The 72,089-nt window shown below is 45.3% G+C and overlaps 1 protein-coding gene across 2 annotated transcripts; it reads left to right on the plus strand.

Moving 5' to 3' along the window:
- The first annotated feature begins 566 nt into the window (after positions 1–566).
- On the plus strand, positions 567–54,178 carry LOC308125433 (palmdelphin-like). 2 transcript variants are annotated; one of them, XM_080489164.1, is made up of 8 exons: positions 567–796; positions 14,976–15,026; positions 18,043–18,123; positions 32,127–32,257; positions 33,811–33,925; positions 35,319–35,343; positions 43,841–43,906; positions 52,142–54,178. In XM_080489164.1, exons 2-8 carry the CDS (start codon positions 14,982–14,984, stop codon positions 53,347–53,349), a joined length of 1,671 nt encoding a protein of 556 aa, XP_080345290.1. In that variant the 5' UTR covers positions 567–796; positions 14,976–14,981; the 3' UTR covers positions 53,350–54,178. The 2 variants fall into 2 exon arrangements, with proteins under 2 accessions (XP_080345290.1, XP_080345291.1); XM_080489165.1 differs by lacking the exon at positions 567–796 and adding an exon at positions 909–1,035.
- Positions 54,179–72,089: the final 17,911 nt, after the last annotated feature.

Genomic DNA, 72,089 nt, shown 5'->3' on the forward strand with positions numbered 1-72,089 from the left:
TGATGGAGTCACAGTGAAGAGCGAGGAGGTTGATGGAGTCACAGTGAAGAGCGAGGAGGTTGATGGAGTCACAGTGAAGAGCTAAGAGGTTGATGGAGTCACAGTGAAGGGCTGGGAGGTTGATGGAGTCACAGTGAAGAGAGTCACAGTGAAGAGCGGGGAGGTTGATGGAGTCACAATGAAGAGTCACAGTGAAGAGCTGGGAGGTTGATGGAGTCAGACATGTTTCAGCGTTTTAAGAATGCTTTTCATGTTCACTGCACCGTCTGGAGGTCAGATAGGAGAAATATTCTCACCACTCCAATGTCTTCCATCTTCTACTCCTCTTCATCTAGTTAAGGGTCAAAGGTCACTGTATGTGAATGCAGGTTACCTGGACAGGTGAACAATCCATGACATGACTCACCCACAGAGAGACAGTCACACCGACACACACAGAGGCCAGCCTGGAATCCAACCATCTCTCTCTCTCTCTCTCTCTCTCTCTCTCTCTCTCTCTCTCTCTCTCTCTCTCTCTCTCTATATATATATATATAGTTACCAATATCACAAGTAAAGGGAGAGCCAGAGCGAGAGAGAGAGGAAGAGAGAGAGAGAGAGAGCAGAGGGAGGCAGAGAGAGGAATGGAGAGACAGTAGAGGGAGGGAGGAAGAGAGAGAGAATCTTTCCAGTGCATCTGAACCTCTCTCGCTCTCCACTCTCCACCTCGGGCTCAGTAATGTTGGATACACTGTGAGAGTCAGCTCTCTGTTTCCAGCCGGCAGCTCCCCGTCACACACACACACGCACACACACGGTAAGTAGACCTTTTTATCCCCCCAACTGTTGTCCACTGTAATGTCTTCACTTCTATTTCAGGCTGACAGGCGTTCACACACACACACACACACACACACACACACACACACACACACACACACACACACACACACACACACACACACACACACACACACACACATATAATCTGCGTTATAACAGGTTATACAAAGACTCGGACCTATTTTATGGTTTTCAGAAAGTCTCTTCATACTGGTACTGTGTTCTGTTGGTATTGTTTTCTATTGGTACTGTGGTTTGTTGGTACTCTGCTTGGCTGGTACTCTGTTCTGTTGGCATTGTTTTCTATTGGTACTGTGTTCTGTTGGTACTCTGGTTGGCTGGTACTGTGTTCTGTTGATATTGATTTTTTTTGGTACTCTGGTCGGTTGGTACTGTGTATAGTTGGTACTGTGGTCGGTTGGTACTGTGTTCTGTTGGTACTGTGTTCTGTTCGTATTGTTTTCTGTTGGTATTCTGGTCAGTTGGTACTGCGTGCTGTTGGTACTGTGTTCTGTTGGTACTTTGTTCTGTTGGTACTGTGCTTAGTTGGTACTGTGTTCTGTTGATACTCTGGTTGGTTGGTACTGTGTTCTGTTGGTACTGTGTTCTGTTGGTACTGTGCTTAGTTGGTACTTTGTTCTGTTGGTATGGTTTTCTGTTGATACTCTGGTCAGTTGGTACAGTGTTCTGTTGGTACTGTGTTCTGTTGGTACTGTGTTTAGTTGCTACTGTGTTCTGTTGATACTGTGGTCTGTTGGTACTGTGTTTAGTTGCTACTGTGTTCTGTTGATACTGTGGTCTGTTGATACTTTGTTCTGTTGGTACTGTGTTTAGTTGGTAGTGTGCTCTGTTGGCAATGTTTTCTGTTGATACTCTGGTCGGCTGGTACTGTGTTCTGTTGGTAATGTGTTTAGTTGGTACTGTATTTAGTTGGTACTGTGTTCTGTTGGTCCTGTGTTTAGTTGGTACTGTGTTTAGTTGGTACTGTGTTCTGGTGGTGTTATGTTCTGTTGGTTTAGTTTTTTGTTGGTACTGTGTTTATTTGGTACTTTCTTCTGTTGGTACTGTAGTCTGTTGGTACTGTGTTCTGTTGGTAATTTGTTTGGTTGGTATTGTTTTCTGTTGGTACTCTGGTCGGTTGGTACTGTGTTCTGTTGGTACTGTGTTCTGTTTGTACTATGTTTAGTTGCTACTGTGTTCTGTTGATACTGTGTTTAGTTGGTACTGTGTTCTGTTGGTACTCTGGTCGGTTGGTACTGTGTTCTGTTGGTACTTTGTTCTGTTGGTATTGTTTTCTTTTGGTACTTTGATCTCTTGATACCTTGTTCTGTTGATATGGTTTTCTGTTGGTACTGTGCTCTGTTGGTACTTTGTTCTGTTTGTACTGTGTTCTGTTGGTGCTGTGTTCTTTTGTTATTGTTTTCTGTTGGTACTGTTTTCTGTTGGTACTTTGTTCTGTTGGTACTTTGTTCTGTTGGTACTGTGTTCTGTTGGTACTTTGTTCTGTTGGTACTTTGCTCTGTTAGTACTTTATGAGACTGAAGGGGCCCTGATTCTATAAGCTTTTAATTCTCTTAAGCTGTTTGCTACTTCCCAGCAGGGTCTGTCTTTAACTAACACTCTCTCTCTCTCTCTCTCTCTCTCTCTCTCTCTCTCTCTCTCTCTCTCTCTCTCTCTCTCTCTCTCGCTCTGTCTCTCTCTTGCTCTGTCTCCCTCTGTCTCTCTCTTTCTCTTTCTGTCTTTCTCTCTCTGTTTCTCTCTGAAACTACATCTACCAGCCATTAAACTACATCTACCAGCCATTAAACTGCATCTAGAAGCCATTAAACTACATCTACCAGCTATTAAACTACATCCACCAGCCATTAAACTGAATCTACCAGCCATTAAACTACATCTACCTGCCAATAAACGACATCGACCAGCCATTAAACTGCATCTACCAGCCATTAAACTGCATCGACCAGCCATTAAACTGCATCTACCAGCCATTAAACTACATCTACCAGCCATTAAACTGCATCTAGAAGCCATTAAACTGCATCTACCAGCCATTAAACTGCATCTACCAGCCATTAAACTACATCTACCAGTCATTAAACTGCATCTAGAAGCCATTAAACTATCTACCAGCCATTAAACTACATCCACCAGCCATTAAACTACATCTACCAGCCAATACACTGCATCTACCAGCCATTAAACTGCATCTACCAGCCATTAAACTGCATCTAGAAGCCATTTAACTACATCCACCTGCCATTAAACTACATCTTTCAACCAATAAACTACATCTACCAGCCATAAAACTACATCTACCAGCAATTAAAGTGCATCGACCAGCCATTAAACTACATCTACCAGCCATTAAACTACATCTACCTGCCAATAAACGACATCGACCAGCCATTAAACTGCATCTAGAAGCCATTAAACTGCATCTACCAGCCATTAAACTACATCTACCAGCCATTAAACTGCATCTAGAAGCCATTAAACTACATCTACCAGCTATTAAACTACATCCACCAGCCATTAAACTGAATCTACCAGCCATTAAACTACATCTACCTGCCAATAAACGACATCGACCAGCCATTAAACTGCATCGACCAGCCATTAAACTGCATCTACCAGCCATTAAACTACATCTACCAGCCATTAAACTGCATCTAGAAGCCATTAAACTGCATCTACCAGCCATTAAACTACATCTACCAGTCATTAAACTGCATCTAGAAGCCATTAAACTATCTACCAGCCATTAAACTACATCCACCAGCCATTAAACTACATCTACCAGCCAATACACTGCATCTACCAGCCATTAAACTGCATCTACCAGCCATTAAACTGCATCTAGAAGCCATTTAACTACATCCACCTGCCATTAAACTACATCTTTCAACCAATAAACTACATCTACCAGCCATAAAACTACATCTACCAGCAATTAAAGTGCATCGACCAGCCATTAAACTACATCTACCAGCCATTAAACTACATCTACCTGCCAATAAACGACATCGACCAGCCATTAAACTGCATCTAGAAGCCATTAAACTGCATCTACCAGCCATTAAACTACATCTACCAGCCATTAAACTGCATCTAGAAGCCATTAAACTACATCTACCAGCCATAAAACTACATCTACCAGCAATTAAAGTGCATCGACCAGTCATTAAACTACATCTACCAGCCATTAAACTACATCTACCTGCCAATAAACGACATCGACCAGCCATTAAACTGCATCTAGAAGCCATTAAACTGCATCTACCAGCCATTAAACTACATCTACCAGCCATTAAACTGCATCTAGAAGCCATTAAACTACATCTACCAGCTATTAAACTACATCCACCAGCCATTAAACTGAATCTACCAGCCATTAAACTACATCTACCTGCCAATAAACGACATCGACCAGCCATTAAACTGCATCGACCAGCCATTAAACTGCATCTACCAGCCATTAAACTACATCTACCAGCCATTAAACTGCATCTAGAAGCCATTAAACTGCATCTACCAGCCATTAAACTACATCTACCAGTCATTAAACTGCATCTAGAAGCCATTAAACTATCTACCAGCCATTAAACTACATCCACCAGCGATTAAACTACATCTACCAGCCAATACACTGCATCTACCAGCCATTAAACTGCATCTACCAGCCATTAAACTGCATCTAGAAGCCATTTAACTACATCCACCTGCCATTAAACTACATCTTTCAACCAATAAACTACATCTACCAGCCATAAAACTACATCTACCAGCAATTAAAGTGCATCGACCAGCCATTAAACTACATCTACCAGCCATTAAACTACATCTACCTGCCAATAAACGACATCGACCAGCCATTAAACTGCATCTAGAAGCCATTAAACTGCATCTACCAGCCATTAAACTACATCTACCAGCCATTAAACTGCATCTAGAAGCCATTAAACTACATCTACCAGCCATTAAACTGCATCTACCAGCCATTAAACTACATCTACCAGCCATTAAACTGCATCTAGAAGCCATTAAACTACATCTACCAGCCATTAAACTGCATCTACCAGCCATTAAACTGCATCTGGAAGCCATTTAACTACATCCACCTGCCATTAAACTACATCTTTCAACCATTAAACTACATCTACCAGCCATTAAACTGCATCAACCAGCCATTAAACTACATCTACCAGTCATTAAACTACATCTAGAAGCCATTAAACTGCATCTACCAGCCATTAAACTGCATCTACCAGCCATTAAACTGCATCTAGAAGCCATTTAACTACATCCACCTGCCATTAAACTACATCTTTCAACCATTAACCTACATCTACCAGCCATTAATCTACATCTACCAGCAATTAAAGTGCATTGACCAGCCATTAAACTACATCTACCAGCCATTAAACTACATCTACCTGCTCATAAACGACATCGACCAGCCATTAAACTGCATCTACCAGCCATTAAACTACATCCACCTGCCATTAAACTACATCTTTCAACCATTAAACTACATCTACCAGCCATTAAACTACATCTACCAGCAATTAAAGTGCATTGACCAGCCATTAAACTACATCTACCAGCCATTAAACTACATCTACCTGCTCATAAACGACATCGACCAGCCATTAAACTACATCTACCAGCCATTAAACTGCATCTAGAAGCCATTAAACTGCATCTACCAGCCATTAAACTACATCTACCAGCCATTAAACTACATCCACCTGCCATCAAACTACATCTACCAGCCATTAAACTGCATCTACCAGCCATTAAACTACATCCACCTGCCATCAAACTACATCTACCAGCCATTAAACTACATCTACCAGCCATGTGAGAAGCTATGAAGTGAAACTACCTCCTGCTATGACACAAACATAACTCCACACCAGTGATGAGGAATACTGAGCTTTAACACTTCTTCAAGTGTTTAGCAGATCAGCAACATGGCCGGAGCAGAAAGACCTGGCCTGAATCAAGGACCTGGTCTGAATCAAGGCAAATCCAGACCTGCAGGAGACTGGTACTGGTCTACATTGTTCACCCTGTGTCCCAGTAATCCCTCGGATTAAGGAGGATTGGAAATCAGGAGCCCAGACTGACAGGGATTTGGGGTCATGCTAGGACCGGACCTGCTGGAAGAGCCACCTGAAGGAGTCAGAGAACCAGGCTGAAGAGAGACCGGCCTGCTGCTACGGGACGCGTTCTGATAAATAGATATAGTCTCTCCAGAGTCCTGAACCCACCTCAGGAACTCCCCCCAGTCAGACGTGCCTGGTAAACCTATGAATTTAGGCCACCATCCTGATCAGATAGGCTCCTCACTCTGGGACTTTGGGTCTCTGTAACACAAAAAAATCTGCAACATCATCATGCAAACTTCAGCAAAAGCTGTTACGCCACGGTGTTACACTATGAAGACACGCTGTGACGATATGGAGCCACGGTGTTACACTATGAAGACACGCTGTGATGATATGGAGCCACGGTGTTACACTATGAAGACACGCTGTGACGATATGGAGCCACGATGTTACAATATGAAGACACGCTGTGATGATATGGAGCCACGATGTTACAATATGAAGACACGCTGTGATGATATGGAGCCATGGTGTTACAATATGAAGACACAGTGTTATGATAACGAGCCACGGTTTGACGCTAACGAGCCACGATGTGACGATAATTCAATTCAATTCAATTCAGTTATATTTGTAAAGCGCTAAATCACATCAACAAACATCTCAAAGCCTCTTACAATGATAGAGAACAACAGAACCCAACTAAACCTTCCAGAACCTCTTACAATGATAGAGAACAACAGAACCCAACTAAACCTTCCAGAGCAGCAGATGGAACAAGCAACAGTGGAAACCAGGAAGAACTCCCTCGCATGGAGAGAAGTTCATAAGAACTCCCTCTTCAGGAAGAAAGCGTGGCGCGGAGCCTAGACTCTGGAAGGGCGGCCATCCGCCTTGACCGGTTGGGGGGAGAAGTACATGGGATAGGACAGGGAGAGAGAGGAAAAGAAGAGGGAGAGAGAGAGGAATAGAAGAGGGAGAGAGAGAGGAATAGAAGAGAGAGAGAGAGTGGCAGACAGGCCAGATAAACTAAGAATATACTAAGAAAAGTTTATGATGAGCGTTGGTCTGATGATGAACCAATCTCAGTCTGGAGTTTAAGGGCCGTGCCGTTGCGGTGGGGTCCCGGTGCTGTGGGGGGGTCCCGGTGCTGTGGTGGGGTCGGGTAGTAGGACCGTGGTAACTCCACTCTGGGAGTCTTGGGTCTGATCCCCTGGATCCTGCTCCCCTCCTGGCAGTATCTGGTGGCTCCAGTAATGTTGTTACACAGAGAGAAAGAAAGAAAGACAAGAAACAGAAGCTCCAAATGTAGAGTTCCTCCCTTTAACGGGAGAGAGGAAATCCCCTCAGCAGTCTAGGTCTAGAGCAGCTCAACTTAGTGCTCCTATTTTATTCCTAATGAGAAGCTCTATCAAAGAGGAAGCTTTTTAGTCTCCTCTTAAATAAACTAATGATTTGTATAAAGCAAATAGTAAAATATTACCAGGAAACATCCAAGAGAACTTTGAAAAAAGAGAAAGTCGGTATAATCTGAAAGGAACAGACATCTTTAAAAAACTCAGATTCAGAACCAAACTCATGGAACGAATCATTTCAGTGAAAGGAATTAATATGTGGAACGGACTTAAGAAAGAAATTAAAGAGTCAAAAAACATAATGGTTTTTAAGAAACAAATCAAAAATATGATACTCAACAAATATGAGAGTGCCACTTGATAGGAGAATCCAGATGAAAGTTGATATTTTGTGTTTTGAAAAAATGAAAACTATATAAAATGTATTGTGTGTAATGTAGATAATATATGTATAAATAATGTAAATGTGGAAACTGACGACAAAATTTGTATATTTGTATAAACTGTAGAGACTTAAAAGAAGTAGAAATATTCTATGCTTATGTAAGTTCTGATTGCAAATTGAATCATCGACAAAACTGTAAAAGAAACAAAAGATTGAAAATGTATAAAGGGGTAGGAAACATAAGTTTTACTTCAACCTACTCCTTTTCGAATTGTATGTACAGTATATTACTTTCTTTTTATTTATTTATTTATTTTTTTTAATTGCATTGTACAAATTCAAAATAAAGACTACTACTACTACTACTACTACTACTAATGGTGTGGGCCCTTCGGACCGAGGCTGCTAGTTGATTCCAGAGTAAAGGAGCCATATGGCTGAAACTCCTGCCTCCTGTTTTACTTTGAAGGACTTTAGGGATTACCAACAGTCCTGCATCCTCAGAGCCAAGGGCTCGTGGAGGGTGAGACACTTCTAATGAGCCCCGGTGTTACGATAACCATCCACGGTGTTACGATAAGGAGCCAAGGTGTGACGATAATCAGCCACGGTGTTATGATAACGAGCTACGGTGAAATGATAATGTGCCATTGTGTGACGATAGTGAGCCCCGGTGTTACGATACCCATCCACGGTGTTACAATAATGAGCGACGGTGTGATGATAACGAGCCACGGTGTGACGATAACCATCCACAGTGTTACGATAACGAGCCACGGTGTGACAATAGCAAGCCATGGTGTGACGATAATGAACCCCGGTGTTACGATAACCATCCATGGTATGACGATATGGAGCAGACCTGCTCTATTGTCATCACTTGGTTTAAATAAATGTCTGCATGCCAATGGCTTTGGTAGTGACTCAGACGACACCTGTGTCCAGTCACGGTACTGCAGATCAATCCACTGACTTGATCATGTGACCAGTGTATTTTTGAGAACATAAAGTACTTTTAGAGCATTAGCAGCCACTCAGTTGGAGGCCATTCACATCGTGTGACCATCTGTTGTCCCTCATGACGGGCAGCTGTTGGGGTCCGCTACGGTCTGAGGTCCTCCATCAGTTGCAGCACATGTTCACTCTATTTTCAGCACCATAGTGCCAACAGGTGGACATGCTAACCAGCAGCACAACCTTCACTGGCCCTGCCTCCTTCCCTCCATCAGTCTACCCACAAGCCTGTGGTCCACTGGATACTCCAATGGATACTCCACTAAATACTTCAATGGGTTTTACACTGAATACTACACCGGATCCTACACTGGATACTACACCGGATCCTACACTGGGTAGTATACTGGATACTCAACTGAATACTACACTGATTCTTACACTGGAAACTCCACTGGATACTACACTGGGTACGACACTGGATACTGCACTGAATACTACACCGGATCCTACACTGGATACTCCACTTAATACTACCCCGGATCCTACACCGGATACTACACCGGATCCTACACTGGATACTACACTGGGTAGTATACTGGATATTCAACTGAATACTACACTGATTCCTACACTGGAAACTCCACTGGATACTGCACTGAATACTACACCGGATCCTACACTGGGTAGTATACTGGATACTCAACTGAATATTACACTGATTCCTACGCTGGAAACTCCACTGGATACTGCACTGAATACTACACCGGATCCTACACTGGATACTCCACTGAATACTACACCGGATCCTACACTGGATACTACACCGGATACTCAACTGAATATTACACTGATTCCTACGCTGGAAACTCCACTGGATACTGCACTGAATACTACACCGGATCCTACACTGGATACTCCACTGAATACTACACCGGATCCTACACTGGATACTACACCGGATACTCAACTGAATATTACACTGATTCCTACGCTGGAAACTCCACTGGATACTGCACTGAATACTACACCGGATCCTACACTGGATACTCCACTGAATACTACACCGGATCCTACACTGGATACTACACCGGATACTCAACTGAATATTACACTGATTCCTACGCTGGAAACTCCACTGGATACTGCACTGAATACTACACCGGATCCTACACTGGATACTCCACTGAATACTACACCGGATCCTACACTGGATACTACACCGGATCCTACACTGGATACTACACTGGGTAGTATACTGGATACTCAACTGAATATTACACTGATTCCTACGCTGGAAACTCCACTGGATACTGCACTGAATACTACACAGGATCCTACACTGGATATTACACTGGGTAGTATACTGGATACTCAACTGAATACTACACTGATTCCTACACTGGAAACTCCACTGGATACTCCACTGGATAGTCCACTGGAGAGTCCACTGAATACTACACCAGATCCTACACTGGATACTCCCATAATACTCCACTGGAATACTCCACTGGGTACCCCATACTGAACACCCTGGCTGCTCTACCTCAGGCTGACTCACCCCCTGGTGTTTGATATGAGCAGTTAAAGAGGCAAAGTCACACCAACCATGTCCAATAAACCAACAGCAGCTTCCAGAAACAGTCACTGTTCTCCTTCAACCAGAAAAGATTCACAGTACTTGTATGTAACTGCTGCTGAAGTTGGATTCATCCACTGTAGTAACAGAATGACAGACTGAGCAAGAAGGTGAACATGTCACGACTGGATGCTGGCCAATAAAATGGAGGAGGGGCCTGAAATGACTTTGGGGCCCCTGGACCAGGAGCTGTGATCTGCTGCTGGTTACAAACCTGAATCCCATGAGAATACCAGGTGGTGCACTGGCTTGTACTGGTGAGAGGGTTTAGGGTTGGATTCCAGGCTGACCTCTGTGTGTGTCGGTGTGACTGTCTCTCTGTGGGTGAGTCATGTCATGGATTGTTCACCTGTCCAGGTAACCTGCATTCACATACAGTGACCTTTGACCCTTAACTAGATGAAGAGGAGTAGAAGATGGAAGACATTGGAGTGGTGAGAATATTTCTCCTATCTGACCTCCAGACGGTGCAGTGAACATGAAAAGCGTTCTTAAAACGCTGAAACATGTCTGACTCCATCAACCTCCCAGCTCTTCACTGTGACCCTTCATTGTGACTCCATCAACCTCCCCGCTCTTCACTGTGACTCACTTCACTGTGACTCCATCAACCTCCCAGCCCTTCACTGTGACTCCATCAACCTCCCAGCCCTTCACTGTGACTCCATCATCCTCCCAGCACTTCACTGTGACTCTTCACTGTGACTCCATCAACATCCCAGCTCTTCACTGTGACTCTCTTCACTGTGACTCCATCAACCTCCCAGCTCTTCACTCTGACTCTTCACTGGGACTTCATCAACTTCTCAGCTCTTCACTGTGATTCCCTCAAACCCCCAACTCTTCACTGTGACCCTTCACTGTGACTCCATCAACCTTCCAGCTCTTCACGGTGACTCTCTTCACTGTTATTCCATCAACGTCCCAGCTCTTCACTGTGACTCCATCAACCTCCTCGCTCTTCACTGTGACTCTCTTCCCTGTGACTCCATCACCCTCCCAGCTCTTCACTGTGACCCCATTAACCTCCCAGCCCTTCGCTGTGACTCCATCAACCTTCCAGCCCTTCACTGTGACTCTCTTCACTGTGATTCCATCAACCTCCCAGCACTTCACTGTGACTCCATCAACCTCCCAGCTCTTCACTGTGACTCCATCACCCTCCCAGCTCTTCACTGTAACTCCATCACCCTCCCAGCACTTCACTTTGACTCCATCAACCTTCCAGCTCTTCACTGTGACTCCAACAATGAGTGAATGAGTCAAGTTGCCACTGTGAGTCGGTCGTCCAATAACCGGAGGGTTGGTGGTTTGAATCCCACTCTATCAAACAGTCATTCTCCTTGTGTACTTGGGCAAGGCACTTTACCCACATTGCCTTGCATGAATGGGTATGAATGGTGCATGAATGTTGGTGGTGGTAGGAGGGGCCGTTGGCGCAAAATGGCAGCCAGGCCTCTGTCAGCAGCCCCAGGGCTGCTGTGGCTACAACGTAGCTTAGCATTGCTCGTGGGACTGGTGTACGTGCTTGGAGTCAGCGCAAAAAAAGCGCTATATAAATCCAAGCATTTAATAATATTATGTTGCCACTGTGGATGAGTCATGTTGCCACTCACAGCAGCAGCATGGCTGCTGACTGCTCCCACTCCCACTGCTGCTCAAGTGTGAACGAATCCGACACGTTGATCCATCAGTGACTCTTTCTGATAGTCTGCATGTGAAACTGCTCTTTGAGTATCCAGCTGATTAATGAAGCAGTAAAATGTGCAAATATGCTGTTTCAAAATAAAGTGGATCCATATACAAGAAGCTTGTTCTGACTGAGAACTGCAGAGCTTTCAGTCAGTGACAGGATGAATGCGGCTCCTGGTTCTCCGTGTGTAGGTGGACAGCAGCTTTTAGTCAAAGTGTGTGTGGGTGTGTGAGAGAGGCTGAGCATGAACGTGTAAAAATACCAGCATCCTCTTGCATACAGCCTGATATTTAAGAGAAAGTGAGCAGCAGCAGGCAGCACTGTCAACGACATGGAGTGATTCTCTCTGCCTGAGCACCGCGATTATATTTCACCTACTATTTACAATGTTTAGAACAATCTGCCAGGATCTGTTCTAACACTGATCTAGAACAATCTGCCAGGATCTGTTCTAATACTGATCTAGAACAATCTGCCAGGATCTGTTCTAACACTGAAGCTACTTGCTACTTACTGATACCGAGTACCGATACCAGTAACTACTTAAGCAACGGCTGGTGGAGCGTGGTAGAGCGGGAGGGTACGTACAAAGTGCCCCCAGGCCAAGCTCCGTGGCCGGTCCCACCACAGACAGTAAAATGTAGGCGTTGTTGTGAACGAGGTTGGGTTGTGAACAAGGCGGGGAAGTGAACGAGGCGGGATTGTGAACGAGGCGGGGTTGTGAATGAGGCTGGGATGTGAACGAGGTTGGTGAACGAGGCGGGGTTGTGAACGAGGTTGGGTTGAGAACGTGGCGGGGTTGTGAACGAGGCGGGGATGTGAACGAGGCGGGATTGTGAACGAGGCGGGGTTGTGAATGAGGCGGGGATGTGAACTAGGTTGGATTGTGAACGAGGTTAGATTGTGAACGAGGCGGAGTTGTGAACGAGGTTGGGTTGTGAACGAGGAGGGGCTGTGAACGAGCCGGGGTCGTGACTGAGGCGGGGTTGTGAACGAGGCGAGTTGTGAACGAGGCAGGGTTGTGAACGAGGTTGGGTTGTGAACGATGCAGGGTTCTGAACAAGGCATCGTTGTGAACGAGCTTGGCTTGTGACTGTGGCGGGGTTGTGAACCAGGGAGGGTTTTGAACGAGGTTGGGTTGTGAACGAGTTGAGTAGTGAACGAGGCGGAGTTGTGAACGCGGTTGGGTTGTGAACGAGGCAGGGTTGTGAACGAGGCGAGTAGTGAACGAGGCGAGGTTGTGAACGCGGTTGGGTTGTGAACGAGGCGGGGTTGTGAACGAGGCGAGTTGTGAACGAGGCAGGAATGTGAACGAGGTGGGGTTGTGAACGAGGCGGGGATGTGAACGAGGCGGGATTGTGAACGAGGCGGGTTTGTGAATGAGGCGGGGATGTGAACTAGGTTGGATTGTGAACGAGGTTAGATTGTGAACGAGGCGGAGTTGTGAACGAGGTTGGGTTGTGAACGAGGAGGGGCTGTGAACGAGCCGGGGTCGTGACTGAGGCGGGGTTGTGAACGAGGCGAGTTGTGAACGAGGCAGGGTTGTGAACGAGGTTGGGTTGTGAACGAGTTGAGTAGTGAACGAGGCGGAGTTGTGAACGCGGTTGGGTTGTGAACGAGGCAGGGTTGTGAACGAGGCGAGTAGTGAACGAGGCGAGGTTGTGAACGCGGTTGGGTTGTGAACGAGGCGGGGTTGTGAACGAGGCGAGTTGTGAACGAGGCAGGAATGTGAACGAGGTGGGGTTGTGACTGAGGCGGGGTTGTGAACGAGGCGAGTTGTGAACGAGGCAGGGTTGTGAACGAGGCGGGGATGTGAACGAGGCGGGATTGTGAACGAGGCGGGGTTGTGAATGAGGCGGGGATGTGAACTAGGTTGGATTGTGAACGAGGTTAGATTGTGAACGAGGCGGAGTTGTGAACGAGGTTGGGTTGTGAACGAGGAGGGGCTGTGAACGAGCCGGGGTCGTGACTGAGGCGGGGTTGTGAACGAGGCGAGTTGTGAACGAGGCAGGGTTGTGAACGAGGTTGGGTTGTGAACGATGCAGGGTTCTGAACAAGGCATGGTTGTGAACGAGCTTGGCTTGTGACTGAGGCGGGGTTGTGAACGAGGCAGGGTTTTGAACGAGGTTGGGTTGTGAACGAGTTGAGTAGTGAACGAGGCGGAGTTGTGAACGCGGTTGGGTTGTGAACGAGGCAGGGTTGTGAACGAGGCGTGTAGTGAACGAGGCGAGGTTGTGAACGCGGTTGGGTTGTGAACGAGGCGGGGTTGTGAACGAGGCGAGTTGTGAACGAGGCGGGGTTGTGAACGAGGCGGGGTTGTGAACGAGGTTGGGTTGAGAACGAGGCGGGGTTGTGAACGAGGCGGGGAAGTGAACGAGGCGGGATTGTGAATGAAGCTGGGATGTGAACGAGGTTGGTGAATGAGGCGGGGTTGTGAACGAGGTTGGCTTGTGACTGAGGTTGGATCGTGAACGAGGCTGAGTTGTGAACGAGTGTGGGTTGTGAGTGAGGTGGGGTTGTGAACGAGGTTGGGTTGAGAACGAGGCGGGGTTGTGAACGAGGCGGGGATGTGAACGAGGTTGGATTGTGAACGAGGTTAGATTGTGAACGAGGCTGAGTTGTGAACGAGGTTGGGTTGTGAACGAGGAGGGGCTGTGAACAAGGCGGAGATGTGAACAAGGTTGGATTGTGAATGGGGCGGGGTTGTGAACGAGGCAGGGTTGTGAACGAGGTTGGGTTGTGAAGGAGGCAGGGTTGTGAACGAGGCGTGATTTGTTTGAGGCGGGGATGTGAATGAGGCGGGGTTTTGAACGAGGCGGGGATGTGAACGAGGTGGGGATGTGAACGAGGTGGGTTGTGAACGAGGCGGGGATGTAAATGAGGCGGGGATTACCAGTCGTCTATCATCAGTACGGCTGCAATATTACCAGTATGGGTCCTTCCAGTATGGACAGAGAGCAACAGACTCACCTATATATCTGTATGACGGCTTGTCTTGTGTTTGGTCCTGCAGACCGTCATGGAGGAGGCCGACCTGCTGAGGGAGCGTCTTCAGGCTATCACGGTGAGTCTCCCTCCTTAGCTCAGCTCCACTACAACCACTTCAAAACAACACTCTTGCTTGTGTTGTGTGCTTGTGTGTGTTGTTGTTTCCATGACAAAGGTGCTCAGAGCCATTCAGAGCACAACTTTTCACTCCGAGCACAGAGTCTGAGAACAAACAGCAGGTAGCATATAGCACAGTCCTCCTGGTCCTGGTTCTTGTCCTGATGCTGGTCAAGGTGCTGGTCCTGGTCCTGCGCTATTTGCTATATGCTATATGCTACATGCTACCTGCTATATGCTGTTTGTGCTCTGAATCTGTGCTACATGCTATCCACTGTTTGATCTCTGATTCTGTGCTACATGCTACCCGCTGTTCGTGCTTTTACTCTGTGCTATCTGCTGTTTGTGCTCTGACTCTGTGTTACATGCCACATGCTACCTGGTGTTTGTGCTTTGACTCTTTGCTACAGGCTTCATGCTTCCTGCTGTTTGTGCTCTGAATCTGCGCTACATGCTACATGCTACCCACTGTTTGTGCTCTGATTCTGTGCTACATGCTACCTGCTGTTTGTGCTCTGACTCAGTGCTACATGCTACTTGCTGTTTGTGCTCTGACTCTGCTACATGCTACCCGCTGTTTGTGCTCTGACTCTGTGTTACATGCCACATGCTGCCTGGTGTTTGTGCTTTGACTCTGTGCTACATGCTACCTGCTCTTTGTGCTCTGACGGTAATACATGCTATCTGCTGCATGTGCTCTGCCTCTGTGCTACATGCTACCCACTGTTTGTGCTCTGATTCTGTGCTACAAGCTTTCTGCTGTTTGTGCTCTGACTCTGTGTTGCATGCCACATGCTACCTGGTGTTTGTGCTTTGACTCTGTGCTACAGGCTTCATGCTCCCTGCTGTTTTTGCTCCGACTCTGTGCTACATGCTGTTTGTGCTCTGACTCTCCCCTACATGCTACATGCTGTTTGTGCTCTGACTCTCCCCTACATGCTACATGCTGTTTGTGCTCTGACTCTCCCCTACATGCTACATGCTACCCGATGTTTGTGCCCTGACTCTGCGCTATATACTACATGCGACCTGCTACCTGTTTGTGCTCTGAATCTGTGTTACATGCCACCTGGTGTTTGTGCTTTGACTCTGTGCTTCATACTACCCACTGCTTGTGCTCTGACTCTGTTCTACATACTACCTGCAGTTTGTGCCCTGACTCTATTAAGAGTAATTCCAAACTTTCCACCATCAAAACGATCTCACCAGCTCTTTTACATCACAATTCTCTTCCCTTATTATTACACACACTTAATTCTCCACAGACACTGTGACTAGACCTCTACTTGGTGGGCGGGAGTTAGTGCAGTAAGACTCATCTGATTCGTCAGATATTTAAACCTCTGGAACGTGAATGCACAGATATTGGAAAGCGCAACATGAAGTAGTCAGTAGTTTTAGTACAGTCAGTGTCACTAATGAGCCTGTACTGCTACATGAAGTCGTCAGTAGTTTTAGTACAGTCAGTAATATTGATGAGTCTTTGCTGTTACATGAAAGTAGTGAGTAGTTTTAGTACAGTCAGTGTTACTAATGAGCCTGTACTGTTACATGAAGTAGTGAGTAGTTTTAGTACAGTCAGTGTCACTAATGAGCCTGTACTGTTACATGAAGTCGTCAGTAGTTTTAGTACAGTCAGTGATATTGATGAGTCTTTGCTGTTACATGAAGTAGTCAGTAGTTTTAGTACAGTCTGTGACCTTCATTGTCCACTGTGTCCTTCGTCGTTTGGTCCACTTTAACCTCCGTCATTTTGTTCACTTTGACCTCTGTTGTTGGGTCCACCGTGTCCTCCGTCGTTTGGTCCACTTGGACTTCAATCATTTGGTCGACTTTGACCTCTGTCGTTTTGTCCACTTTGACCTCTGTCGTTTGGTCCACTTTGACCTCCGTTGTTTGGTACACTCTGTCCTCCGTTGTTTGGTACACTCTGTCCTCCGTCATTTGGTCCACTTCGACCTCCGTTGTTTGGTACACTCTGTCCTCCGTCATTTGGTCCACTTTGACCTCCGTCGTTCGGTCCACTTTGACCTTCGTTGTTCGATCCACTGTGACCTCCATCATCCACTGTCTGCCGTCGTTCAGTCCACTGTGACCTTGTTTGTTTGGTCCACTGTGATCTCTGTTGTTTGGTCGACTGTGTCCTCTGTTGTTTGATTCATTGTGATCTCTGATGTTTGGTCCTCTGTGTCCTCTGTTGTTTGGTACATTGTGTCCTCTGTTGTTTGGTACATTGTGTCCTCTGTTGTTTGGTCCATTGAGTCCTCTGTTGTTTGGTCCACTGTGTCCTCTGTTGTTTGGTACATTGTGACCTCTGTTGTTTGGTTCATTGTGTCCTCTGTTGTTTGGTCCCCTGTGTCCTCTGTTTGGTACATTGTGTCCTCTGTTGTTTGGTTCATTGTGTCCTCTGTTGTTTGGTCCACTGTGTCCTCTGTTGTTTTTCCACTGTGACCTCTGTTGTTTGGTCCATTGTGTCCTCCCTCGTTTGGTCCACTTTGACCTCCGTTGTTTGGTCCACTTTGACCTACGTCGTTTGGTCCACTTTGACCGCCGTTGTTCGGTTCACTTTGACCGCCGTTGTTTGGTCCATTTTGACCTCCGGTGTTTGGTACACTCTGTCCTCCGTCGTTTGGTCCACTTTGACCTACGTCGTTTGGTCCAGTTTGACCTTCGTTGTTCGGTCCACTGTGACCTCCATTGTCCAATGTGACCTCTGTAGTCCACTGTGTCCTCCATCGTTCTATCCACTGTGACCTTGTTTGTTTGGTCTATTGTGACCTCCACCGTCCACTGCGTCCTTCATCGTTCGATCCGCTATGTCCTCCGTCGTTCAGTCCACTGTGACCTGTTTTGTTTGGTCCACTGTGACCTCTGCACACACACACACACACACACACACTGCTGTTTTGAAGCGTCACTAGGAGTCAGAAGTCAGCATGAGGACGACAGGTGCATTGTGGGATTGTTTGTCGCAGGACAAGAGAAGAATCCAGGAGGACATCGCCAGGAAGAGGAGGCAGATTGAGGAGGAGAAACTGAAGCTGCAGTACATCAAGGTACTGACCCTGACCTGCACATTTCATTGCATTGGTGAATATATTTCAATGGGATGGTAGATATTAATGAAAAGACACCCGCTGCTGTAAATAAGCCAGATTCCCACAAGGTCAAACGTCAACACCAAACACAAACATAACATAGGTTCTATAATACTTGTAAAACATACCACACACTAGAAAACAAACCACATTACAATACATATATGACATAACACAGGAGGAAACACACCACATCACCAAACAGACAGTACAGCATTTCAAAAACATCACTACATCTATACTAATGTGCTAAAGTTAGTTATTCCCAATATTACCCATACACCCCCTGGTGGTCACAAGTTTGCTGACCAAGAAGACATGTTTGAACTTGTGTCTTGAATGAGACAGAGGAGGTTCTTTCTCTAACGGTCACTGGTGGAGGGTTCTGTGGCAGTTGTGGTTGCCACCCTTGGGTTCACCCACAGAGGCACAGTGACGGATTCACAGTTCACCTTGTTTCATTAAATTAAATAAAGCTGAAGTCACACAGACCCACAGCGTCTTTCAGGCTGTTCCATGTGTCTCCACCTGTCACCCCGTGTCTCTGGGCGGGTCCTCCTTTATGGGCAGAGAGGTGAGGCAGCGCCTGGTGGGAATCAGGTGCTGCCTCACCTCTCTGTCACATGTTCCAATGAGAACAAACCTTGATCGAACGCGGAATTCAGTACCTCACTGTGGATCCAGTTCCACGCTCCAGTACCACGCTTCAGTACCTCACTGTGGATCCAGTTCCACGCTTCAGTACCTCACAGTGAATTCAGTACTAATCTGTCTGTGGATCCAGTACTAGTCTCACAGATCCTTTATTTGATGAATTCATTAAGAGGGGGCGGGGCCAGGCTGTTCAACACCCTCTACACAAGGCATTAATTTATACTGTAGATTTTAAAAATCTTAAAAATCTGAATTTTCTATCAAAGCACATTTATCAGAGACTGAAGCTTTCAATCCAGTACCTGATAGCTTTTTGTACAGTTGTTATTGATGGCAGCAAAGGATCACACTGTGAAGCAGTACTCCACGTGGGAAGACAATGTAAAGCAATTCTCGTGGGAGGATACTGTGAAGCAGTACTCCATGTGGGATATTACTGTGAAGCAGTACCCATGCGGGAGGATACTGCGAAGCAGTACTCCATGTGAGATATTGCTGTGAAGCAGTACTCCACGTGGGAGGGTACTGTGAAGCAGTACTCCATGTGAGATATTACTTTGAAGCAGTACTCCATGTGAGAGGATACTGTGAAGCAGTACTCCATGTGGGATATTACTATGAAGCAGTACTCCACGTGAGAGGATACTGTGAAGCAGTACTCATGTGGGATATTACTGTGAAGCAGTACACATGTGGGATGATTCTGTAAAGCAGTACTCCATGTGGGATATTACTGTGAAGCAGTACTCCCACGTGAAGCAGTACTCCACGTGATAGGATAATGTGAAGCATTACTCCACATGGGATATTACTGTGAAGCAATAATTCATGTGGGATATTACTGTGAAGCAGTACCTATGCGGGAGGATACTGTGAAGCAGTACTCCACGTAGGAAGATACTGTGAAGCAGTACTCCATGTGGGAGGGTACTGTAAAGCAGTACTCCATGTGAGATATTACTGTAAAGCAGTACTCCACGTGGGATATTACTTTGAAGCAGTACTCCACTTGAGAGGATACTCTGAAGCAGTACTCCATGTGGGATATTACTTTGAAGCAGTACTCCACGTGAGAGGATACTGTGAAGTAGTACTCACGTGGGATATTACTGTGAAGCAGTACCCATGTGGGAGGATTCTGTGAAGCAGTTCTCCATGTGGGATATTAGTGTGAAGCAGTCCTCCCACGTGAAGCAGTACTCCATGTGACAGAATACTGTGAAGCAGTACTCCACGTGGGAAGACAGTGTAAAGCAGTTCTCGTGGGATGATACTGTGAAGCAGTACTCCATGTGGGAGAATACTGTAAAGCAGTACTCCATGTGGGAGAATACTGTAAAGCAGTACTCAATGTGGGAAGATACTGTAAAGCAGTACTCTATATGGGATAATACTATAAATCAGTACTCCATATGAGAGGATACTGTGAAGCAGTATTTCATATATGAGGGTACTGTGAAGCAGTACTCCATATGGGAAGATTCTGTGAAGCAGTACTCCATATGGGAGGATACTGTGAAGCAGTACTCCATGTGGGATATTACTGTGAAGCAGTACCCACGCGGGATGATACTGTGAAGCAGTACTCCGCGTGGGAGGATACTGTGAAGCAGTACTTCATGTGGGATATTACTGTGAAGCAGTACTCCATGTGGGATATTACTGTAAAGCAGTACTCCACGTGGGAGGATACTGTGAATCAGTACTCCATGAGGGATATTACTGTGAAGCAGTACTCCATGTGGTAGAATACTGTAAAGCATTACTCCATATTGGAAGATAATGTGAATCAGTACTCTATATGGGAGAATACTGTAAAGCAGTACTCCATATGGCAGGATACTGTAAAACAGTACTTCAAATGGGAGGATACTGTGAAGCAGTACTCCACGTGGGAGGATATTATGAAGGAGTACTCCATGTGGGGGAATACTGTGAAGCCATACTCCACGTGGGAGAATACTGTAAAGAAGTACTCCATGTGGGATAATACTGTAAAGCAGTACTCCATATGGGAGGATACTGTGAAGCAGTACTCCATATGGGAGAAGACTGTGAAGCAGTACTACATGTGGGAGGATACTTTGAAGCAGTTCTCCATGTGGGACAATACTGTGAAGCTGGAGAACAAGTCTGTATTTTGGAGAACCCGTCTGTATCCTGTATCCTGGAGAAAACAGTCTGTATCCCAGAGAACCAGTTTGTATCCTGGAAAGCCATTCTGAAATCTGGAGAAACAGTCTGTATTCTGGAGAAACAGTCTGTATTATGGAGAACCACTCTGTATCCTTGAGAAAAAGTCTGTATCCTGGAGAACCAGTCTGTATCCTGGAGAATCAGTCTGTATCTTGGAAAACCATTCTTTTGTCTGGAGAAACAGTCTGTAGTCTGGAGAACAAGTCTGTATCCTGGAGAACGAGTCTGTATCCTGTATCCTGGAGAACGAGTCTGTATCCTGGACAACCAGTCTCTATCCTGGAGAACTAGACTATAGTCTCAAGAACCAGTCTGTATCCTGTATCCTGGAAAAACATTCTGAATTCTGGAAAACCAGTCTGTATCTAGGAGAACCACTCTGTATTCTATGGAACGAGTCTGTATTCTATGGAACGAGTCTGTATTCTGGAGAACCAGTCTCTATCCTGGAGAACCATTCTGAATTCTGGAGAAACAGGCTTTGTTCTGGAGAACCATTCTGAAATCTGAAGAAACAGTCTGTATTATGGAGCGGCCGTCTGTATCCTGGAGAACCAGTCTGAATTCTGGAGAACCAGTGAGGTTACAACCTAAAGAACCAGTCTGTATCTTGGAAGACCAGTCTTGGGGCTTTTCCACCAGAAAGAACCAGGTGCTAGTTCTGATCCAGGGCCAGCCTTGGCTCCAGTTCTTTGTCTTTCCACTGCCAAAGCCCCGGTCAAACAGGGGCTAAACTGCTGCTACGCTGGCCCCACTTCGTTGCTGGACCAAAGAGGAGCCAGAGCGGAGCCCGACGCATCATCAGCTGGGGGCGGAGTTATCTCTGGAGTTATCTCTACTTAAAAGGCGGAAGCGGGCTGTACCCGCTTTCTGAAAACTACAGCGAACACGGAGCCCCAGAGTTTTTATAGAGAAAAAAAAATAAATGCAAGGGAACGATATAATAAGTCGTTCCCTGAAGTTTATAATACGAGGGAACGGGATAATTTAATCTGCGTTCGCGGAACCGTGGCTCTCGAGAGCGCTGCCGTGCTCCTCCGCTGTCAGTCCGCTACGTCAGATATAATTTAGAAGCAGATTTCCATTGTTGTTTATTTTTCACACTTTTCATGGTGACATTATTATAACTAACGTCACGTCCAGGTCTTGTTTCGCGTTCTGACCGCCGGCTGAGGAGCTGCAGCCACCGAGCAAGGCAGTGTGAGGCAGCAGGGGGCGCTCTGCTCCACTATGAGACGCTCCGATATTATTTTCTAAACCACAGAACTTCTTTATAATGAATACTTTTGGTTCATCAGCAACTAAAAAACAAACTACATACCACTGTAAATGAAAGCTGGATTTTATAGGCATAAAATGAGCCTTTTAACGGCTTCATGTGAAAGAGAGCTTTAATAAGAGTGTTTATGGAGGTTACCATGGAAACAGTTTTCAGAGCAGCGTTCTATCACTGTAAACCTCCATTCTTCTCCGATGTTGAAGCATTTGATTCAGACACTCCCAGAAATAAAGTGAAAGGAGCAGAAATTCACAATGTAATGCCCACATGTTGAAAAATAAGCCCCAAACTCATACAGGCGTTATTTATTTCCCCTCTATGTCCACTCTGGAGCTCTGGACTAGAGCAAGACAGACGTGAGCAAACACCAATAGAGGCAAGAGACGTAATGTCTTCTGGCTCTTTGGTGCTTCAGAGGTTAAGGTCAGACTAGATGGAGCGACCCGGACTAAACCACTGGTACAGTCCGTCTCCTGGTTCCTGGATGAGGCTGTCAGCGCCACATTGTTGAAATAAGTGACGTATCACGTTTTGGAGTGACGCAGTGACGTAGCTCTACTGGCTCCGCTAACGGTGGAAAAAGAGCCGGTTCTTTGGTGGTACTCATTTAAGAACTGTCTCTGGCACCGGCCCTGAACTAGAACCTGCTTCTTTGTGGTGGAAAAGCCCTACCAGTGAAACAAACAGGAAGTAGGAATGTGAAGATCGCGTTGCCATATTCTTCCGGATTCGTGATCCACAGTTTGGACAGTGACGCGCTACGTCTTATCGGGAAAATATGCATTTTGATTGGATAGCGTCACGGAATTCCTTGAGATTCCCTCGAATGACGTGGTCAGGAACCCCCTCGTCGTCCACCGTTTTGAATTTTATATAGTTTCATAACTATTTATTGTTCAGAAAAAAAGTTGACTGAGCAGAGCAGGAAGAGGAAGAGGGGGAGGTGGAGGAGGAAGAGGAAGAGGAGGAGGAAGAGGAAGATCAGGAGGAGGAAGAGGAAGTGGAAGATGAAGAGGAGGAGGAGGAAGAGGAGGTGGAAGATGAAGAGGAGGAAGAGGAAGATCAGGAGGAGGAGGAGGAGGAGGAGGAAGAGGAAGATCAGGAGGAGGAAGAGGAAGTGGAAGGTGAAGAGGAGGAGGTAGAGGAGGAGGAGGAAGAGGAGGAGGAAGAGGAGGAGGAGGAGGAACAGGATTTGATTTGTTATTGACCAATATAATAAAAAAACATGTATATGGATAAAAAGTGACTAATACAATAAATATGATGTGGTGGTATGGAGTATATAGTAGTATGGTAGTAGGGTGTGGTAGCTCCAACCTTAATATTATCAAATGTATTTCAGACCAAGAACAAACTTAAAATATATAGTATTATTGCTTCAGATTGAAGAGTATAAAGAGACACACCTTCCCTGAAAGTTTCATTCAGATATCTTGATTATTAAAGAAACTAACTAAGTGTTTTATGTAACAAGTGTTTGGTCACAGATTTGTGTACTAATTACCTTTAAGAATATTGCACTAATTAATAAACTTCTTATGCCTATACATTCCTTAGTTGTTAAGATATCTGAATATCTGATATCCATTCTCTTGCTTTGTCCTGCTCCTTCCAGTGGGACCATGTCCATTCTCTTGCTTTGTCCTGCTCCTTCCAGTGGGACCACGTCCATTCTCTTGGTTTGTCCTGCTCCCTCCAGTGGGACCACGTCCATTCTATTGCTTTGTCCTGCTCCTTCCAGTGGGACCATGTCCATTCTCTTGCTTTGTCCTGCTCCTCCAAGTGGGACCACGTCCATTCTCTTGCTTTGTCCTGCTCCTCCCAGTGGGACCACGTCCATTCTCTTGCTTTGTCCTGCTCCTTCCAGTGGGACCACGTCCATTCTCTTGCTTTGTCCTGCTCCTCCAAGTGGGACCACGTCCATTCTCTTGCTTTGTCCTGCTCCTTCCAGTGGGACCACGTCCATTCTCTTGGTTTGTCCTGCTCCCTCCAGTGGGACCACGTCCATTCTCTTGCTTTGTCCTGCTCCTTCCAGTGGGACCACGTCCATTCTCTTGCTTTGTCCTGCTCCTCCAAGTGGGACCACGTCCATTCTCTTGCTTTGTCCTGCTCCTCCCAGTGGGACCACGTCCATTCTCTTGCTTTGTCCTGCTCCTCCCAGTGGGACCACGTCCATTCTCTTGCTTTGTCCTGCTCCTTCCAGTGGGACCACATCCATTCTCTTGCTTTGCCCTGCTCCTTCTAGTGGGACCACGTCCATTCTCTTGGTTTGTCCTGCTCCTCCCAGTGGGACCACGTCCATTCTCTTGCTTTGTCCTGCTCCTTCCAGTGGGACCACGTCCATTCTCTTGCTTTGTCCTGCTCCTCCCAGTGGGACCACGTCCATTCTCTTGCTTTGTCCTGCTCCCTCCAGTGGGACCACGTCCATTCTCTTGCTTTGTCCTGCTCCTCCCAGTGGGACTACGTCCATTTTCTTGGTTTTGTCCTGCTCTTTTCACCAAATCCACCTTGGGAAAAAATCACCTTTTCTGCCAGGTGGACGGAAAAGTCTTGTATATGTGGAACCGGGTACCAATCATATGCGGTGACATTGAGGCGCTGGAAATCACCACAACTTCCGTCTGTTTTAGGGACCATGTGCAAAGGTGAGGCCCACTGGCTGCCAGAGCGCCACACAATCCCAAGTTTCTCCACAGTGGAAAACTCCTCTTAACTTCCCCAATGTGCAGGAGTAAGAGGAGAACGAGACGGCGTCCACCAGGCAGTGATTCGTCATGTCCAATAGTCCATGAGCGCACAGGAAATCATCTCCCAGGATGGACATGGACACAGCAGCCATGACAAAATCCCATCTGAACTGACGGCTATTAAACCCCACAGTCAGGTCCCTGGTGCCAAAGGTGCAGATGGGAGTCCCGTTACCGCCATCCAGAGGCCGCCCTTTCCTGCCGCTCGCTACGTCAGTGAAGGAGGCTGGGATGATGCTCTGCTGCGCTCCGGTGTCCACGAAGAAACGCCTCCATACAGTGTCTTTAATAAACAGCAGCTTCCCGGTGTTCCCGGCGCTCACAGCTGCTATGGAGCTCCTGGTCTGGTGTTTCCCTGCAGAGAAGGAGCAGGGCGGCGTGCAGCGCTGGGCTCTGCTCCCCAAACGCCGCTGGAAGAAACACAGCTGGCCGATCCGTAACCGCCCCGACCGTAGCCTGCACTTCCTCCTCCAGCCGGTGTTCAGGCTGCGCCAGCAGGACAGTCTGTACTCCGTACGGCGTGACGCCAGCAGGATCCTGTCTGCCTCCTCCACCAACCCACCATAATCCTGAGTGGAGCCTTTTTCACCAGAAAGAACCAGGTACTAGTTCTGGTCCAGGGCCAGACTTCGCACCAGACCAGGACCAGAGCGGAGCCATGCCGGGACCAAAGCGGGGCCTGAGGGGGGCCAGAGTGGAGCCAGAGCGGGGCCAGAGCGGAGCCAGAGCGGGACCACACCTGGACCAGTGTGGGGCCAGAGCGGAGCATGAGCCGGGCCAGAGCGGAGCCTGAGGCGGGCCTGAGCGGAGCTAGAGTGGAGACTGAGCGGGTCCAGAGGGGGTCAGAGGGGGGCCTGAGGGGGGCCAGAGCGGAGACTGAGGGGGGCCTGAGGGGGTCTCCTGGTTCCTGGAACCTGCCGGCGCTACATTGGTGGAACCAGTGACGTACAATGTTCTGGAGTGACATAATGACGTGGCTCTCATTGGCTCTGTTCATGGTGGGAAAAGAACCGGTACTTTGGCGGTGCTCATTTATGAACTGGCACTTTCACCGGCCCTGAACTAGAACCTGGTTCGTTTTGGTGGAAAAGCTCAAAGTGAGAACCAGCAGAGAGCTGGCCAGAGCCCTGCGCACCTGAGCAGGAAGTTCATGAAGGAACAGCTGAATGAACAGGAACCCAGCGTCACCTGATCCCTGCAATACCAAGTTCTCCATCATCTCCTGGGTTTACTGTCTCCCAACATGTTCTCCATCAGCTCCTGGGTTTACTGTCTCCCAACATGTTCTCCATCAGCTCCTGGGTCTACTGTCTCCCAACATGTTCTCCATCAGCTCCTGGGTTTACTGTCTCCCAACATGTTCTCCATCAGCTCCTGGGTTTACTGTCTCCCAACATGTTCTCCATCAGCTCCTAGGTTTACTGTCTCCGAAGCTTTTGAGAGACAGAAGACGCTCCACTCACTCAACATCAGACAGCTGGAACAGCTGGAGGAGTTGAGTTTTGAGCGCTGTGTAATTTCCGTGTGCCGGCGGTTCCCAAAGCAGAACCATTACCCGGCGGGTGGTAGAAGAATATAGCGTAGCGACGACATGGAAGTATCTCGTGTCGTTTGCTGTAACACCTTGGAGATGGAACTGAGACTCGATATGTTGGAACCACGGCTCAGGATTGTGCTGCCAAAACTCCGGCAGTCTGACAGCAGGAGCTCAGGCTCCCACATCGCCGGCTTCTACAGGGATGTTCTCACGTCGGGGTCACCAATGTGGAGGCAGAGAAGGAAGAAACAGGCGCAAGAGTTGAGTCGGTTTTTCCACCTGTCAAACCTTTCTCTCGTGTGTCACCGCACTTCCTCTTTCAACATATTCCCATCACCAACACACCCCCACACGTCACCGACACACCCACTCCATTCTGCTTGAGAGAACCTCCCTTCAGGTGCACACATACTGTATTCTGGGTAACCAGTCTGTATCTTGGAGAACCAATCTGTAGTATGGTTATGTTCCAGGGGGGTGGAAGACAGAGTAAAAGTAAAGTGTATTTTCAGGAGTCGAAGCACCAGTGGGGAGGCAGCTGGAGTGAATGGAGGGGGGGGAGAGCTGGAGTGGATCGAGGGGGGAGGTAGCTGGAATGAATGGAGGGGGGAGAGCTGGAGTGGATGGAGGGGGGAGGCAGCTGGAGTGGATGGAGAGGGGGAGGCAGCTGGAGTATATGGAGGGGGCAGCTGGAGTGCATGGAGGGGGGGAGTCAGCTGGAGTGAATGGAGGGGGGGAGAGCTGGAGTGGACGGAGGGGGGAGGCAGCTGGAGTGTATGGGGGGGGGGGCCAGCTGGAGTGTATGGGGGGGAGGAAGCTGGAGTGTATGGAGGGGGGCAGCTGGAGTGTATGGATGGGGGGAGGCAGCTGGAGTGGATGGGGGGAGGCAGCTGGAGTTGATTGCAGCACAGTTTCTGAACTCACAGAAAAACATAGGTTAGAGGATCAGGTGAGAAAAACACTAAAAACAGTACAAAGAGGTTCAGCTAGACAAGCAGAGAACCAACAAGGTAAACGGACCATCTGCCCCCGAGTGTAGACTGATCCAGAGACTTTATGGAGGAGGTGACCATGATGGTTCTCAGGTGTGCAGCTCATCTCTAGTGCAGGACTCTGCCCACTACACACAAGGGGAGGAGAAACACACAGCAAGCAGTAGACCGTCACATGACCCCTCAACCTACCAGGCTTAACGAGGAACCACTTCTCAGGTCCATAACCCCTCCAATCCACCCAGTACTGGAACCCAGGACCGCTCCTCAGGTCCATAACCACTCTAGTCCACCCAGTACTGGACCATAGGCAGGGTGATGGTCAATCACCCGGGGATGTAGAAGGGGCTCAGCAGAAGGGCTCAAAGAGCTGGAAGACACAGGCATAAGCAGTGATAACATGGACCGTTGGGTAGATCCTTAAAGATTGGGGTGATTTGAGTTTCACTACGGATGGATTAATTCGTTTTTCTATCTCGTAGGATACGATGTAGCGAGGTACCAGCTTACTGGACTGCACTTGGAGAGGCCGGTCACGGGAGGACAGCCACACCTTTTGTCTAGGTTGGTAGGTGGGTGCAGGAGTCCTATGGCGATCCGCCAGACGTTTATTACGTGTTGCTGAGCAGAGGAGTGTGGACCGGGCCTCTCTCCAGACACACCAGCACCGGAGGAGATTGGCTTGGATGGAGGGCACTGCTACCTCCTCCTCCCATTGGGGAAAAAGGGGGGATTGATACCCACGTGACAACATGAATGTCGACATACCTATTGCTGAACTGGTGAGGGAGTTGTAAGCACATTCACCCCAGGGTAGCTGGAAAGTTCAGGAGGAAGAATGGCGAGCAGTCACGCGTCGCAGCGCCGTCTCAGGGTCTTTGTTTGCCCGCTCTGTCTGCCCTTTGGTCTGCAGATGGTACCCAGAGGAAAGGCTGGATGAGGTACCCAGAGTTTTACAAAAGGATTTCCAAACCTGAGAAGTGAATTGAGGGCCTCTGCCTGACACAATGTCCTGGGGGATTCCATTGAGTAGATAGATATGCTGGATCATACATTCTGTGGTCTCGGAGGCTGAGGGCAGTTTTTGGAGAGTTACAAAGTGCACAGCTTTGGAAAAATGGTCAGTGATGTGAGTCTAACTGTGTTACCTTTGGAAGAAGGTAGCCCTGTAACAAAATCCACAGCGATGTGAGACCATGGATGGCTGGGTATGGGGAGGGGTCAAAGCAGTCCTGTCGTAGGTTGGTGCTTTGCTTCGGGCTCTGGCTAGCTCTCTGCTCGTTCTCACTTTGGGCTTTTCCACCAAAAAGAACCAGGAGCTAGTTCAGGGCCGGTGCCAGAGCCAGTCCTTAAATGAGCACTGCCAAAGAACCGTTTTTTTTCCCACTGTTAACGGAGCCAAGTGAGAGCCACATCTTTGCGTCACTCCAAAACGTGATACGTCACTGATTCCACCAATGTAGCGCCAATGATGTCATTTTCTTCAGCCAGCTCCTTCTGGCCGAAGAAAATTGGTGCGGCTCTTCCAACCATCCAGGCTGAAGTTTTGGCAGTGCTGCACTGCCAAAACCTCAGAACTGCCTTGTGCTGCACATGCGTGTCCTAGCTCGCTAATGACTATCAGTCATATTTTAATCATATTTAACTTGTAACTTCACTACTCTATGAGCCCGCAGCTCGTTAACATGTCGGAGGGTGGAGTTGCATGATGCCCCTGAACGCATCAGTCAAAGCTGTCAGCTCCTACAGTTAAAACCAGACCAGCATGGCACTTGGACACAAATGTTCTCTTTTATTACTCAAACAGTTAAGAGAAATGTATTTCTGAAAACATTGCTTCACAGATGTGAGGGGGCGTGGTCTGTGAGTTTGACAGCTTCTTATCGGGAGTATGAACAGTCGGATGAACAAGCTGGCTGACTTCTTAGCTGAACATTCTTGTAGTTCTTATGGCTTCAAAGAGGGAGTACGCAGGGGCCTTTAGTGTTAATGGACCCAGGCCATTACGTGAGGGTGAACTTGAACCTTCCCAGCATGCCTGATGATCATTAAGGTGCTTGGCTGAGTGGAGAAAAATAGATTTTTGTAGTCGGTTCAGATCGGGGTCCGAGGCCTCCACCTCCATGATGGACTGCCGGGTAGCACCGTAGTCCAAGGCCTCCACCTCCACCTCCACGATAGACTGCCAGGTAGGACCGTAGTCCGAGGCTTCCACCTCCACGATAGACTTCTGGGTAGGACCGTAGTCCGAGGCCTCCACCTCCACCTCCACGATGGAGTGCTGGGTAGGACCGTAGTCCGAGGCTTCCACCTCCACGATAGACTTCCGGGTAGGACCGTAGTCCGAGGCCTCCACCTCCACCTCCACGATGGACTGCCGGGTAGGACCATAGTCCGAGGCTTCCACCTCCACGATAGACTTCCGGGTAGGACCGAAGTCCGAGGCCTCCACCTCCACCTCCACGATGGAGTGCTGGGTAGGACCGTAGTCCGAGGCCTCCACCTCTACCTCCACGATGGACTGCCGGGTAGGACTGTAGTCTGAGCCTTCCACCTCCACGATAGACTGCCGGGTAGGATCGTAGTCCGAGGCTTCCACCTCCACGATGGACTGCCGGGTAGGACCGTAGTCCGAGGCTTCCACCTCCACGATGGACTGCCGGGTAGGACCGTAGTCCGAGGCCTCCACCTCCACCTCCACGATGGACTGCCGGGTAGGACCATAGTCCGAGGCTTCCACCTCCATGATGAACTGCCAGGTAGGACCGGAGTCCGAGGCCTCCACCTCCACGATGGACTGCTGGGTAGAACCGTATTCTGAGGCCTCCACCTCCATGATGAACTGCCAGGTAGGACTGGAATGACTTAATAGTGGAGCCTGAGTAAACAGCTTCATAAAGGTACCAAAAGCCTTGTTAGCACCAGGACTCCTCTGGAATGTAGAAGAGGTGTGTGGGTGGGTATATATATATAGATGGACAGATACTATACTCACAGGAATATCCTACCATACTCTCTCACAGAAAAGTCATAGATGTTTAAAATAAGTTCATAAATTAACATAATGTACATAGCCCCGGAATGGCCATAGAGCAAAAATAATAACGCGCAGGAACAAGATAAGTCATTCCCTCAAGTTCATAAAGAGAAGGAACAAGTTAATTTAATCTGTGGCCACATGATAATAAGTTGTTGTTGACTTATTATCTCGTTTTTAACTAAAACGTGAAATACAGACGTGTTAAACTCACCTTGGTCCAGAAAGAGAGGATCTAATCCTCATGTCTCTCCTCTTCAGCATAAATAAATGAGTTTGCTCTTATTTTTCACCATTCCAACATTCCATTGTGAATTTCTGCTCCTTTCACTTTATTTCTGGACTAGTCTGAATCAAAAGCTTCAACATGGAGGAATGGAGGTGTGGAATGATAGAACGCTGCTCTACAGCCGTTTCCATGGTAACCTAGGTAAACACTCTGATTAAAGTTCTCTTTCACATGAAGCCATAACAAGGCTCATTTTAGCTCTAAAAACTCCAAGCTTTCATTTACAGTAGTTTGTAGTTTGTTTAGTAGTTCCTGAGGAACCAGAAGTCTGGCTTCATTAGAAAGAAGTTCTGTAGAGCGCCTCATAGCGGAGCGCCCCCTGCTGCCTCATGCAGACCTCAGCCTGCCGTCATAACGCCATATGTTATGTGTTGCGGGTCCCTCCCCCTTTCTTTTCTGCTCCTCTTACGGGCATTGGGCCCCGTTATCTTCTTAAGTAATTTATTTTATATAAAAGTTGGAATTATTAACGGTGGTGAACGAATGGGGGTCTTTGATATTGTTTGGTAATTGATTACTTCTGCTCCACCTATAAATAGGCCGGGCTTCGCGCTCCCCAGGACTCGCTCTCTCACTCACTCATTTCTCTGTGTCGTTTCCTGGGAGGGGCTGCGTTCTGTTCACGATCTGGAAGTCGGCTGGCTGGCTGAGGTCTGAGTTGTTTGGCGTGGCTGGACCGGCCATACTGTTTTCGCCTTTTATTTTCTTTCTGGGTCTAGTGGCGGTTTCTATTTTTTTCAGCCCAGTGTCAGTACTGGTTGGGCAACCCTGTACAGGGTTGGGCCATGGCCACACCTGTTTGTTTGTTAAGGTTGGCAGTCACCACCGTCTTTAACTTAAACTTTCCCTGTTCCCTGTTTGTCGGCTTTTTTTGGACAGGTGGACGAGGCTTTCGTACCAAGAAATCAAAGAAAATAAACTAAATATGTAAAAACTTATGTCTGTGTCTCCTGTGTCCTGAAATATGTTCCCTCCCTCTTTCGGGTCATAACTCCATACAAGACCTGGAGGTGAAGTTAGTCACAATGATGTTACCATGAAAAGTCTGCTTCTAGATTCTAGATCCGACGCAGCGATGTCTCAATTCCTGTGTGTCTCCACAGAAACCTTTCAGAATAATGGAAATGAAAGATTGAAAATCTCTCCATTTCCTGTGTATTTCCAAAGGAACCTTTCAGAATAAAAGAAATGAAAGGGTGAAAATGTCTCATTTCCTGTGGGTCTCCACAGAAAAAGGCTCTGAGGGAGCAGTGGCTGATGGACGGTGTGAGCCAGCAGTCCGAGGAGGAGCAAGAGGCCACGAGGCTGCAGGCTCAGGACGAGCAGCAGCAGAGCGACACGCTGCAGAGCAACATCCACAGGTAACCAGGACAACATCCACAGGTAACCATGATACTGAGGTGAAGATGGATCAGAACTACTTAAGTTCAGGTCCACAGTGAAACAGTGAAATAACACTTCGCTTGTGGTCAAATACACAACTTGTTCTGAAAAAGTCAACATTTATTGAAGGGGTTTCACTAATATTCCACTTCTCCTCTACTTCAGCAGTCACTTATTTACTCATCCATAATAAGTCTTATCCATAAATCCAAAACTTCACACTGTTGATCACATTCACCCATTCACACACACAAAGTTTGACACTGATTAAATCCAGAATAAAGTTTGACACTGATTGAATCCAGAATAAAGTTTGGCACTAATTGAATCCAGAATAAAGTTTGACACTGATTGAATCCAGAATAAAGTTCGGAACTAATTGAATCCAGAATAAAGTTTGACACTGATTGAATCCAGAATAAGGTTTGAAACTAATTGAATCCAGAAAAGTTTGACACTGATTGAATCCAGAATAAAGTTTGACACTAATTGAATCCAGAAAAGTTTGGAACCAATTGAATCCAGAATAAAGTTTGACACTGATTAAATCCAGAATAAAGTTTGACACTAATTGAATCCAGAATAAGGTTTGAAACTAATTGAATCCAGAATAAAGTTTGACACTAATTTAATCCAGAATAAGGTTTGAAACTAATTGAATTCAGAATAAAGTTTGACACTGATGGAATCCAGAAAAGTTTGAAACTAATTGAATCCAGAATAAAGTTTGACACTGATGGAATCCAGAAAAGTTTGAAACTAATTGAATCCAGAATAAAGTTTGGCACTAATTGAATCCAGAATAAAGTTTGGAACTAATTGAATCCAGAATAAAGTTTGACACTGATTGAATCCAGAATAAGGTTTGAAACTAATTGAATCCAGAATAAAGTTTGACACTGATTGAATCCAGAATAAAGTTTGACACTAATTGAATCCAGAAAAGTTTGAAACCAATTGAATCCAGAATAAAAAATTGACACTGATTAAATCCAGAATAAAGTTTGACACTAATTGAATCCAGAATAAGGTTTGCATCTAATTGAATCCAGAATAAAGTTTGACACTAATTGAATTCAGAATAAGGTTTGAAACTAATAGAATCCAGAATAAAGTTTGACACTAATTGAATCCAGAATAAAGTTTGGTCACTGATCGAATCCAGAATAAAATTTGACACTAATTGAATCCAGAAAAGTTTGAAACCAATTGAATCCAGAATAAAGTTTGACACTATTTGAATCCAGAATAAAGTTTGACACTGATTGAATCTAGAATAAAGTTCGAAACTAATTGAATCCAGAATAAAGTTTGACACTAAATTAATCCAGAAAAGTTTGAAACTAATTGAATCCAGAATAATGTTTGACACTGATTGAATCCAGAACTAAAACAGACTTGTGTCTCTATACAATGTTTCACACTGATGAAGTGAATCTCCATGTGGACTGTTGGTTCACCGCGGAGGAAGCAGAGGTGACGGAGTTGCGTCTTAGAGAACGGTACTTGACATCCGCCCTCTCCCCCACAGGATGGAGGAGGAGATCCAGGCCCTGGAAACACAAGAACTCAACATCTCAGCCAATGAGGAGGCGGTGCTAAAGCGGCTGAAGGAGGTGGAGCGAACAACGGAGGACATCATAAAGGTAGGCTGAGAGGTGGAGCACTGCTTCCACACTGTCTGTCTACCTCTACCCAACCCGGCTTGCTAAAAGACCTTCCACTCATCCACTCATCCAAGGGGGTCAGGGTCTGGATGGAATTCGAGATGTCAAGGATCAGGTGGTCAGGTGACAGGCTGTTTGGACTCTGAAGCTTCTGATTGGCTGTGGTTCGGAAGCGCAGTGTGTTTTAGGAGTTCATGGTTTCACTTGTTCACTCAGTCACAAGGAAATGCTTCAGTGATGCATGTTTATTTCACACAAGTTTCACGTTTACAGTATAACGTTCTGAAAACAATGTCCACAAAAACAGCAGGAAAACTGAAAAAATATGTAGTTTCCATGTTGGACCACTAGTTGCTGCTGCTGTTGTTAGTTTTAGTAATGAAAGCACACACACACACACACACACACACACACACACACACACACACACACACACACACACACACACACACACACACACACACACACACACACACACACACACACACACACACACACACACACACACAGACAAAGAGAACAATGAGCTCTAAACATTAACACTGGGAGAACACGGACGTTATAGTGGACGGACAAGGTTGGATTGTTATTCTGGTGACTGTCAAAATAAAACCACCAAGTTGGATTGTTATTACGGTGACTCTCAAAATAAGACTACCAAGTTGAATTGTTATCATGGTGACTGTCAAAATAAGAGTGCCAAGTTGGATTTTATTATGGTGACTGTCAAAATAAAACTACCGCATTGGATTGTTATTATGGTGACTGTCAAAATAATAGTCCCAAGTTGGATTGTTATCACGGTGACAGTCAAAATTAAAGTACTAAGTTCAGGAGAATAAGGACTGAGAGTCATGACACCACAGAGGAAACTTTGATCTGATTGGCTCTACTGAGCATGTGCAGAAGAACTGGTTTCTGGTCAGACTGTTTCCTTCATCTATACAGAGACGGACTTGGAATGTTTTCGAAAAGTTCCACATTGGGAGTAGTTTTCTAAAAGTTGTGTCCTCAGAAGCTCTGCTGTCATGTCAACGGACCATGATGCTTAACTTCGTTTCGCTACTGAAGTAACTGATCAATGAATGAATTGATCTCTGATTAATGAATGAATTGATCTCTGATCACGCCAACACAAGTAGTTTTTTCAGGATTCAGCAAAAAAAGGTATTTTGAAAGGTTTTATTTGATTTCTTGATTTCTAAAAACAGTGGTGTGTGTGTGCGCGCGCGTCTGCATGTGCATGTGTGTCAGCTGGTCCCATGTGGTCCCATGTGGTCCCATGTGGTCTCAGCTGGTCCCATGTGGTCTCAGTTGGTCCCAGTTGGAGGGTACCTGGTCCTGACTGCCCCCCCCCTGTGTTTCACTGCAGGAGCTGAAGGAAAAGTCTCTGAAAGGTAAAACAATCGGCTGCATCCTGAAGTTTTGATCTTTTCTGTGTTTTGAGTAAATAAAAGTGACATATTGGATGCAAACAATAGTTAATATATGAATAATAATCTATTAATAATTAATATATTAATTATAATAATAGAATATTAATCTAATAATAAAAATCTATAAACATTTTAAATAATAAATCTATGAATAATTGATATATTCATAGCAATCTATTAATAATTAATCTATTAATAATCAATGTAATTATAATCATTCTATTAATAGTGATCCGATCAATAAACATGAGCGATAAACTGTCCATGTATTGATCTGAAGTTCTACTTCTGCTTCATCTACTGGGCAGTCGCTGAGCACTGTCAATCAATAATCAACTTGTTGATCACATCTGTTCTACAGCATAAATTAATGAATGATTGAATGAATGAATGAATGAATGAATGAATGAATGAATGAATGAATGAATGAATGAAGCTGGTAGAGATAATTCTAGAGACAATACCAGAGACAGCACTAGAGGCAATACTAGAGACAACACTAGAGACAGCACTAGAGACAATACTAGAGACAATACTAGAAACAGCACTCGAAAGAAATACTGGTGACAGTACTGGAGACATTACTAGAGACAATACATGAGACAACACATGAGACAACACAGACACAATACATGAGACAATAAAGGAGACAATAATAAAGAAAAAACTAGAGACACAGGAGTGATGTGGTGGTGAGGAGAAAGAGTTTAATGGTAAAGGAGAGGAGACGTTGGTGTCTTAGTGGAGAGAGTTTAACAACAAAGGAGAAGAGACGTTGGTGTCTTAGTGATGGAGAGAGTTTAACGATAAAGGAGTGGAGAATGTGGTGTCTTAGTGGAGAGTTTAATGATAAAGGAGTGGAGAATGTGGTGTCTTAGTGGAGAGTTTAACGATAAAGGAGAGGAGAACGTGGTGTCTTCGTGGATAGTTTAACGATAAAGGAGAGGCGAAGTGGTGTCTTAGTGGAGAGTTTAACGATAAAGGAGAGGAGAAGTGGTGTCTTAGTGGAGAGAGTTTAACGATAAAGGAGAGGAGAACGTGGTGTCTTAGTGGATAGTTTAACGATAAAGGAGAGAAGAAGTGGTGTCTTAGTGGACAGTTTAACGATAAAGGAGAGGAGAACGTGGTGTCTTAGTGGAGAGTTTAACGATAAAGGAGAGGAGAAGTGGTGTCTTAGTGGATAGTTTAACGATAAAGGAGAGGAGAAGTGGTGTCTTAGTGGAGAGTTTAACGATAAAGGAGTGGAGAATGTGGTGTCTTAGTGGAGAGTTTAACGATAAAGGAGAGGAGAACGTGGTGTCTTAGTGGAGAGAGTTTAACGATAAAGGAGAGGAGAAGTGGTGTCTTAGTGGACAGTTTAACGATAAAGGAGAGGAGAACGTGGTGTCTTAGTGGAGAGTTTAACGATAAAGGAGAGGAGAAGTGGTGTCTTAGTGGATAGTTTAACGATAAAGGAGAGGAAAATGTGCTGTCTTCGTGGAGAGAGTTTAACGATAAAGGAGAGGAGAACGTGGTGTCTTAGTGGAGAGAGTTTAACGATAAAGGAGAGGAGAAGTGGTGTATTAGTGGAGAGTTTAACGATAAAGGAGAGGAGAACGTGGTGTCTTAGTGGAGAGTTTAACGATAAAGGAGAGGAGAACGTGTTGTCTTAGTGGAGAGAGTTTAACGATAAAGGAGAATAGACGTTGGTGTCTTAGTGATGGAGAGAGTTTAACGATAAAGGAGAGGAGAACATGGTGTCTTAGTGGAGAGTTTAACGATAAAGGAGAGGAGAAGTGGTGTCTTAGTGGATAGTTTAACGATAAAGGAGAGGAGAACGTGCTGTCTTCGTGGAGAGAGTTTAACGATAAAGGAGAGGAGAACGTGGTGTCTTAGTGGAGAGAGTTTAACGATAAAGGAATGGAGAAGTGGTGTATTAGTGGAGAGTTTAACGATAAAGGAGAGGAGAACGCGGTGTCTTATTGGAGAGAGTTTAACGATAAAGGAGAGGAGAACTGGTGTCTTATTGGAGAGAGTTTAACGATAAAGGAGAGGAGAAGTGGTGTCTTATTGGAGAGAGTTTAACGATAAAGGAGAGGAGAACTGGTGTCTTAGTGGAGAGTTTAACGATAAAGGAGAGGAGAACGTGGTGTCTTAGTGGAGAGAGTTCAACGATAAAGGAGAGGAGAACGTGGTGTCTTAGTGGAGAGAGTTTAACGATAAAGGAGAGAAGTGGTGTCTTATTGGAGAGAGTTTAACGATAAAGGAGAGAAGTGGTGTCTTATTGGAGAGAGTTTAACGATAAAGGAGAGGAGAACGTGGTCAGTCATGGAGAGTTCATCAGCTGTATCGTCCAGAGCAACATATCAAAACCAGAATCTTTCCTTTACAGTTTCTAGAAATGGAGGCATGCTGCATAAATCCAGAGCTCTTTTGACAGGAAGGGACGTCTTTCTAGATAAGAAGTGAAGTCTTTCTGGACTGGAAGTGACATCTGTGATGAGAGGCAGGTTGGTGTTGTCCATGAGGATATTGAAATCACCCAGCAGAATTATGACAGATGAGAGAGGAGAGAAGGGTGACAAAACATTTAAAGATTTATTTTTAACTTTCGGGGGTGGTTACCAGAGCAACAATGGCAGGAGTGTGACCAGACAGCTCACAGACGGTCGATTCAAAGGATCCAGACCCAAACACAGACACTGAAGAGTCTTTCCACTTCTTGCTTTGAATTATGGCAAGACCTCCTCCGGAGCCACGGACTTCACAGATGTAAAACACCCGAAGGAGTGGAACTTATCAAGATGTGAGAAGTTGCTGGGCTGTTGCCACATCTTAATTAAACAGAGGAAGTCTAGCTTCTACTCAGTGAGGAGGTCCTGGATGAGAGGGTGTTGTCACTGCTGGTGGAGGTGTTAGTCGACCGAACTCGACCAGTTGCACCAGCTTTCTTGACTAGTGTGACTGAACTTCGCTCTTAAATCCAGTAACTGAGAGTATACCGTCCCCCGGCGAGCTCAGCTGGTAGAGCCTCTCAGTCTCAAGGTAGAGGGTTCATGTCCTACGCAGGGCGCCACCTTCCTGTGGGCTCACCACCCGCAGGAAGGTTCTTAATGGGTCAATGTGATCTGGGTGATGGTGCTCAGTCTGACACCCCCACCACCCGGGAACGGATAAGAGAGAGAAGATGGATGGATGGATGATAGTATACCAAAACACTATGAAAAATTCAATATTTCTAGAAGCAAAGTTGTGAACTTATTACATGAATAAAGTTGCAACAAGAGCGATCAGAGATTTCTGACCCCCGCCAAGCCTCGGCACAGGAAGTGACACATATTCCACCACCAGATCATTTGCCTAAATAAATTAATATTTATTTAGTTTGGTGATCCCAGGATCTATTTTATATTTTGAAAGAACACAAGATAAGACAATATTGTTCCCTTCCTGCAGGTGATCATCCCAACTGTACTGGAGAAGCTTGTTGGAGGGAGAAGGGAAGGTGGAGGTGATGGAGGGAAGCTGGTTAGTTTAGATGATGGAGGGAGGAGGGAAGGTGGAGGTGATGGAGGGAAGCTGGTTCGTTTAGATGATGGAGGGAAGGTAGAGGTGATGGAGGGAAGCTGGTTAGTTTAGACGATGGAGGGAGGAGGGAAGGTGGAGGTGATGGAAGGAAGCTGGTTAGTTTAGACCAGTCATTCTCAAAGTGTGGTACACTCGGGGCTCCCTCTAGTGGTACGCCAAAGGATCGCTGAAATAAATATAAATTTCCTCCAGAAAGAACCAGGTGCTAGTTCTGATCCAGGGCCAGCCTTAGCTCCAGTTCTTTGTCTTTCCACTGCCAAAGCCCCGGTCAAACAGGGGCTAAACTGGTGCTACACTGGCCCCACTTCGTTGCTGGGCCAAAGAGGGAGCAGAGCAGAGCAGAGCAGAGCAGAGCAGAGCAGAGCAGAGCAGAGCAGAGAGAGAGAGAGAGAGAGAGAGAGAGAGAGAGAGAGAGAGAGAGAGAGAGAGAGAGAGAGAGAGAGAGAGAGAGAGAGAGAGAGAGAGAGAGAGAGAGAGAGAGAGAGAGAGAGAGAGAGAGAGAGAGAGAGAGAGAGAGAGAGAGAGAGAGAGAGAGAGAGAGAGAGAGAGAGAGAGAGAGAGAGAGAGAGAGAGAGAGAGAGAGAGAGAGAGAGAGAGAGAGAGAGAGAGAGAGAGAGAGAGAGAGAGAGATTGTGACCACCTGCTTGTACTTACAGGGCGTTTTCTCTTTACCTTCACATCTCTTGTTTGTTTCTTAAAAAGATGAGCACACTTGAATATTTGAAAACTTTCTTTGTGTTGTGGTTTTGATTCTTTAAAAAAGAAATCAGTGTGGGAGCCCTGATTTGTTACCGAGTGTTGATAGTTCAAAACTTGTTCTGTTCAGTGCAGTTTGTGCATGCTGTGTATAAGATTCATCAGGACACTGAGCAGAGGACACAGTTTTTTCTTTCTTGTCTTTATTTCCTATGTTTGCTGGTGAAGTTATCCAAAAGTAACTAAAAGTACTCTGGTACATTGCTTTTTTATTTTAGTACTTGATTACTACTGATTCCTTTTTTTGAGAAGTAACTTGTAATTATAATGGATTACAATTTTCAAGTAACTTCCCAGCCCTGCAAATACAGAGAAATTAATCTTTGATCTGGATCCCAGCAACATTTACTGGGTTCTTCTCCTGAGGACCAGCGTCCATGAGGACCAGCGTCCATGAGGACCAGTGTCCATGAAGACCAGCGTCCATGAGGACCAGCGTCCATGAAGACCAGCTGGTTAGTTGTTGAGGAACCTTGTTAGCAGACGACTGACTGACAAATAGACGGCTGACTCCATCACCTCCTCACAATCATAGGAATGCACCAGTACATATACCAGTGTTGGTATCAGGTCTGATACTGCTTGGAGTACTCCTACTTGTACTTGTCATCATCAGCAGCACCATCAGAAACCTCAGCACCATCAGAAACCTCAGCAACCTCAGAAGCATCAGAAACCACAGAATCATCAGCAGCCTCAGAACTGTCAGCAACCTCAGCAATTTCAGCAACGTCAGGACCATCAGCACCCTCAGACCCTCAGTAACCTCAGCAACGTCAGCAACCAGAGGATCGTCAGCACTGTCAGCAACTTCAGTATCACCAGAAACTTCAGAAACATCAGCAACATCAGCACATCAGCAACATTGGCACCGTCAGAACCATCAGAAACCTCACCAATGTCATCACTTTCAGAAACCATCAGTACACTCAGTACCTTCAGCAACTACAGCAACATCACCAACCTCATCAACCGCAGCAAAGTCAGCATCTTCAGCAACATAAGCAACTTAAGCACCATCAACAACCTCAGCAACATCAGAACCGTCAGCAACGTCAGCAACAATCAGGCTCACTCAACAATCAGGCTACATGCTAAAGTGTTTCAGGCTCACACACCAGCGACGCTATATGCTACGTGCTAAAGACTTTCAGGCTCAAACACCAGCAATGCTACATGCTACGTGCTAAAGACTTTCAGGCTCACACACCAGCGATGCTACATGCTACGTGCTAAAGACTTTCAGGCTCACACACCAGCCATGCTACATGCTACATGCTAGAGAGTTTCAGGCTCACACACCAGCTATGTCACATGCTAGAGGCAGTGGTTCTCAAACGTTTTACACCAAGTACCACCCAGAAAGTACTTGGCTCTTCAAGTACCACCATAATGACCAACACTATACAGTAGCCTAGTAAGTCTCAGCATTCATCAAAAACAAGGCAGAGGTTTTATTCCTAAAGAAGTATATTTAATATGGTCAGCCATTGTAACATTGTACACAGTTAGATTAGTAACACTACGCTTAAATATGGGAAAATAAAAGACTGTACTTAAATAATGATTCAATTAAAATATATTGCACAGAAAAGTTAAATAAACATTGTACTTAAATAAATGAAAAACAACAAACAATAAACTGTTCTTAAAGATGAAATAAAACTGTACTGTACTTAAATGTTAAGTAAAGAATGTAAAGTACTTTATTAAAAATAAATCAAAACAGGCTGCCTGAACTTCACACACTGCTGTATGGCTGCTTTCTGACACACACACACACACACACACACACACACACACACACACACACACACACACACACACACACACACACAGAGGGTGTGTGTGTGTGTAGGGCTTTTCCACCACAAAGAAGCAGGTTCTAGTTCAGGGCCGGTGCCAGAGACAGTTCTTAAATGAGCACCACCAAAGAACTGGTTCTTTTTCCACCGTTAGCGGAGCCAGTAGAGCTACGTCACTGCGTCACTCCAAAACGTGATACGTCACTGATTTCAACAATGTGGCGCTGACAGCCTCATCCAGGAACCAGGAGACGGACTGTACCAGTGGTTTAGTCCGGGTCGCTCCATCTAGTCTTACCTGAACCTCTGAAGCACCAAAGAGCCAGAAGACATTACGTCTCTTCTTGTCACGTCCATCTTGCTTTAGTCCAGAGCCCCAGAGTGGACATAGAGGGGAAATAAATAACGCCTGTATGAGTTTGGGGCTTATTTTTCAACATGTGGGCATTACATTGTGAATTTCTGCTCCTTTCACTTTATTTCTGGACGTGTCTGAATCAAATGCTTCAACATCGGAGAAGAATGGAGGTTTACAGTGATAGAACGCTGCTCTGAAAACTGTTTCCATGGTAACCTCCGTAAACACTCCGATTAAAGCTCTCTTTCACATGAAGCCGTTAAAAGGCTCATTTTATGCCTATAAAATCCAGCTTTCATTTACAGTGGTATGTAGTTTGGTTTTTAGTTGCTGATGAACCAAAAGTATTCATTATAAAGAAGTTCTGTGGGTTAGAAAATAATATTGGAGCGTCTCATAGCGGAGCGGAGCGCCCCCTGCTGCCTCACACTGCCTTGCTCAGCGGCTGCAGCTCCTCAGCCGGCGGTCAGAACGCGAAACAAGACCTGGACGTGACGTTAGTTATAATAATGTCACCATGAAAAGTGTGAAAAATAAACAACAATGGAAATCTGCTTCTAAATTATATCCGACGTAGCGGACTGACAGCGGAGGAGCACGGCAGCGCTTTCGAAAGCCGCGGTTCGGCGAACGCAGATTAAATAAGCCCGTTCCCTCGTATTATTAACTTCAGACTTATTATATCGTTCTCACACGTTATTTTATTTTTTTTCTCTATAAAAACTCTGGGGCTCCGTGTTCGCTGTAGTTTTCAGAAAGCGGGTACAGCCCGCTTCCGCCTTTTAAGTAGCGATAACTCCAGAGATAACTCCGCCCCCAGCTGATGATGCATCGGGCTCCGCTCTGGCTTCTCTTTGGCCCAGCAACGAAGTGGGGCCAGCGTAGCAGCAGTTTAGCCCCTGTTTGACCGGGGCTTTGGCAGTGGAAAGACAAAGAACTGGAGCTAAGGCTGGCCCTGGATCAGAACTAGCACCTGGTTCTTTCTGGAGGAAATTTATATTTATTTCAGCGATCCTTTGGCGTACCACTAGAGGGAGCCCCGAGTACCACTAGTGGTACGCGTACCACACTTTGAGAATGACTGTGCTAGAGAGTTTCAGGCTTACACACCAGTGACGTTACATGCTACATGCTAAAGAGTTTCAGGCTCACACGCCAGCAATGCCACATGCTACATGCTAGAGAGTTTCAGGCTTACACACCAGTGACACTACATGCTACGTGCTAAAGAGTTTCAGGCTCACACACCAGTGACACTACATGCTAAAAATGCTAAACATGAATGATACTCTCATAACCAGCAGCTCAGACTACAGTCTACAGTTTACAGTCTACAGTAGCATAGTGCAGAGCGGAGAGAGATGCTACGCTACTGTAGACTGGGAGGGTCGTGGAGGTGATGTAGAATCGACACGGAGACTGGTGGAGGTGACATAGCATTAATGCAGACTGTTGGAGGTGATGCAGCATTGATGCAGAGGCTAGTGGAGGTGACATATCATTGACGCAGACAGACAAACAAGTCAAAAGACAAGTCACGCTCCTGACAGGTTAACCTGGAAACAAACAAACAACCTTGGGCTTGACCCCGAGTCAATCTCACTGTGAGGGAAGAGTGCTAACCACTGCTCCACCTTAAACATCCTGTCCATTACAAGGCTGTGAGATCTCCTCTTTGGATCATGGCTGAAGGATGCTACTCACCCCCAGCCTGTTGGTTCTCACTCTAACCTCTCCAACATGGCCACTCTGGATGCTACTCACCCCCAGCTCGTTGGTTCTCACTCTATCATTCTACAACATGGCCACTCTGGAAGGAATGCTACTCACCCTCAGGCTGTTGGTTCTCACTCTAACCTCTCCAACATGGCCACTCTGGAAGGAATGCTACTCACTCCCACCTTGTTGGTTCTCACTCTAACCTCTCCAATATGGCCACTCCAGACTTCATAATTGCACGTGTGCATTCCAGTTCCAGACGGCCCGACCTTCGTCCCAGTTCCTGTTGGCCAGCCTGCTGAGGATGAACCAAACAAAGGTACGGACTCCTCCAGATTAACTGATCATGCTGTTAAAGACAAGCGTTACTGCATTCAAAGAAAAGTCTGCAGGGGTCTTTAGTGCACATGTGCTCAGGAAGCTGCTGTATGACGACCAGCCAGTCTGGACAATCTGACTGTTCTGGTTGCTTTGACCGCTCTGGTTGCTCTGACCAATCTGGTCACTGTGACTGTTCTGGTCTCTTTGGCCGCTCTGTCTGTTCTGGCCGTTCTGGCTATTCTTGCCGTTCTGGTCGTTGTGGTTGTTCTTGTAGCTCTGACCGTTCTGGTCGTTCTGGCTGCTCTGGCCGTTCTGGTCATTCTGGCCGCTCTGGCTGTTCCGATCGCTCTGGCCATTATAGTTGTTCTGAATGTTCTGGTCACTCTGGCCCTTCTGGTTGTTCTGGACACTCTGGACACTCTGCCTCCATATGACCATTTCAAATCTGAAACTTCCCTCTTCACTGCGGTCACATGACAAGGGTGGACAGGGAGAGAGCCGCCCTGCTGGCCATAGGTAGGAAAGCATTTCGGAGAGGAAACTGTCCTACTCAGCTGTTGGTGTTGACGTTTATGTGAGCAGCAGTCGAGAACGGACTACAGGACATTCTATAAAAAAGTTAGATTATTATCACAGTGACTGTCAAAATAAAACTACCAAGTAGGATTGTTATTACAGTGACAGTCAAAATAAAAGTACCAAGTTGGACTATCATTACGGTGATTGTCAAAATAAAACCAAAACGTTGGATTGTTATTACAGTGACTGTCAAAATAAAACAACCAAGTAGGATTGTTATGATAATGACTATCAAAATCAAAGTACCAAGTCCAGGAGAATATGGATTGGGAGTCATGACACTACAGAGCAAACTTTGTTCTCATTGGCTCTACTGACCACGTGCAGAACTACTGGTTACTGCCAACATGGTGAACAGGACCAGAACCAGAACCAGACCAGGACCAAAACCAGAATCAGAACCCGAACCATAAAACGACCAGAACAAGACCAGAACCAGAACCAGAAACAGGAACAGAACAAGAAGCAGACATTGAATTTGGGATAGGACAACGTGACACCAGCAGAAACAAAGACCAGTTCCATTTATTTAGGAAGAGGAACGAACCTCCACATCTGTGAAAGCGTCAGTCAGTAACTGAGCGTCACATAAACATGACAGCCAGACAATGTTGTTAAAACTTAGAGAAACTTCAGCCAGACGTTGTTGTTAAAAAATAGAGAAACTTCAGCCAGACAACATTAAAAAGTAGAGAAACTTCAGCCAGACGTTGTTAAAATAGAGAAACTTCAGCCAGACGACATTAAAAAGTAGAGAAACTTAAGCCAGACTTTTTTTAAAACAGAGAGACTTCAGCCAGACGACATTAAAAAGTAGAAAAACTTCAGCCAGATGTTGTTAAAACGAGATTAAAAAGTAGAGAAACTTCAGCCAGACGTTGTTAAAATAGAGAAACTTCAGCCAGACGACATTAAAAAATAGAGAAACTTCAATCAGACGACATTAAAAAGTAGAGAAACTTCAGCCAGACGTTGTTAAAATAGAGAAACTTCAGCCTGACGACATTAAAAAGTAGAAAAACTTCAGCCAGATGTTGTTGTTAAAACGGGATTAAAATGTAGAGAAACTTCAGCCAGACGACATTAAAAAATAGAGAAACTTATATCAGACGACATTAAAAAGTAGAAAAACTTCAGCTAGACGTTGTTGTAAAAACAGAGAAATTTCAGCCAGACATTGTTAAAACAGAGAAACTTCAGTCAGACGACATTAAAAAATAGAGAAACTTCAATCAGACGACATTAAAATTAGAGAAACTTCAGCCAGACGTTGTTAAAATAGAGAAACTTCAGCCAGACGACATTAAAAAATAGAGAAACTTCAGCCAGACGACATTAAAAAGTAGAGAAACTTCAGCCAGACGTTGTTAAAATAGAGAAACTTCAGCCAGACGACATTAAAAAAGTAGAAAAACTTCAGCCAGATGTTGTTGTTAAAACGAGATTAAAAAGTAGAGAAACTTCAGCCAGACGTTGTTAAAATAGAGAAACTTCAGCCAGACGACATTAAAAAGTAGAGAAACTTAAGCCAGACTTTTTTAAAATAGAGAAACTTCAGCCAGACGACATTAAAAAGTAGAGAACCTTCAGCCAGACGTTAAAATAGAGAAACTTCAGCCAGACAACATTAAAAAGTAGAGAAACTTCAGCCAGACGACATTAAAAAGTAGAGAAACTTAAGCCAGACTTTTTTAAAATAGAGAAACTTCAGCCAGACAACATTAAAAAGTAGAAAAACTTCAGCTAGACGTTGTTGTAAAAACAGAGAAATTTCAGCCAGACGACATTAAAAAATAGAGAAACTTCAATCAGACGACATTAAAATTAGAGAAACTTCAGCCAGACGTTGTTAAAATAGAGAAACTTCAGCCAGACGACATTAAAAAGTAGAGAAACTTCAGCCAGACGTTGTTAAAATAGAGAAACTTCAGCCAGACGACATTAAAAAAGTAGAAAAACTTCAGCCAGATGTTGTTGTTAAAACGAGACTAAAAAGTAGAGAAACTTCAGCCAGACGTTGTTAAAATAGAGAAACTTCAGCCAGACGACATTAAAAAGTAGAGAAACTTAAGCCAGACTTTTTTAAAATAGAGAAACTTCAGCCAGACGACATTAAAAAGTAGAGAACCTTCAGCCAGACGTTAAAATAGAGAAACTTCAGCCAGACAACATTAAAAAGTAGAGAAACTTCAGCCAGACGACATTAAAAAGTAGAGAAACTTAAGCCAGACTTTTTTAAAATAGAGAAACTTCAGCCAGACAACATTAAAATGTAGAGAAACTTCAGGCAGACGTTGTTCTTAAAAATGAGAAATTTCAGCCAGACGTTGTTCTTAAAAATGAAAAACTTCAGCCAGACGACATTAAAAAGTAGAGAAACTTCAGCCAGACGTTGTTGTTAAAACACAGAGAAACTTCAGCCAGACGACATTAAAAAGTAGAGAAACTTCATTCAGACGTTGTTGAAACAGAAAAATTCCAACCAGACGTTGTTAAAACAGAGAAACTTCAGCCAGACGACATTTAAAAATAGGAAAACTTCAACCAGACGACATTAAAAAGTAGAGAAACTTCAGCCAGACTTTTTTAAAACAGAGAAACTTCAGCCTGACGTTGTTAAAATAGAGAAACTTCAATCAGACGACATTAAAAAGTAGAGAAATTTCAGCCAGATGTTGTTAAAACGAGATTAAAATGTAGAGAAACTTCAGCCAGACGTTGTTAAAATAGAGAAACTTCAGCCAGACGACATTAAAAAGTAGAGAAACTTCAGCCAGACGTTGTTAAAATAGAGAAACTTCAGCCAGACGACATTAAAAAGTAGAGAAATTTCAGCCAGATGTTGTTGTTAAAACGAGATTAAAATGTAGAGAAACTTCAGCCAGACGACATTAAAAAGTAGAGAAACTTCAGCCAGACGACATTAAAAGTAGAGAAACTTCCGCCAGACGACATTAAAAAGTAGAGAAACTTCAATCAGACGACATTAAAAAGTAGAGAACCTTCAGCCAGACTTTTTTAAAACAGAGAAACTTCAGTCAGACGTTGTTAAAATAGAGAAACTTCAGCCAGACGACATTAAAAAATAGAGAAACTTCAATCAGACGACAATAAAAAGTAGAGAAACTTCAGCCAGACGTTGTTGTTAAAACAGACAAACTTCAGCCTGACGACATTAAAAAGTAGAGAAACTTCAGCCAGACGACATTAAAAAGTAGAGAAACTTCAGTCAGACGACATTAAAATGTAGAGAAACTTCAGTCGGACGTCATTAAAAAGTAGAGAAACTTCAGCCAGACGTTGTGAAAATAGAGAAACTTCAATCAGACGACATTAAAATGTAGAGAAACTTCAGCCAGACGACATTAAAAAGTAGAAAAACTTCAGCTAGACGTTGTTGTAAAAACAGAGAAATTTCAGCCAGACATTGTTAAAACAGAGAAACTTCAGTCAGACGACATTAAAAAATAGAGAAACTTCAATCAGACGACATTAAAATTAGAGAAACTTCAGCCAGACGTTGTTAAAATAGAGAAACTTTAGCCAGACGACATTAAAAAATAGAGAAACTTCAGTCAGACGACATTAAAATTAGAGAAACTTCAGCCAAACGTTGTTAAAATAGAGAAACTTCAGCCAGACGACATTAAAAGTAGAGAAACTTCAGCCAGACGACATTAAAAAGTAGAGAAACTTCAGCCAGACGTTGTTAAAATAGAGAAACTTCAGCCAGACGACATTAAAAAAGTAGAAAAACTTCAGCCAGATGTTGTTGTTAAAACGAGATTAAAATGTAGAGAAACTTCAGCCAGACGTTGTTAAAATAGAGAAACTTCAGCCAGACGACATTAAAAAGTAGAGAAACTTCAGCCAGACGACATTAAAAAATAGAGAAACTTCAATCAGACGACATTAAAAAGTAGAGAAACTTCAGCCAGACGACATTAAAATGTAGATAAACTTCAGCAGACGACATTAAAACATAGAGAAACTTCAGCCAGACGACATTAAAAAGTAGAGAAACTTAATTCAGCCGTTGTTTTTGAAACAGAGAAACTTCAACCAGACGTTATTGTTAAAATGTGATTAAAATGTAGAAAAACTTCAGCCAGACGTTGTTAAAATAGAGAAACTTCAGCCAGACGACATTAAAAAATAGAGAAACTTCAATCAGACGACATTAAAAAGTAGAGAAACTTCAGCCAGACATTGTTAAAATCGAGAAACTTCAGCCAGACGACATTAAAAAATAGAGAAACTTCAATCAGACGACATTAAAAAGTAGAAGAACTTCAGCCAGATGTTGTTTTTAAAATAGAGAAACTTCAGCCAGACGACATTAAAAAATAGAGAAACTTCAATCAGACGACATTAAAAAGTAGAGAAACTTCAGCCAGACATTGTTAAAATCGAGAAACTTCAGCCAGACGACATTAAAAAGTAGAGAAACTTCAGCCAGACGACATTAAAAAGTAGAAAAACTTCAGCCAGATGTTGTTGTTAAAACAGAGAAACTTCAGCCAGACGACATTAAAAAGTAGAAAAACTTCAGCCAGATGTTGTTGTTAAAACAGAGAAACTTCAGCCAGACGTTGTTAAAACAGAGAAACTTATGCCAGACCTTGTTAAAACAAAGAGAAACTTCAGCCAGATTTTGTTGTTAAAACGACATTAAAAAGTAGAGAAACTTTAATCAGACGACATTAAAAAGTAGAGAAACTTCAGCCAGACGTTGTTAAAATAGAGAAACTTCAGCCAGACGCCATTAAAAAATAGAGAAACTTCAATCAGACGACATTAAAAAGTAGAAGAACTTCAGCCAGATGTTGTTTTTAAAATAGAGAACCTTCAGCCAGACTTTTTTAAAATAGAGAAACTTCAGCCAGACGACATTAAAAAGTAGAGAAACTTCAGCCAGACGACATTAAAAAATAGAGAAACTTCAATCAGACGGCATTAAAAAGTAGAGAAACTTCAGCCAGACGACATTAAAATGTGGGATAAACTTCAGCAGACGACATTAAAAAATAGAGAAACTTCAGCCAGACATTGTTGTTAAAACGACATTAAAAAGTAGAGAAACTTCAGCCAGACGTTGTTAAAATCGAGACACTTCAGCCAGACGACATTAAAAAATAGAGAAACTTCAATCAGACGACATTAAAAAGTAGAAAAACTTCAGCCAGATGTTGTTGTTAAAATAGAGAACCTTCAGCCAGACTTTTTTAAAACAGAGAAACTTCAGCCAGACGACATTAAAAAGTAGAGAAACTTCAGCCAGACGACATTAAAAAATAGAGAAACTTCAATCAGACGACATTAAAAAGTAGAGAAACTTCAGCCAGACGACATTAAAATGTAGATAAACTTCAGCAGACGACATTAAAAAATAGAGAAACTTCAATCAGACGACATTAAAAAGTAGAGAAACTTTAGCCAGACGTTGTTAAAATAGAGAAACTTCAGCCAGACGACATTAAAAAATAGAGAAACTTCAATCAGACGACATTAAAAAGTAGAGAAACTTCAGCCAGACGTTGTTAAAATAGAGAAACTTCAGCCAGACGACATTAAAAAATAGAGAAACTTCAATCAGACGACATTAAAAAGTAGAGAAACTTCAGCCAGACATTGTTAAAATAGAGAAACTTCAGCCAGACGACATTAAAAAGTAGAGAAATTTCAGCCAGACTTTTTTAAAACAGAGAAACTTCAGCCTGACATTGTTAAAATCGAAAAAAACTTCAGCCAGACGTTGTTGTTAAAACATAGAGAAACTTCAGCCAGACGACATTAAAAAGTAGAGAAACTTAATTCAGCCGTTGTTGTTAAAACGTGATTAAAATGTAAAAAAACTTCAGCCAGACGTTGTTAAAATAGAGAAATTTCAGCCAGACGACATTAAGAAATAGAGAAACTTCAATCAGACGACATTAAAAAGTAGAGAAACTTCAGCCAGACATTGTTAAAATGGAGAAACTTCAGCCAGACGACATAAAAAAATAGAGAAACTTCAATCAGACGACATTAAAAAGTAGAGAAACTTCAGCCTGACATTGTTGTTAAAACATAGAGAAACTTCAGCCAGACGACATTAAAAAGTAGAGAAACTTCAGCCAGACGACATTAAAAAGTAGAGAAACTTCAGCCAGACGACATTAAAAAGTAGAAAAACTTCAGCCAGATGTTGTTGTTAAAACAGAGAAACTTATGCCAGACCTTGTTAAAACAAAGAGAAACTTCAGCCAGATTTTGTTGTTAAAACGACATTAAAAAGTAGAGAAACTTCAGCCAGACGTTAAAATCGAGAAACTTCAGCCAGACGTTGTTGTTAAAACATAGAGAAACTTCAGCCAGACGACATTAAAAAGTAGAGAAACTTAATTCAGCCGTTGTTGTTGAAACAGAGAAACTTCAACCAGACGTTATTGTTAAAACGTGATTAAAATGTAGAAAAACTTCAGCCAGACGTTGTTAAAATAGAGAAACTTCAATCAGACGACATTAAAAAGTAGAGAAACTTCAGCCAGACATTTTTAAAATCGAGAAACTTCAGCCAGACGACATTAAAAAATAGAGAAACTTCAATCAGACGACATTAAAAAGTACAGAAACTTCAGCCTGACATTGTTAAAATCGAGAAACTTCAGCCAGACGTTGTTGTTAAAACATAGAGAAACTTCAGCCAGACGACATTAAAAAGTAGAAAAACTTCAGCCAGATGTTGTTGTTAAAACAGAGAAACTTCAGCCAGACGTTGTTAAAACAGAGAAACTTATGCCAGACCTTGTTAAAACAAAGAGAAACTTCAGCCAGATTTTGTTGTTAAAACGACATTAAAAAGTAGAGAAACTTCAGCCAGACGTTGTTGTGGTGTTGTTGTGAAATCGTAAAGAAACTTCAGCTACGCGTTGTTGTTAAAACAGACAGAGACTCCAGCCAGACGTTGATGTTAAAATGTTGAGAAACTTCAGCCAGACGTTGTTGTATAAATATAGAGAAATTTTAGGCAGACTTTGTTTTTTAAACGAAGAGAAACTTCAACCAGACGTTGTTGTTACGTTGTTGTGAAAACATAAAGAAACTTCAGCTACGCATTGTTGTTAAAACATAGAGAAACAACAGCTGGTACTGTTCCAGGTGAATATATGAGTATACTTTTTGGTGGACAGTGACTCAGTTCTTTTGATCCAGGTGTACTTCATCATTTTGTTTATTGGTTGTTGGTGAAACAGTATTTTTACTCTAGGTGAAAACATGAGTATACTTATTGGCGCCTGATGACCCAGTACTTTTTCTCCAGGTGAATAGATACACTTTCTGTGCCAGGACGTCACGGGACGTCGCGGGGTGGGACGACTTTTGTCATGGTCTGACTGAAAAAGTTGTTGATGGTACCGAAACCGCGACCACCAGCTACGATTTTCCAACCCACCCCACCCACTCTGGATTTGATGCAATATTTCCATATATTGCCTCCCGCTCTGCCCCGCACGTATTGCGGTGGAACCACTGCTTATGAGTATACTTATTGGTGGCCAGTGACTCGCTACTTTTGCTCCAGGGGTGCTTCATGCGTATTCCTATTGGTCGTTGGTGACGCAGTACTTATGCTCCAGGTGTAAAGTTGTCGTGTACTTGTGATCTACTGCAGTGCCATTGGCTCTGGAGATCAGTGTGCACCTGGACCGGAGGACAGGGACCCAGGAGGTGGTCTCCTCCGCCCCCCTGGCTGGGGGCTTTCAGCCGGAGGGGCTGAAGGTGTACGAGGATGGCCGCAGGTCTGTGTTTGCCCTGCCACCAGAGGGTGCCGTAGAGCCACCCGGTCTGGGAGACATGAGCCTCACGGAGCTGGAGGAGCTGCTGCGTCAGGCATCACACAAGCCCCAGGTCCGGTACCATGGGCCTGTCTACTCGGCACCATACGCTGGCCCCAGCAGACCGGCTACACCCGAGACACAGAACACCCCGGGAAAAAACCCAACACCCAGCAGCTGCCGGGGAAAAACCTCCTCCTGGACTGGAGCCCAAGTCCAGACCAGCGGAAACCAGAACGATGAGGACAAGGACACACTCCAGACTCCCAGTCCATGCTTCCTGCATCCGGACCACACCTCCAGAGTCCAAAGAGGGGGAGTACATGACAACCCGGCAGGAGAATCCAGGACTGACAGCCACTCCCCTGGTACCAGATCTCCAAGAACGGCCTATAGTCCTAACCAGGCAGCTCTAGTGGCCCTCACAGCCCGGTCTGAAGGACTACATGCCCCCATACCGGCGCTCCTCAGGGCGGGAGGAGATCAGAGTCCTTCAACAGCCAGTAGCAGGTCTGGATTGGACACTGAGGACTTCAACAGACCGTCACTCTGTTGTGCTGGGAGTGTTTCCCCTCTCAACCTGGTCCACACTATGCCGGACCCCCTGGAGTCTGAACCAGTCACCATGGTCTTCCTGGGCTACCAGAATGCTGTGGACCAGGACCAGGATGTCCAAGCTGAGCTGGTGATCGTAGGGAACAGTGACAACGAGGACGAGGTGGTCGGACATGACGATGGGACAGAGGAGGACCTGTCGTACCACTCTCAGGGGTACAGGAGCAAAGTCTTCCTGCCCAGATTGGGTCTAGCCCAGGTGGGTGGTGGAGACCTGGTCAAGGATGGGGGCCCACACTGTGAGGATTTAGGGGCTCACAAGCCAACCTTCATTCACAATCCTGGAAAGAACAGCCCTTACCAGCAGGCACCATCAACCTTGAGAAGATGCAGCCAGGTTCCACTGGAGGAGAACGGAGCAGAGTCCAAAACCAGTCCCAGAACCAGACCTAGAACCAGTCCCAGAACTAATCCCGGAACCAGCCCTTGAACCAGTCGTGAAACCAGTCCCAGAACCAATCCTAGAACCAATCCCGGAACCAGCCCTGGAACCAGTTGTGGAGCCAGTCCCAGAACCAGTCCCAGAACCAGTCCCAGAACCAGTCCCAGCTCGTCTAGTCTGGGTACCTGGATCATTCGATCTCTGTTGTGTGAGGACTAAATCAAAACACATCAGCGCTGCCTTACTGGAGATCTGAGTAACTTTGTCACCACCTTGTGGGTTATTAGTGTCATTACAACCATCAGCAGAGGAGACTGAGTCAGTTTTACTGACTGAACAGCTCTGAAGGGACAGGAAACATCGATCCTCAGGCTGGATGCACCGCAGGACTCCTCCCCCTCAGCATTCATTACCTTTGTCTGTGCATTAACAAGTCTGAGCATTAAGTCTGCACAATAAGAAGCCTGAGCATTAACAAGTCTGAGCATTTATACTGCACATTAACAAGTTTGAGCATTAACAAGTTTGAGCATTAACAAGTCTGAGCATTAACACGCCTGAGTATTAACTAGTAGAGCATTAAGTCTGCACAATAAGAAGCCTGAGCATTAACAAGTCTGAGCAATAATACTGCACATTAACAAGTCTGAGCATTAACAAGTCTGAGCATTAACTTGTCTGAGCATTAACACGCCTGAGTATTAACAAGTCTGAGCATTACGTTTGTGCATTAACAAGTCTGAGGATTAAGTCTGCACATAAACAAGTCTGAGCATTAAAATGTCTGAGCATTAACAAGTCTGAGCTGATTCAGCTGTGCAGTGGTTTGAATGGAACCGTGAACCAGCTGACCTGTCAATAAATGATTCCATCAACCAGCTGCTGTTTCTTCCCCTCGCGTCAACAGACTCTATTTCTGCATATTTAGAAGATTTAATTCAAAGAGGAGACACAAGGTTTTGAGAACTGGAACCAAATTCAGGAATAAAACAAGGTGAGTGTGACTATAGTTTCCAGCTGTTCAGTTCCAGAGCCCACAGGGTCAGCTGATCTTTTGATAAATATCAGGTCGGCTGATCTTTTGATAATCTGGTGAGCTGATCTTTTGATACATTTCAGATCAGCTGATGTTTGTAGAAATACAACTCTACATTGTGCATCACTGCACACACACACACACACACACACACACACACACACACACACACACACACACACACACCACCAACTGCTCGTATTGAAATATAAAAACTGGTGTAAAATGTCCGGCACTGATGATCCAGGAGAGAAAACACCATCCTAGGTGGCCGACCACATGGAGAGAAGCCAGAGCCTAGAGCTATGGGGGGTCCTGCCACAGGGACCCCAACCCAGCAGGTCAGGAGCCCACACCACGCTCAGTGAACCACAGTGCTGAGCTCTACCGCCAGGGACACAACGGTCCCCAGGATGACGCCCCCCACAGACAGACCAGACTCAACTCCCGATGCGGAGCGCTCCCATGAGGAGACACTGGGGTGAAATCAGTGTGAGCTTTTTAACATGAATCAATAAATGAAAATAAATGAAATTGAGCTAAAACGTTGACTACATCAGAAAGAAAAGAAAAAGTAAGTAAAATGATCTCATTAAAAATAAATAGGAGCTTATAAAAATAAATTGACAAATGAAATGAATTAAGCTTTCACACATTGGATATATTAGAGAATAAATAAACAAATAAATAAATTGAACGTAAGTAAAATAATCATCTAATTAAAAGCTAAATCACAAAAGTGGGTTTTGATGGATGATGGCTGATGGATGGATGATAGATGATGTATGGTGGCTGATAGATGATGTATGGGTGATGGATGGATGATGTATGGATGGATGATGTAAGGATGATGTATGGAGGATGAATGATGTATGGATGATGGATGACGTATACAGGATGGATGGATTGATGGATGATGTATACATGATGGATGGATGGATGATGTATGGATGATGGAGGATGAATGATGTATGGAGGATGGCTGATAGATGATGGGTGGACAATGTATGGAGGATAGATGGGTGATGGCTGATAGATGATGGGTGGATGATGGATGGATGGTGGCTGATGGATGATGGGTGGATAATGTATGGAGGATGGATGGTGGCTGATAGATGATGGGTGGATGATGTATGGATGTTAGATAGATGATGGCTCATAGATGATGTATGGATGGATGATGGATGGATAGATGATGGCTCATAGATGATAAATGGATGATGGATGAATGATGGCTCAAAGATGATGTATGGATGATGGATGGATGATGGCTCATAGATGATGTGTGGATGGATGATGGATGGATGATGGCTCATAGATGATGAATGGATGATGGATGGATGGTGGCTCATAGATGATGTGTGGATGGATGATGGATGGATGATGGCTCATAGATGATGGATGGATGGTGGCTCATAGATGATGTGTGGATGGATGATGGATGGATGATGGCTCATAGATGATGAATGGATGATGGATGGATGATGGCTGATAGATGATGTGTGGATGATGGATGGATGATGGCTCATAGATGATGGATGGATGGTGGATGGATGGTGGCTCATAGATGATGTGTGGATGGATGATGGATGGATGATGGCTCATAGATGATGGATGGATGATGGCTCATAGATGATGAATGGATGATGGATGGATGATGGCTCATAGATGATGTATGGATGGATGATGGATGGATGATGGCTCATAGATGATGAATGGATGATGGATGGATGATGGCTCATAGATGATGTATGGATGGATGATGGATGGATGGATGATGGCTCATCGATAATGAATGGATGATGGATGGATGATGGCTCATAGATGATGTACGGATGATGGATGGATGGATGATGGCTCATGGATGATGGCTCATAGACGATGTATGGATGGATGATGGATGGATGATGGATGGATGATGGCTCATAGATGATGAATGGATGATGAATGGATGATGGATGGATGATGGATGGATGATGGATAATGGATGTCTCAGATCATTGTAGCTTAGAGCAGAGAGGAGCAGGTGGTGGATTTTCCACTGTGGGTGGAGCACAGGACGAGTGTGTATTCATGAGAGGAGAGCTCTGATTAGCTGGCTGCTTTGCAGCCCGTACTCCAGCCAGCCAATCAGAAGCTGGATGAGACAGGCAGAGCTGCCTGTGTGAAGCTGCACTCAGAAACAGAGCGTCTTCGTAAGCAGGTAGGTCCATTAACATTAACACGCACACACACAGACACACACACACACACATCACCACCACCAACTGCCTATGCCGCTGAAATGGAGATGGAATGTGTTTGTATTGATGAGGATGGAGGGATGAGAGCAGAGCTGCTAAAACGCTGTGTCGATTGACTGCAGTTTGTGTGTGTGTGTGTGTGTGTGTGTGTGTGTGTGTGTGTGTGTGTGTGTGTGTGTGTGTGTGTGTGTGTGTGTGTGTGTGTGTGTGTGTGTGTGTGTGTGTGTGTGTGTGTGTGTGTGTGTGCGCGTGTGTGTAGGTGTGTGTGTGTGTGTGTGTGTGTGTGTGTGCGTGTATGTGTAGGTGTGTGTGTGTGTGTGTAGGGGTAGGTGTGTGTGTGTGTGTGTGTGTATGTGTGCACTGAGTTAGTGAGGTGCAACTCGATACTTTCAGTAAAAATGTCTTTGTTTTTAAATTGACTCTCGTGAAAATTTCAATATTTCACATTTCACATCCTGTTTCCTACTGGTTGGTAGATTTCCTCCTCCTGCTCCTCCTCCTCCTCCTACCCCTCCTTCCTCCTCCTGCTCCTCCTCCTCTTCCTCCTCCTACCCCCCCTTCCTCCTCCTGCTCCTCCTTGTCCTGCTCCTCCTCCTCTTCCTCCTCTTGCTCCTCCTCGTCTTGCTCCTCCTCCTCTTCCTCCTCCTACCCTCTCTTCCTCGTCCTCGTCCTGCTCCTCCTCCTCCTGCTCTTCCTTGTCCTGCTCCTCCTCCTCTTCCTCCTCCTGCTCCTCCTCATCTTGCTCCTCCTCCTCTTCCTCTTCCTACCCTCTCTTCCTCGTCCTGCTCCTCCTCGTCCTGCTCCTCCTCCTCTGGTTAGAATCACTGATAATAACATAGAAAAGTAGCCCTGCTCACATGTTAGTGTTTGAAGTGAGAAAGAAGAAGCAGACTGAAGGTTCTCATGTCAAACATGAAGCTTTGGGAGCAGCAGTGAGTTCTGGAATGAGGCTGAAGGTTGCCGTTGGCAACAGAATCAACTGTTTCTTGGTATGAAGTTGAAATGAGCAGCAGAGCTGATGTGTGAGAACCGAACCTCCATGAAACAACACTCAGTACACCCACCACTGTAGTAACAACTGTTTCAGAGGATAAACTGGTTTACCCTCCATCTCAATCTTTCAGAGGATAGTGTTTCTGCACCAGGTCGCCGGTGACAAAACTGCTGCTGATGAAGTTGCTGGTGATGAAGTTGCTGGTGATGAAGTTGCCGGTGATGAAGTCGCTGGTGACAAAGCTGCTGCTGATGAAGTTGCTAGTGATGAAGTTGCAACTGATGAAGTTGCCGGTGACAAAGCTGCTGCTGATGAAGTTGCCAGTGATGAAGTCGCTGCTGATGAAGTTGCTAGTGGTGAGGTCGCTGGTGACAAAGCTGCTGCTGATGAAGTTGCAACTGATGAAGTTGCCGGTGATGTAGTCGCTGCTAATGAAGTTGCTGGTAATGAAGTTGCAAGTGATGAAGTCGCTGGTGACATAGTCGCTGGTGACAAAGCTGCTGCTGATGAAGTTGCTAGTGATGAAGTTGTAACTGATGAAGTTGCCAGTGATGAAGTCGCTGCTGATGAAGTTGCTAGTGATGAAGTTGTAACTGATGAAGTTGCCAGTGATGAAGTCGCTGCTGATGAAGTTGCTGGTGATGAGGTCGCTGGTGATGAAGTTGCTGGTGATGAGGTCGCTGGTGATGAAGCTGCTGCTTATGAAGTTGCTGGTGATGAAGTTGTAACTGATGAAGTTGCCAGTGATGACGTCACTGGTGATGAAGCTGCTGCTTATGAAGTTGCTGGTGATGAAGTTGTAACTGATGAAGTTGCCAGTGATGAAGTCACTGGTGATGAAGCTGCTGCTGTTGAAGTTGCTGCTGATAAAGTTGCTAGTGATGAAGTTGTAACTGATGAAGTTGCCAGTGATGAAGTCGCTGCTGATGAAGTTGCTGGTGATGAGGTCGCTGGTGATGAGGTTGCTGGTGATGAGGTCGCTGGTGATGAAGCTGCTGCTTATGAAGTTGCTGGTGATGAAGTTGTAACTGATGAAGTTGCCAGTGATGAAGTCACTGGTGATGAAGCTGCTGCTTATGAAGTTGCTGGTGATGAAGTTGTAACTGATGAAGTTGCCAGTGATGAAGTCACTGGTGATGAAGCTGCTGCTGATAAAGTTGCTAGTGATGAAGTTGTAACTGATGAAGTTGCCAGTGATGAAGTCGCTGCTGATGAAGTTGCTGGTGATGAGGTCGCTGGTGATGAAGTTGCTGGTGATGAGGTCGCTGGTGATGAAGCTGCTGCTTATGAAGTTGCTGGTGATGAAGTTGTAACTGATGAAGTTGCCAGTGATGAAGTCACTGGTGATGAAGCTGCTGCTTATGAAGTTGCAACTGATGAAGTTGCCAGTGATGAAGTCACTGGTGATGAAGCTGCTGCTGATGAAGTTGCTGCTGATAAAGTTGTTGCTGAAAACAGTTGATCTCTGAGAAGTACCTGCAGACATACTGAGAGAAAGTGGTAAAAGACAAATCACAGGTCTCCGTTGAAATGTTGAGGGATACACTGTCTAAATACCAGAAAGCCATAAAAGGTGCCAAATCCCATTTTTTATCTGACCTTGTAGGCAGAAACAACCAGAGATCCCAAGTTACCTTTAAAGTATTTAACTCGTCAGTAAATCCTCGGGAATATGATCCAGTTATCCCATCAGATTCTCTGTGTGAAAACATTTTTAATGACGTTTCCATCCACGTTTTTCTCCTGCACTTCTCACAGACCTCTGACCCTCCACTGACCTCTGACCCTTACTAACCTATGACCCTCCTCTGACCCTCCACTCACCTCTGACTGTTACTAACCTCTGACCCTCCACTGACCTCTGACCCTTACCAAACTCTGACCCTTACTAACCTCTGGCCCTTACTAACCCCTGACCCTTACTAACCTCTGACCCTCCACTGACCTCTGACCCTTACTTACCTCTGACTCTCCACAGACCCTCTACTGACCTCTGATCCTCCAATGACATCTGATCCTCCAATGACCTCTGACCCTCACTGACCTCTGACCCTTACTGACCTCTGATCCTCCAATGACCTCTGACCCTCCGCTGACTTCTGACCCTTACTGACCTCTGACCCTCAACTGACCTCTGACCCTCAACTGACCTTTGACCCTCCAATGACTTATGACCCTCCACTGACCTCTTATCTCTGTCCCTCCAGAGTCCAGCTATCTTCCAGCTGTTAGAGCTAATTTCATTTACAGCCTTATCTGATGAAGTGCAGCTCTTCCGTCCTACAAACTCCACCCTGAAGAGCATTCCTATCTCTTTATTTAGGAATGCTTTTAACAAGTATTTTAAATCTGGTTAAAACATCTCTTGGCTCAGGACGTGTTCAAGCTGCTTTTAAACATGCAACGTGGTGCAACCTCTATTAAAAAAACAAAATCTTGACCTGTCGCTTCTCTCCAATTTTAGACCCATTTCAAAACTCCCAAAGTCTTGAAGAGAGTTGTTTTTAATTAATGGCAATCTTTTTGAGATGATTTTAGTATTTATAAAGCGTTTCAGTCTGGTTTTAAGCCCCGTCGTAGAACTGAAACTGCCTTTGAAGAGTTTATAACGACCTTCTGTTAATTGCTGATGCAGGACACTGGGTTGTTTTACTGCTTTTAGACCTGACTGCTGCCTTTGATACAGTTAATCACACTGTTCTTCTCTCTGGTCATGAAAACTGTGTGGGCATTAAAGCTACAGCTCTTAACTGGTTTCAGTCTTACCTGAAAGATAGAAACTTTTCTGTTCAGCTCCATAATTTCTCCTCTTCGACTGCCCCACTTTCCTACGGGGGCCCACAGGGATCTATTTTAGACCCTTCACGGTTTTCTTTATACATTCTACCCATGGGGTCCATTTTTAAAAAGCATAATGTCTCTTTTCACTGTTTCGCTGACAATGTGCAGATCTACCTACCAATTAGATTCTGCAGGTTCATCACAACCTCTACTTGATTGCTTAGAGCAGGGGTCTCAAACTCAATTGACCCGGTGGCCGCTGGAGGCAGAGTCTGGGTTGAGGCTTGGCCGCATCAGGGATTCCACAAAAAAAGTTGTACAAAAAATTCTCAAATCCTCAAATGTCTTTATTAACTGAACATGAAGTGTCCTGAACATGAATGGAACATTGAATGAAGATCATGAACGGCTCTTTTGAACATGGTTTCTCTTGCCTGCACTTCTTATCACATATCTGAGCCACATTTGGCTCAAGAAAAGAATAGTTGAGACTCTCAAAATGTCTAGAATAGGAGTTAGCAACCCACGGTGCTGTGGACCATCAACTCTCAATACATACTTATATTTGTGGAAGTCTACTTTCATGATCTATGTATAGTGAAATATGACATAACATCTCAAAAGAACAGTAATTCACATCAGTCTCTCATGATCTTTAAACTGTCAAGCCATAAAAAGTAAAAACATTTGTGGAAACACTTTAATGAAATATGTGGATGGTATAAGCTTTTTCTTTGACACTCACCAATCATCAAGAACACCATGGCAAACACTCTTCACTCCTGGTTGCCCACCCACAACTGATTAAGCCAAACTAAACTAGATGTATTGACATGAACAAAGCAACAAAAACACAGCACAACACAATCATGACCAATGCTACAAACCTAAAATAACCCCCAATAATTACATCTAAAACACGACAGACAGAAACTCCCATGATGCACTGCAGCGATCTGCTCTGCAGTGGCGGAGTGGATCGCTGCAGTGCATCATGGGAGTTTCTGAGAGTTTCTGTGGGTGGGCAACCAGGAGTGAAGAGGATTTTGTGTGGACTTTGATGCTGCCATGGTTTGCCTACAGATTGATGTCAAAATAAAAGCTCAACTATTATGGATTAATTAGTGGAAAAGATGTACCTATCAAGCCAATTCCCAATGTTGACTACTGTAAAAGCAAAACTATTGCCCACTGAACTTATACTACTTCCAAAAGATTATGTCCCATGCTTCCTGCCAACAAACCTTTAAAATTCATGAACTTACCCAGTAGTAAACACAATGTCTACCGCGGGCTGCATGTGGGCCACAAAATATCGTCTCGCAAATGGCCCGCGGGCCGCGAGTTTGAGACCCCTGGCTTAGAGGATCTAAAGTCTTGGCTGGAAATTAATTTTCTCTGCCTCAATGAGTCAAAAAGCAAGATGATTGTTTTTAGCCAGATCCACTAGTTGACTGCACCAGTGCTCTTGGCCCTCTACAAATTTAAAATCGACCCTTTCAAAGAATCTGGGGGTGATTCTTGTTAGTGGTTTTAAACTTGACAAACAAATCAATTTAAGTTGATTAATTAACTTAATTAAAGTTATATTTCTCTCACAACAACGTTGAGAGATTTATTTATATCTTCATCACATCCAGACTGGACGACTGTAACTCCCTTTACCTCTACCTCGACCAGACGTCTCTCTGTCTCTCCAGCTTGGACTGAATCCTGCTGCCAGACTTTAACAGGGACAAAGAAACGAGAGCACATCACTCCAGCTTCAGCTTCGCTCCACTGGCTTCCTGTCTCTTTTAGAATTGTTTAAAAGGTTTTATTATTGGTCTTTAAGGTACTAAATGGGTTGGCACCTTCTTATCTCCTCCGCGACTCAGCCTGTCCAACTATGACGCTCCACTGGCCCATGATGTCCCAGTCCACCCAGCTGGTGGTCCTGCTGCTGCAGTCCCGGTGGCTCCCCACCTGGATCTCCCTCCTGTAGCTCCTCACCTGGATCTCCCTCCCCCTGTAGCACTGTCTCCCCGGAGCCACGGTCCCGGTGATCCTCGGTAAACTCCTGGAGCTTTTACGCTCTCTTCCCCCCTCCATCCACCTAGTTCTAGTCCATGTAGGTACTAATGATACGACCCGTCGGCAATCCAAAGTGACTAACTTTAATGAGCTTTTTAAGTTTTGAAGTAACTGTGGAAAGTCTTTTTTTTATCTCCGGGCACATTCCCACACTTGGTCGAGGCTCAGCTCGCTTCAGCAGAATGTTAAGCCAGAACACGTTTCTGACTTCCGCCTGCAGAACCACAATCTAGGTTTAGTTGATAACTTGAACTTGTTCTGGAACCGTCCCTCCTTCTTCCTCCTGACGGACTTCATCCCAGCATGCTGGGGAGTCAGACATTAGATACTAATATGCTACATATGGTACATTCGTCCCCTCAAGACTGATGGTTTACCTTCCATGGACACGCACCCGAGTGTCCTTCCTCATGGACTCCTCAGGCTGCTGTTGGTAACACCAGCACCCCCTACTGTCCTTCTCTGTCAACTACATCCTCATCATCGGTGTCCTCCAAACAAAACTTTCTTCCTGCTGCCCCCTCACCCTCTAACAACCAAACCCTTCCTGTGGAGACTGTGTCTGTTCCACCACCATTTTATCTAAGACAAGATGAATCCCACAGGAGAGGACGTAATCATAGGAATCTGATAAACATCTAAACTACCTCCACACGTAAACAAAATCCCACAACAATCAGACTGTTAAATATTCGTTCTCTATGGTCTAAATCTTTACTTGTAAGTGATCTGATAATAGATGACTAATGTAATTTCTGTACCCTCACTGAGACCTGGTTAAAAAGAGATAAATATCTCAGCCTAAATGAAGCAACTCCCACCACTCATGTTAACCATCATGTCCCTGGAGAAACTGGACGAGGAGGAGGACGAGGAGAATCTATCTAGAACTCTAGTCTTCTTATTGATCCCAGAACTAAAACTAACCAGAAATCCTTTGAAAGTCTCACTCTGAATCTCATGACTCTGACCAGAACACCCAGCAGCAGTTCTACTTGTCCTAGTGTACCGTCCTCCTGGACCATACTCTGAATGTCTGTCTGAATTCTCAGACTTTCTCTCTACTTTAGTACTGAGCTCAGATAAAGTCATTATAGTGGGAGACTTTAACATTCATGTAGATGTTGACAATGAGCCTCAACATTGCATTTAGCTCATTACTGGACACAAATGGATTTTCACACAAGGTGAATGAACCCACTCATTATCTTAATCACACAATGGATCTTGTCCTCACTTATGGTATTGACATTGATCAATTAATGGTTCTTCCCCACAACCCTCTGTTGTCTGATCACTTCCTGATATCATTTGAATTTACATTAACTGGCTTCATAGCCCATCCATCCATCCATCCATCCATCCATTGTCTTCCGCTTATCCGGGGCCGGGTCGCGGAGACAGCAGTCTAAGCAGGGATGCCCAGACTTCCCTCACCCCAGACACTTCCTCCAGCTCTTCCGGTGGGACCCCAAGGCATTCCCAGGCCAGCTGAGAGACATAGTCTCTCCAGCATGTCCTAGGTCTGCCCCGAGGCCTCCTACCGGAGGGACATGCCCGGAATACCTCCCTAGGGAATCCCAAACAGATGCCTGAGCCACCTCAACTGGCTGTTCTGGATGTGGAGGAGCAGCGGCTCTACTCCGAGCTCCTCCCTGGTGACTGAGCTCTTCACCCTATCTCTAAGGGTGCGCCCAGCCACCCTACGGAGGAAACTCATTTCAACCGCTTGTATCCAGGATCTCCTTCTTTCAGTCATGACCCAAAGCTCATGACCATAGGTGAGGGTAGGAAGGAAGATCAACTGGCTCATGACCATAGGTGAGGGTAGGAAGGAAGATCGACCGGTAAATCGAGAGCCTCGCCTTTTGGCTTAGCTCCTTCTTCACCACGACGGACCGATACAGCGACCGCATAACTGTAGACGCTGCACCGATCCCCCTGTCGATTTCACGCTCCATCTTTCCCCCACTCGTGAACAAGACCCAGAGATACTTGAACTCCTCCACTTGGGACAAGGGCTCTCCACCGACCTGAAGGGGGCAAACCACCTTTTTCCGGTCGAGAACCATGGCCTCGGATTTAGGGGTGATGATCCTCATCCCAGTTGCTTCACACTCGGCTGCGAACCACGCCAGTGCACGCTGAAGGTCCAGGTTTGATGAAGCCAACAGGACCACATCGTCTGCAAAGAGCAGAGACGAGATCCTGTGGTCCCCAAATCGGACTCCCTCCGGTCCCTGGCTGTGCCTAGAACTTCTGTCCATTCTTACTGCGGGCAATGCGAACCAAACTCCTGCTCTGAGCGTACAGGGACCCGACAACCCTTAACAAAGTGCCCCAGACTCCATACTCCCGGAGCACCCCCAGAGGATGTCCCGAGGGACACGGCTAACGCCTTCTCTAGATTGACAAAACACATGTGGACTTGTTGGTCAAACTCCCATGAGCCCTCGAGCACCCAGTGGAGAGTTTAGAGCTGGTCCAGTGTTCCACGACCAGGACGAAAACCGCATAGTTCCTCTTGGATCCGAGGTTCGACTAATAGCCGGATCCTCCTCTCCAGTACCCTGGAATAGACTTTCCCGGGGAGGCTGAGGAGTGTGATCCCCCTGTAGGCAGAGACGTGTCAGCCACGACAGTCCCTGCACATCCAAAGAGTTTTTGCCTCCACCACGGCCCAGGCTGCGGCCCGCCTGGCCTGCTGGTACCTGTCAGCTGCCTCGGGAGTCCTGTGAGCTAACAACGCCCGATAGGACTCCTTCTTCAGCTTGACAGCATCCCTTACTTCCGGTTTCCACCACCGGGTTCAGGGGTTGCCGCCACGACAGGCACCAGAGACCCTGCAACCACAGCTCCGAGCAGCAACTTCTACATTGGAGGTGGAGAACATGGTCCACTCGGACTCAATGTCTCCAGCCTCCCCCGGGATCCGTGAGAAGCTCTCCCGGAGACGGGAGTTGAAGACTGCACGGAAAGAGGACTCGGCCAGGTGTTCCCAACAGACCTTCATGACACGTTTGGGCCTGCCGAGTCTGTCTGGCTTCCTCCCTGTCAAGCGCATCCAACTCAAAACCAGGTGGTGATTAGTTGACAGCTCTGCCCCTCTCTTCCTCCGAGTGTCCAAGACACGTGGCCGGCAATCAGATGACACGACCACAAAGTCTATCCTCGACCTCTAGCCCAGGGTGTCCTGGTGCCAAGTGCACTTATGGACACTCCTGTGCTCGAACATGGTGTTCGTTATAGCCAAACTGTGTGACTAGCACAGAAGTCCAATAACAGAACACCGCTCGGGTTTAGATCGGGGAGGCCATTCCTCCCGATCACCCCTTTCCAAGTCTCGCTGTCGTTGCCCACGTGGGCTTCATAGCCCCTGAAAATAAATTTAAATATAAGAGATATCTATCAGACAATGCTGTAGACAAATTCAGGGAAGTACTGCCATCAGTACTGACTTCAGTTCCATCCGTAGATCCAGCAGTAAAGAGCTGTCACACTATTAGAATTAGCCCTACTCAGGCTGACTTGGTTGTAGATGGAATAGCAGCCTTACAGGGCTGTGACTTTTTGTCACTTGTCTCTTGAGTCCTTCAAGCGTCGACTCAAGACACATAGAGTATGACCTCGCTGACTTTTAACACCAGCTGAGCACTTTCTTATTATGGCATTGTTTTTACCCTGTTTTCACTCACTGATTGTTTTATTATTATTTTTAACTGTGAAGCACTTTGGTCAACCTTGGCTGCAAATGTGCTATATGAATAAAGTTGGATTGGATTGGACTGGACTGGACTGGACTGGCCTGGACTGGACTGGACTCGGCTGGACTGGGCTGGGCTGGACTGGACTGGACTGGATTGATGAAGTTGCTGCTGATCAAGCTGCTACTTTTAAAGGAGTCATCAGCTAGTATTCTTTTGTATTGAGTCTGTCTTAAATTGTCTCGAAATCAAACACGCGCACACACACACACACACACACACACACACACACACACACACATACACACACACACACACACACACACACACACACACACACACACACACACACACACACACACACACACACACACACACACACACACACACACACACACACAGCTGCCAGATTTTTGCAGCTGTGTGTGTTGTCTCAATTGTCTTTGAGTTTTCAGCCTGTTAGTGTCCTCACACAGCATGGTAAAGTGCTGTCCCATCATCTGTGTGAAGAAGTCTGTGTCCTTACACAGCTTGGTAAAGTGCTATCCCATCATCTGTGTGAAGAAGAAATGTGTGTCCTGCAGTGTTTTGCTGCAATGCTCTCACAGCTTGTTAGGAACAAACTGCATGAAATTCATGAAACACACCAACAAGGCGAGGATCATGACTCAGAGCCTCCAAAGTCTCCAGTCAGTGTTTCACTGCATGTTGTCGCGACACAGCCCGATCACCAACTATGTAGGGATTTTGTATCCCATAAAGACCACAATTTATATAGGGTTTTGGCAGTTTGGCTATCGATAATGACTAAATAATGATCAAAGATAGTTATTAATTATTTTATTAAAAATGTAATCTGATCCGTAGCAGAAACATCGGGAGCACCACTCGTTTAAAAGGAAATTCAGTTCTATCAGTCTCATAAGATATACAAAACTATTCTTTTGGAATGAATAGTTGAATTAATTACATTTACCAGAATTTACAGGAAAGCTTGAAGGATTTTGGAGTTCTTGAAGAGAAGAGGTCAACATTTCATTCACCTTTATGCTCATTAATAAGACAGCAAGTATGATTCCAAAAATTATATTTATTTACAATGAAAACACACAAAACACATACTCTAACTGCCTATATACAGCTTGGTGTGTGTGTGTGTGTGTGTGTGTGTGTGTGTGTGTGTGTGTGTGTGTGTGTGTGTGTGTGTGTGTGTGTGTGTGTGTGTGCGTGTGTGTGTGTGTGTGTGTGTGTGTGTGTCTTGTGTGAGCATGTGTGTGTCTTTTGTGTGAGCATGTGTGTGTCTTTTGTGTGAGCATGTGTGTGTGTTCTGTATATATACAGAACACACGTGTCTGTTGCTTTGTGAGGGTGTGTGTGAGTGTGTGGGGGGAGGCCTTGTGGCGCCTTGTCGGGGGGGTGTTGTTCCCTGGGTCTTAGGCTGGCCGCTCGGGGTGCCTCGAGGTGGCCCTCACAACCCTCCCTACCTTACCTCACCTTACTTCACTCTACAATAGGGAACAGTGGGGCGCTGCCTGGGATGTGGGGTCCAGGCTACTTGGCTATGGTCTGGGTCCTCCTCCGGCTTTGCACCACCCACAATTTTAACCACACCTAATCACGCAGGGTCTTGAGGGGGTAAGCCACTTTCGGGGTTCTGCCGCTTGGCAGCCGTAAAACTCCCGGGTCCCGCTACCCCCCAATTTTAAACCGCACCATAGACACACACATTGCACCCACTTCTTCAAAACACAAAGACACACCGCTACATGCATCCAACATGGCTTTCCTCTAACTGTCCCCGGCCGAGCCTTAGCTCTTCCTGGTGTGGGGGGTTGCTGGTCCGAGACGCGGTGGCTGGGGCCTGCTATGCCCTGCTGGAAATGGGGGGCTCCCGGCCCGCTCGTCAGGGCGGCCCTGCTTCGGCCGGTCTCGGCTTGGCTGCTTGGGTCGGGGCCTGGGGCCCTGTGCCCTTTATCCTTCTCTTGTGGGCTCTTCTTGCCTGGGAGGGGTCCTCTCGGCATTCTCCATCTGGTGCTTTCTGGGCTGAGACGTGGCTCTCTGGGGTGGTTCTCTGGGGCCTCCCCGGGTCTGGGGGGCTGCTGTCCGCCGGGTTGACGGTGTCCGGGCCCGATGGCCTCGGCACCAGGGTTTTTTGTTGTTGATTCTTTGTTAATTCATGATCCTGCTTGAAAATCATGTGACTGTCTAGATCAGGGGTGTCAAACTCAGATCCTCGTGGGCCACAGCCCTGCACGTTTTCAATGTCTCCCTCCCCTGAATGTCCTGATGGTTCATCACCACATTCAGCACAAAGCCAGATAACGAGCTGCTCATTGCAATCAGCTGTGTTGAAGCTGGGAGACATGCAAAACGTGCAGGGCTGCGGCCCTCGAGGCCTGGAGTTCGACACGTGTGGTCTAGATAGAGCCGCTCAGACTGGTTTCATCTAATAACAGTTGGAAAGTATTTGGATCAGTGTGATAACTGTAAATAATATATGTAGCACTAACAAAGGTATTGTATGTTGTCCCCCACCCATCCCCCCAACTCTCTCTCCCCCTCAATATTATCTCTTCTCTTTCTCTTTGTGCATTCCCCTCCTGTCGTGTACAGCAGCCATGCCAACTTCTATTAAAGGCAGCAACAGGAGGAGACTCCAGGTCTCTTCCTGTTCAAGAGTAAATACTGTTCTGACTCCGAGGGCTCTCAATCACATCATATTGTTGACCCAAGCTGCCGAACAGGACAAGGGGGGGGAGACACCCAGAATGGAGGTTACCAGAGAGCAGGAAGACTGTCCTCTGTCTCCACCATGTGTTGGAGAACGATCGGCTCCATTCAGAATGGAGGTTACCAGAGAGCAGGAAGACTGTCCTCGGTCTCCACCAGGTGTTGGAGAACAATAGAACATAGAAGCTAGTCTGTAGCGTTGCTTCTTGAGTGTCTCTGTTAAAGGAACATTTCTAGAATGAGTTGATGTGAAGGTGATTTGCTGTAAAATGTCTGGAGGGTCAGACGGTGTTCAGTGGGATGTTGTCTTTGATGTGAAAGTTGGAGGTTGTTAGTTAACTAGTTAGTAAAGCAAAGCTTAGCATGCAGACTCTGTGTGTGTGTGTGGCAGAGCTAACGTTGGTTTACAGTAGGGCTGAACGATTAATTGCATTTGCAATATCGCGATATGATAAAACGGGATTTTCTAATCGCAAGGGCTGTGATTTGACTGCTCACATGATCTGGTCACGTTACGACTTGTGCGTCCTGCGCATGTCATCTGCCCACCTTGCCCGAACCAGCTAGTGGTTTTTAGGGATGGAGCCGATCCGATCCGGGATCGGGTTCTGATACCAACGTAATTCACGGATCGGAAATTTCCAATCCAACCTGCAGAGATTTCTGCTCCATGATCCAGGTCTGCTTCACTGTTGCTGAAATGATCCACAGTGTTTCCCTGCTGCTGCTCTGCTCGCTGGCTGCAAACTGTGGACTGGATTTCCTGAAGGGAGGCGGGTCTCAATGAGACCAGGAGGAATGAGTCAGGAAATCCATTCCACAGTTTGCAGCCAGCGAGCAGGCTAGGGAAGTAGCACTGTGCTATCCAACTTTTCATGGCAACATGTTGCTGTTTGGACGGATTTTACACTCAAAACACCACAAAGCAACACAGCAACGCAAAGCAAAGCAGCAACGTGGATGTTAGCAAAGCAACACAGCAACGTGGATGTTAGCAAAGCAAAGCAGCAATGTGGATATTAGCAAAGCAACACAGTAACTTGGATGTTAGCAAAGCAACACAGCAATGTGGATGTTAGCAAAGCAACACAGCAATGTGGATGTTCGCAAAGCAACACAGTAACTTGGATGTTAGCAAAGCAACAAAGCAACGTGGATGTTAGCAAAGCAACAGAGCAACGTGGATGTTAGCAAACATGGATGTTAGCAAAGCAACACAGTAACATGGATGTTAGCAAAGCAGCACAGCAATGTGGATGTTAGCAAAGCAACACAGCAATGTGGATGTTGGCAAAGCGACACAGCTTCGTGGATGTTAGCAAAGCAACACAGCAATGTGGATGTTAGCAAAGCAACACAGCAACGTGGATGTTAGCAAAGCAACACAGTAACGTGGATGTTAGCAAAGTAACACAGCAATGTGGATGTTAGCAAAGCAACACAGCATCGTGGATGTTAGCAAAGCAACACAGTAACGTGGATGTTAGCAAAGCAACAAAGCAACGTGGATGTTAGCAAAGCAACAGAGCAACATGGATGTTAGCAAACGTGGATGTTAGCAAAGCAACACAGTAACGTGGATTTTAGCAAAGCAACAAAGCAACGTGGATGTTAGCAAAGAAACACAGCAACGTGGATTTTAGCAAACGTGGATGTTAGCAAAGCAACACAGTAACATGGATGTTAGAAAAGCAACACAGCAATGTAGATGTTAGCAAAGTAACATAGCAACGTGGATGTTAGCAAAGCAATGCAGCAATGTGGATGTTAGCAAAGCAACACAACAACATGGATGTTAGCAAAGCAACACAGGAACGTGGATGTTAGCAAAGCAACACAGTAATGTGGATGTTAGCAAAGCAACACAGCAATGTGGATGTTAGCAAAGCAACACAGCATCATGGATGTTAGCAAAGCAACAAAGCAACGTGGATGTTAGCAAAGCAACACAGCAACATGGATGTTAGCAAACGTGGATGTTAGCAAAGCAACACAGTAACGTGGATTTTAGCAAAGTAACACAGCAATGTGGATGTTAACAAAGCAACACAGCAATGTGGATGTTAGCAAAGCAACAAAGCAACGTGGATGTTAGCAAAGCAACAGAGCAACGTGGATGTTAGCAAACGTGGATGTTAGCAAAGCAACACAGTAACATGGATGTTAGCAAAGCAACACAGCAATATGGATGTTAGCAAAGCAACACAGCAATGTGGATGTTAGCAAAGCAACACAGCATTGTGGATGTTGGCAAAGCGACACAGCTTCGTGGATGTTGGCAAAGCAACACAGCAACGTGGATGTTAGCAAAGCAACACAGGAACATTGATGTTAGCAAAGCAACACAGCAATGTGGATGTTAGCAAAGCAACACAGCATCGTGGATGTTAGCAAAGCAACGTGGATGTTAGCAAAGCAACACAGCAACATGGATGTTAGCAAACGTGGATGTTAGCAAAGCAACACAGTAACGTTGATGTTAGCAAAGCAACACAGCAATGTGGATGTTAGCAAAGCAACACAGCATCGTGGATGTTAGCAAAGCAACGTGGATGTTAGCAAAGCAACAGAGCAACATGGATGTTAGCGAACGTGGATGTTAGCAAAGCAACACAGTAACATGGATTTTAACAAAGCAACGTGGATGTTAGCAAAGCAACACAGCAACGTGGATGTTAGCAAAGCAGTTGTACAGCGAGGCAGTCGCTCTGTCAAGGGTTGGGGTTAGGGTTTTAAAATTAATAAAGTCATTCTGAGGTTTTAAAGATAGAACTAGTTTATTATGAGATGATGACATCAGGCCGACCCCCACATTGTCCAAATGAAACAAAAATACTTTGTACTGCTTCCTTTTCTGTCCTTATACTAACCTCAAGTTGTCCTTTGAGAGAATACATGTATACATTTGTACGATTCATATTACTGTAGAGAGGAGTTTATTACAGCCTCATATAAAGTCAACAATAATGATAATAATAATATTAAAGCAAACAGAGCTCTGGTATCAGAATCGTATCGGCAGATATACAAATTTAAGTATCGGGATCGAATTGGAGGTAAAAAACCGTGAATCGGTGCTTCCCTACTGAAATGTAGATGAGCAAAACCGTTCAGAATCCTTAATGTCCAGCGCAGCATTAGTATAGTGACCCAGCCTGGTTTAGGGCTTTGATCAGCACAATGGACAAGCGGTTGGCTTGTTGTGGTGAATGCTTACAAGACTGCAA

Source organism: Lipophrys pholis (assembly GCF_963383615.2).
Source record: "Lipophrys pholis genome assembly, chromosome: 20".
In the NCBI taxonomy this organism is placed as follows: domain Eukaryota; kingdom Metazoa; phylum Chordata; class Actinopteri; order Blenniiformes; family Blenniidae; genus Lipophrys; species Lipophrys pholis.

Bases quoted from the DNA above. Each gene is read 5' to 3' on its own strand.
- LOC308125433 (XM_080489164.1), top strand. From the start codon at position 14,982: ATGGAGGAGGCCGACCTGCTGAGGGAGCGTCTTCAGGCTATCACG. The intron at 18,124-32,126 runs GTACTGACCCTG...GGGTCTCCACAG, and splicing joins TGAAGCTGCAGTACATCAAG to AAAAAGGCTCTGAGGGAGCA. The intron at 33,926-35,318 runs GTAGGCTGAGAG...GTTTCACTGCAG, and splicing joins CAACGGAGGACATCATAAAG to GAGCTGAAGGAAAAGTCTCT.